The sequence below is a fragment of the Telmatherina bonti genome (assembly GCF_933228915.1).
Source record: "Telmatherina bonti genome assembly, chromosome: 11".
NCBI lineage: Eukaryota > Metazoa > Chordata > Actinopteri > Atheriniformes > Telmatherinidae > Telmatherina > Telmatherina bonti.
The window spans coordinates 27151448-27223536 of NC_136629.1; the positions used below are offsets into that span (position 1 = coordinate 27151448).

General features: G+C 36.8%; 2 protein-coding genes across 2 annotated transcripts; one reads left to right on the top strand and one right to left on the bottom strand.

Annotated features, from left to right (window-relative positions):
* Nucleotides 1–700: 700 nt before the first annotated feature.
* On the bottom strand, nucleotides 701–15945 carry cdhr1a (cadherin-related family member 1a; the record flags this gene model as incomplete). Its single annotated transcript, XM_079248801.1, has 17 exons — nucleotides 701–1246; nucleotides 3577–3834; nucleotides 3926–4154; nucleotides 7250–7317; nucleotides 8199–8363; nucleotides 8497–8649; nucleotides 9374–9577; nucleotides 9804–9904; nucleotides 9986–10064; nucleotides 11612–11755; nucleotides 12271–12387; nucleotides 12932–13018; nucleotides 13127–13216; nucleotides 14462–14512; nucleotides 14607–14752; nucleotides 15113–15208; nucleotides 15885–15945. 17 exons carry the CDS (start codon nucleotides 15943–15945, stop codon nucleotides 701–703), a joined length of 2595 nt encoding a protein of 864 aa, XP_079104927.1.
* Nucleotides 15946–26750: 10805 nt separating this feature from the next.
* chst3a (carbohydrate (chondroitin 6) sulfotransferase 3a) lies at nucleotides 26751–37366 on the top strand. Its single transcript, XM_079248649.1, has 4 exons — nucleotides 26751–27200; nucleotides 29399–29562; nucleotides 31658–32212; nucleotides 33335–37366. Exons 2-4 carry the CDS (start codon nucleotides 29483–29485, stop codon nucleotides 34035–34037), a joined length of 1338 nt encoding a protein of 445 aa, XP_079104775.1. The 5' UTR covers nucleotides 26751–27200; nucleotides 29399–29482; the 3' UTR covers nucleotides 34038–37366.
* Nucleotides 37367–72089: the final 34723 nt, after the last annotated feature.

Below are 72089 nucleotides of genomic sequence, written 5' to 3' on the forward strand. Positions count from 1 at the left end.
AAATAATTAAGTTGTCAAAATGTGCTTTACACATGCATAGTGGGGTGAAAAGACTTCCTTATGCGAATAGTTTGTTTAATTTTTTGTTGTTCATTTTTGTAAAAATGATGAAAGTTAAAAAAGTGACTGGTCCCTTTGAAGGGATAAAGTCACAAATGAATCAAAACAAAATGCAGAAATTGGAATCCAACTGCAGAAAAGTGACACAAAAACTTGTACGGAAGCACAAACAATAAATGTCTGTGAATTTAAAACTTGATTTGATTCACAAACATAATGGGAAACATGTTTGTGAAAATGACATTATTGATTAAAAAAGATTTAAGCTGTTGCTGTGTCAATATTTTGACTTTTCAAACTCACATTCAGATACATGCATATACACAGACACATACACAAACACACATACACTTACACAAAAATATTCATGCACACACACTCACACAACAATACTCATACACACACAATGCACTGTTTATGATTGAGTTCATTTTTGACCTTTTGAAATCAGTTCACACAACAATCCCACCACAAGATGTATTTAGTGTCTGCTCTGCAAATTTTGATTTAAAGATGTCCAATTCATATTTTTTCCCCAGTAGCTGAGATGAAAGAAGATAAACATTCACCTCCCTGACATCTGAGCTGAGCCACTAAAGGATCCCTGCAGCGAGACTGTTTTGTCAACTGTTAAGAAACATCAAGATGTCACATTCTTCCTATGCTCTAGTCTCATCTTGAGCTCTGAAACCAGAGCTTTGTTAATTGCGTCCTGCCTTTCTGTCACTTGCTTCTTTTTAGGTCTTGGTGCCACAGTTGCAGATACTGTTGGTATAGTCCACTGCCTCTCCCCCGGGCCGTAAAGAGGTGGTGGAGGGGGCAGAGAAGGTGGAGGTGGGGGCCAGTGTCTCACTACATTGGTGATATTATTGTTACAGTTGACATTCTCCACCATCACCTCGGGCTCTGGCTCTTCCTCTTCAATTCTGAACTTGTCTCTGGCGGGCTCCGTAGTCTTGAAGGGGTTTTTGAAGTTCCACATGTGCTGTCTCTGGGGCCTCCTCCGTATGCGGCGGTTCGGCAGGATCCGGTTGGACTTTTTGTTGCGCATGAATGTTGCAGTAGAGATGATGACTGTGACTATGACCATGAGGCTAATGATACCAGCAAGCATGCCTATGATTTGCATTGGCTTGTTTCTATTCTGCATTAAAATTGATCCCAAAGGCCCCCCTTTGAGTTGGGTCTGTAAAAGAGCACAAGGAGAATACACATCCATGGGACTGAAGTCACACAAACTTTGAACTAATTATAATTCTGTGTATGTTTAGAAGTGCTGGGAGGTAGGTAAAATGAAGATTACAAAACGTTTGTACTGCCAGCGCACCGTTGTCTGTAAAAAACTAAGTATTTTGTTAGTTCATTGTTTTAGTTTTTTTTGTTTTAGTATTCTGTCAAGACAAGATCAGAGAGGTTTACGGAGAAATCCACAGCTGAGACCATTCAGCATCTGAGAAGAGTGAAAAATAAATTTATGAGTACAAGCCAATTAAATCTACTTTGGTTGTGGCTTGATATTATCAGAAATAAATCTGTCCTCTTGTACTCTTTTACAGACACAGACTTACTCCACTACAAAAATCATCGGAAAATGAATAGATGTAAATTCTTGTAAGCACAGGGTAAAAACGACAATACTGCTTTGCTTATAATCTCAAGGCAAGCTTCCTTTATGGCACAGGCCTCCTTATAATCTTTCTGATCTTGCCCTGAGGTTGGACACGAGTCTTTTTCACAGATTTCCAGTACATGGTAGTTGAAATGAAGATTGTCAGTGAAATGGTGAAGATGACAAGGGTCAAACAAATCCCAAACACTGTCCCTGGACGTTTCCTTAGGCCCAAGAAGTATGAGAAAAATCTGGACTTGATCTGAAAACACGAAAGTGGCATTTATAAGACTAATGCAACACTAGTATTTCATGCAAAGTAAGGAGAAGTGACAATACAGTAATGCTGTACCTTCTCATACAAACAGATCACATAGAAAACGTACAGCTGCACACTGAAGGAGACAAAGTCAGCTTTGGAGTCTGTAAAGCAATTCTGTCTTGCAGATGCATCAGATCTCTGATAGTACCGAGGAAGACTGTAATTCTGCTTTCGGTAGAAGATGCCTTTGATTTTGTCTTGTCAGGGTTGTAAGGATGTTTTTTTTTGTATTCAATTTGTCTCTTAAAACAACCAAAAGACCAAGACCATTTAAAATCAGATTTGAATTTTTGTATTATATTTGGCATAAAAATGTCCAGTAGTTCATGTCAAGCCATTTTTACTAAATGTTAAACACTAACGAGAAGGATGATAGAAAAATGTATGGATTTCCCTACATCCTGAATGTGTGCAGTAACTGTGGAAGAGAAGCTACAACTAGAGTGGGTAACTATACTCGAGTGCAAAGGCACATTTCTCCAGCATTAGCTACACTAGCCCTACTGTACGCATGCACTGCGTGAAAAATAATCCGGCCTTAGAGAAAACTTAGAAGCAGTTTGGATACACAATTTAACATATACAAGTTTGAGCATTTTGTGTTTCATAAACTGTTGTCCTTTCAGTCATTAGACTTTAAAGTCCCTAATATTTAGGTATTAAGCCTAAAATTCCATCACTGAGGCCAGTGCTACATAATCCAACAGATACTGTTGCCAACACTGCTGGCTTTGCACCAGTAACATTGGGAACTATATTTGAACATAGAGCATCAACGCTGAAAAGATAACATAAAAAATGAAGTGGTTTTTGCTGCAGAATAAAGGAACAGCTTTAGGGCATCTCTTCTGCACCTTCACATTTAGGTGAAGACAACTATAATGAGACTGCCAGGGCTGTCAGAAAAGTTGCCAGTGCACTGAACTATGTAACAACTGAGGGGAGATTGTGCACAGACGTGTATGACTTTGGATTATTAAAGCAAATGGCCTGGAAAATGCAATATTAAAGTAGGTTTTACTACTGGTACCCTATGTATACATTGTTACCTGTCAGGTAACATACACAGCACATAAAATGGATAATACATGGAGTTATTCGACTTTCAACTGCAGTATCTGGGTATATTAGCCCACTTTTGAGACCTTTTGAAATATTTTGTGTAGGCAAGCATACATACATTTTAAGTCAGTTTTTACCATATCAAATGTATTTTATTTTCTATTGTCGAATAAACATTTTGATTTTGGAGTTTAGGTTGATATTTGTCTTCCTAGCTGAATGTTTTGTTTGTATAATCAGAGCAGCATGGTTGTTCTTTTTTTGTTAAATGGAAATATAAAAACTTAGTTTGGTATAAATACCCTTCTGTGTGTAGATAACATATGGTGAAGATATTATGCTAAAGTACATATGAAGAAAAAAACAATTTGTGACCACATAGCTACTATAATTGCGCAAGTCTGTAGAGGCTACAGCTACCAAATGTACACAATTCAAGATGAAAGTGGGTTAAGTCGCTTGTGCACATTCTAAAAATATAGAATGAATTAAATATTCATTGAGGCATGTAGATTTCACTTACAGCTTCAGTGATATCAATCTTGACAACTGCAGTGGTGCTGAAGGAAGGCTGGCCTCGGTCCCGGGCCTGGACCACTAGGGACCAGGTACAGTCTCTTTTCTTAGTGATATTCTGAATGATGGCCATTGACTTGATGTAGGACTTGAGCTGGATCTCTCCAGTGTCAGAGTTAATGTCAAAGATGTTATTGTCTGGCTCAGCTTTCATGATAGCATACTCGATGACATTATTGGGTATTTCTGCATCATCATCTACAGCCTGGAAAGAGACATCTTATTAGACATTGAATGGTGAGAATAAAACATTGAACTTTCTCTTTTCTTGTAAAATCACAGAAGAATGTAAAAACCTCTATTTTCACTGGTGCTCCAATAACCATGGTCTTCTCAAGGAAGTTCTCATTGAAAGCAGGTGGATGATCGTTCAAATCCAGCACAGTCACAAAGACTTCAGCCAGACTGTACTTTCCCTCTGCATCTTCTGCCTTCACGTAGAAGTTGTACTTAGACTTTACTTCAGCATCCAGACTTGCCCAAGGCTGGGTGTAGATGATTCCGGTTGTAGGCTGGATCAGGAACCTGCAAATGATGACACATCTTTCTAAAACAAGATTTACTTTATTTGGACAAAGCAGTGAAATGTTTTTAACAATTCATAGCCCCTTTTCAAACATAACTGGGTTGATGTGAATTATTTAATTAATTTCACAGTGGGATGGTAAATATTCTTCCCTATGGAAGCGTAGAGCTGTCACCCTGATAAAATAAAAAAAAAGAAAAGAAATAAAAATGGATCTATAACGTCATAATATTTATTGTAAAAATGTGAAATGTTTCACCTAAAAATTTGATAAGTTTTAGTCTAAGAACATGAAACACAAAGTGCTGCATGCAGATGTTGCAACCTGGAAAAATATTGGCACAAAATACATTTAATGCAAAACTATTCTTATCAAGCAGGAAAATTTCAGTTCAATTGTTAAGGATTCACTGTTCTACTATGATTTATTGTTGTACACACAGGAATGTGGGACAGTCATGAGCAACACACATCACCTGCCTGTGTGCCGGTGAGATGGTACACGTGTGTGTCTGGGTGTGTGTTACTGTTAGTTTTCTTAAAACTAAAATTAAATTTATATGCTACATGCACCACTGGGAGTGTGAGAATTAAGCTGCTGACCCAAAGACGTGGTCCTGTCTAGTTTATTGGTATCTTCCAAACTTAGCCATCACAATCTCTCATATGAAGTACAACTTAATCCCATTTGATAAATTATACGTTTCTCTGATCAACTGTACGCGCAGTTTCCTCATTTAGAGATGAATACAGTTCATATTCCACACCTTCACTGCAATCAGGTTATAAGTCCATACATTTCATATCTTTACAATAAAACCTATCACATTATAATTTGATAATGTCTCAAATTTCGATTTGGATTTGCATACTTCCTCCCACAGTCCAAGAGCAAGCACCTCAGTTGAATTACCTCAATTTACAAACTCTAAATTGACCAATGGTGTAAGAGTTAATATGCATGGTAGTTCTGTATGCTTTCCCTGTGATAGACCGGTTGCCCATCCAGGGATACCTTCTCATCTCTTCCTGAGAAAGCTGACTAATCTACCACTTGCACTCCATACGTCTCATAAACATAGACAATGAATGAATAAATGAATGAGACTATGACTGCAACTTTTTCTGTTCAAAAGGGGAAGGGGAAAACTCAGTTAGTTTCTTGCATATAATTCAAAAGGCAACGACAGTATAGCATGAAGAAGCATTAGTGCACATTACTGAAAAAATATGCACATCCGTAGAGGCACTTGCATCAGTACAACATAGTTTTTCAGGGAGGATCATGCTGACTTAATGAGTATTAAAATATAATTTCAAAACAACAACTGGTTGGTTACAGTAAGTTTCTAAAAAATGATGCAACATATTAATTAACATGACTATGCTAGACACTTTTGTCTGTCTTCCTGACACAAAGTTAATTGTACTTTTACATTGTACATTTATACTACTTTCTCTGAAATATTTCTTTAAATGAGTTACAAATCATGTAACTGTTTATTTTTTAATTTTACAAGTTGAGCTTTACTATTTCTATAAACATGCTATTTTTATCCTTATTAGTGGGTGGAAGTTTTAGCTTAATATAGCCAGATTGCTGATTTCCCTGATTACTTGCTAAGCTATGCTTGGCTGAGGCTTAATACATAAACATAAAACCTCCAACACTCTCAACTATGTAGAGGAAAAGAGTAGAAGTGGGTTTATCTATTTCCTTCAAGTCGTCGCTGTAAAATCAAAGCCTCTCTAAATGAACAGTGAACAATAAAAGTGGAAATGTTTCACTCACTGACATGTTTGGTTACACTACAGTCATTTTATTCCAGTCCAAGGTGCCCAGAAGCAAAGAGCAGTCTATTTTCTCCTCCAATCCCATTAGGGGATTAAAAAGGGTAGAGGCCAAGTTGGCAAAGATCAGAACTGTGGCGTGTGCGTTCACATATTCCACAACCTTCTGGGATCAAGTAATGAAACATAAAAATGCCAAACTGCACCATCTTATTTTATTTCCAAAGCATTTTTTAGGAGAATAATGTGAAAGAGACACAGCTTCAAAATTGTTTTGATTAAACAAGTATGCACTAAGCTTAAGCGTTCCCAATCTCTCTTCACTGCTTATTTTGGAAATCTTTCTAACACATGCCATGTGACATCACATATCTGCTTAAACTCATTACTGCCAAGCTCTAAATCTCTACCAAATATTCCAAAAAATATTTTCTACATTAGACTGAATAAAGACAGTTAGTAAGAACAGCTTTTGCAGATTAAGCAAATGCGTGCTAAAATATACCTTTTTGTTTGCATTGTTACCGAACATGCAGATTTCACATTGTAAGCAGTTCATAAGAACATTTCTGTCAAGTTGTGTCATGCATTTTATCTGTGGAATAATATATCCAATGTATATATTTAGAAATCCAAGCTGTGGGTAAACTATCTGTGCTAGAGAGAATAGAGGCCCTCAGACTTTTCATGGAGGTTTAAATTCTTTTACAAAACTAATAAAAACATACAAAAAAGAGAAAAAGATCCCTGCATATCCTCCTGGACCCAGTGCTTATGAGGCAATGAAGAAAACTAAGTTCCAATATAATAAAGAAAAAAAAATCAGCTGTGGTATTTTTCCTCTCAGCCAGATGTGTTTTTTTCTTTATGTGGCCTCTGCATGCAGTACAGGGGTCCTAGATGTACTTTTAATCTTGCTTCTTTGTTTTATACTCATTTTCATCCATTTGAATGTTACAAACTTCTTCATCCCAGAAACACAAGTTTGTCTTTAATATTCTATACAACAAAAACAATGCTTTGACACACCAGAAGAGTTTATTAAATTTAGATTACTTTAGCAAAAGTACAAATATTTATTTGTTTTAATCTTATCTATGTTTGTTTTTTATATTATAAAATCATTTCAGTCAGAAAGCAGAATAGTGCTGCTTTGGACCTCTCCAGTAACAAAACTAAGTGACTGTTTGGACATGTATTGGGCTTGTGGCTGATTTGTTGAGGATTTTTGCATCCATTGCACCTGAAAAGTGTTTGTTTCTTTGTCTTGTTAAATGAAGCTTAGTTGTACACTCATACTCACAACTCAGCCCCTGATCCATAGATAGAGTACTTCACCTCACCCCAGGGTCCAGAGTCTGGGTCTACTGCCTGCAGACACATTACCAACACATTAATGAAATTAAATGAAAGTAAATAATAAAAAATTAATTTAAAAATACTTTATCCTAGTGGGAAATTTTAATGTAGTAGGTTTTTTTTAGTTTAAAAAAAAATCTATTCAACACATCGTAGTAATTACTTTTATAATTACTCTTATAACAGAATGTTTTTTTTATTTAGAATGAACCAAGCAGGAAAGTGAATGGTCAGGTCTCGTTTAACTGAGTGCATCTGTGCTGCAGTGGAACTTGATGTTACAGGAGTCAGCTCGAGTGTCGATGCAGAAATATTATACCCGGCTAATCTGTCTTTCTGCAACAGCTGGAAGGCCTGTTCACTGTCCGCATGTGTCCAAGGTCACTAGTTGGCTGCTCTTTTATCTGATTGAAATTGCCTGGGATCAAGGCAAAGAGCCTTTGTGCTGTTCACACAAGGGCAGGACTTATTTGGAAGATTCCCTGCCTCTGCCAATCTGATATGAGCTGACAAGGTCAAAAGAAGAAAGACAGAGCATTTGATGAATTCCGTATGTCTTTAAAAGTCTTCATTTTACCCGAGGACATATTTTTGTGCTGTAGCTGCATGTGCTACTAAGCCTGAGGCGGGGGGGGGGGGGGGGGGGGGGGGGGGGTCAGGGTATTTGCTGTTACACAACAAAATGAAAGTGATAGCCATCTGGCAGCTTACCTCGCCTAGCTTTTATCTACATGATTTCTCATATTATCCCAACCCCCACCTTACAAAGAGTCTGCATTTAGGGAATTAATGGGCCTGTTGAGCATTTTGTTAAAATCAGCATTCCTCTTTAGCACAGAGTGACGTATGTAGGCGATGACGTATGTTTTTAGATTCGAAGAAGACTCACTCACTGTGACTGACACAACATTGGAGCCGCCAGGTGAGTTTTCTGGAATTCTGGCAATGTAGTAATCCAAGGAAAATTTAGGGGCGTTGTCATTGGTGTCCAGGAGATGAATAACAATGTCTGCCGTGGCGCTGAATCTCTCCGGAGTATCAATCTCAACTGCAAGCAGCTGAAAAATAGAAACATTGGAAAAGGAGCAATTTAAAAACATGCAGATGACCTATAGTTGGCATTTATGAAGAAATGTATGCATCTGTGATTGTTTGAATCAAATTTGAGTCTACTTTGTATAAAGGGATAACCTTGTATGTTAGAAAATGGTTTTTCTCATAGTCCATGGCAGCAGAGTCCTCCACTAAGATTGTGACTTGGGCCTCATTGAGCACAGTCTGAGGGACGACTCGTAGCATTCTTCCTGGTCCAATCAGTCTCAAATTGAATTTAGCATTTGCACCCTGCAGGAGCACATATGCACATTGTAATGTTATTCAAAAATCCAAGGACTTACATTATGCACAAATCGGTTTATGGTCGTTTCCATTTGTAACAAAGCTATGTCCAAAAAGCAGACATTACTGCAGTATAATCCATGTAGCAGTGAGTTCATTCAGAGAGTATAAAAGCTTTGTGTCATTAATTGCTACAGTGATGTAAGATCAGTCATTTGGGAATTTGTAAAGTAAAATATTCAGAGTGAAACATAATGTTAGAGGACAGAAAGAGTGCTTGATGTTGTGACAGTATTATCAGAGTAAAATCTTTGGAGAGCATCATCCATTTGGATGCAGCTCTCAGACAAAAAGACACTTGCGTAAGCTGACAAATGGCACGCCACACACTCTTTAGTTTGCATTGGCTTGCTTTCAAATTCATGTAATTTTAAAGGGATTGTCTGCAATAATGGCAGGGTTAGGGTCATTCTGCAGTCAGCAAGACAGACACTGACATGAACACAGTTTGGTCCTGAGCACATTTTGGTTTGATGAATGTTGATTCAATTAATTTCTGATTACATAACAATTTTTTATGTGAAGAAAAAATTTTATTATTACATCACAATGCCTCCCAGGCAGATTTCAAAGATAATACATTTGCAGTGCTTGATAATGACACCTGATGGAGTGCATTATCAGCACATGAAAATTTCTTTAAGTTTGACTATAAATAGCAGTTTCCCACCTGATCAGAGTCATTCACTGTGATTTTCAGTCCCCGCAGGATCTCTCCCTCTGGTTGATGCTCATACATGGTCAACTCAAACATGTTTTGGGGGCCGTTTTCTCCATAAAAAGTGGGTGGATTATTATTTAGGTCCACCACACGAATCACCACTGTGGTAACTCCGTAGTCCATGAGTTTGCCTTCAGGGCTTACTTCTGATGCCTTGACAAATGAGAAAAGTTGAGACCCACTTTAAAAATTTCAAGTCACTTCATATTCTGTCCAAAATATTTTTCTGTGGAGATTATTTGATTCACTTTTGCAGTATACAAGAATGCTGTTACTGATTATGAACAGTAACAAAGAAGGAAAATGATAATTAAATAAAACCTTGAATTAAGTCTATCTTTACAGATACATGAATGTTATAAGAATCCTTCTGACTTACCCTGACTTTAATATTGAAGATTTCCCTCTTTAGATAAATGGGAGAGGTGAGCAGAGTAATACAACCGCTTGTTTTGTTGATGCCAAAAACACCATCATCTCCTAGCAAGATCAACAGGGATTGTGTTAGCTTTTTCCTACTGAATCAAAAACATTTTGGTTTCCTTTGGGTAAAACATTTACCTTCATCAAATGAGTAGCGGATTGGATTTGGGTTCCCTATATCACCATCTTCAGCTTTAACAGTGAAAATTTCAGATCCCTGCAGAAAGACAAATAATTGTACTCTTATTGTCTAATAAGGAGTGAAAGCCAGGCTCATGATCGGTTCTAGACAAATAAGTTATCTTTAGATGGATGGTGAATCATTCGTAATTTCAATGTCAAAGGATGCTTAACCATCAAAGTTGTACATATTACTTAAATTCATATTTTTCTTATTTTTTATTTTATTTTTTTTAAAAGGGACAATTGCTACAGAGTTAGCCTAGCAGTTCATTTGCATCAGATTGTTTCTTGGCAGGTCACAGCAATATACAGAACAACATCCATCCGTCCATTTTCTTCACCACCTGGTCCAATTCAAGGTTGCGGGAAGCAGGAGCCTATCACAGCAATCATTGGGTGAGACGCCACAGAACAATAAGGTGCAAACAATGAAATGTAAAGTGAAAACTTGTCACAGTAAATACTGCATAAAGTGCAAGAGCCAAATTACATATTTCAAGTAAAAGAGGTTGGGGTGCCACATGTGACAAACATGATAAAAGACAAACACTAAAATGACTTCTTATTCACTCACATAGAAATAAAGCATACGAACAAAAAAGCATTTTGCATATGTGTATCTATATTTAGGTAAGTGTGACACATGACACGATATATAACAAAAATGTAACTGTGAGAACATATTTAGTAGGTTAAAAGCCAGTGTTTGACATGGAATTTAAAACTGGTATACAGTATGTGGTGCATTCTCCTATTACACGTGGTAGTGTTCCAGTTTACCACCCCTCACCAACAGCACAGATTGTCCAAAAGTGGTGAATCTGTGGGGCATCTCACTATCTTTTCTTGTGAGGCTCTTGTGCTCTTTTCAGTGCACGATTTTAGTTTGACATGTGCCTACCCAAATTTATTTATAAATAGATGATAAATTGACTTGTACTTATGTGGCACTTTTCCAGTCTTGCTGATCACTCAAAGCACTTTACATGCATTCCCCTTGTCAGGCACAACAAGCGGCAATGCAGGGTTCAGTGTCTTGCCAAAGGACACAAAGGAATGCAGTCGACAACTGCCTTTCCTTCTGACCTGCAGCCGTCCCAGTAAATATGACCAAAGTGCTGTACCGTAAGAATAATAAGAATACATAAATGTATGCATTTATTTTTTCACTGTGGGTTTTTAAAGTGGAGGACAAGCCTAGAATCACATCATGGCATTTAATATGTGTGACCAATTCCAGCACTTCATCTTTCATCATGCACCCGGTCTTGAAAGTTACTTTGAAATTTCCTTCATCCATTTGATCACATTTATTTGAAACCCAGATTACGTCATTGCTCTGTGATTTACTAATGCAGTTACATTTTGAGCTAATGATGATGCTATGTATTGAAATACCTGCAGTTAAAGTCATGAGATGTGGGGTAAGGGTGCATTCGGACTTACATGAAAGAAATGAGTTATTAAGTAAGATTTTAATTTTAGAAATCAGAATAAATGTAGCGTGATAATGTGATTTAATGAATGGTTATCACAAAACAAGCATGTATTTAAGCCAATTGGAGGTAAATTGTAGCTCACCGGCACTGAGATTTCATAAACGTAGCCAAAATAGGGCGTCCCAATAAAAGATGGCGGAGTGTCTTGTGAATCAATCACATTGATTGTCAGGGTAGTAGAAGACGAAAGAAACTGTTCCTTGCCATGGAAGTTACCTCCACCATCCTGAAAGACATTCAGCAGAAGTATTAACAGGGATTTTTTTGTTTCAGTCAATTTTTTTTGTTAGATTTTGATTGTGTTTTTACTGCGCTTAATTCAATTATATTCTAATTTATTCAGTGTTTCAATGATTATTAAAATTCAAAACAAATTTTTGAGAATTAGATAATTGTTATACAAAAACTTTTTAGTATTTTTTAAATTTTACATTTATTGATCTTTTCCCTCTTTGTCTTCGTGAGCACATTTCTGTGTGGCCTTACCAACCTGATGATGTCACCTGAAGCTCAAATATTTGTCATTAAATCAGCACCAATAGGATAATTAGTCTCTTACACTCTTATTGATTTTGTGTGTGAAGTGTACTGAGATGATTTTGTTTTAAATCGATGCTATATAAATTGAAGTTAGGTGAATTAATTTCAAAATTAAAACCCCTGTGAAGAATCTTTCTTGACATAAAAAAACCAGACAAATTCAGGCCTGAAACAATGAATGAGTTGGGATACATCTACTACCTTTGCAATGACAGTGACAAAGTGTGTCTTTGTTTTCTCGTAATCCAACGTTTCTCCAGATTTGATCCGAAGGACACCACTATGCCTGTCAATGGCAAACAAAGTGGGCTGAAGCATCTGTAACAGAGGACAGAGCATAAAAATCAAGAATTTAAAAGCACACACAGACACAAATGAGGCCACACAAGCCTGTTCTGAACCGTCTAACCCTTAACACATATTTACATGGCACATGGCAGCTGTTTGAAATTGAGCCAATATTCCTAAATTCTGACCTTTTGCCCATCTAGATATAAAATATCCCATATGGCCAAACATAGTATGCAGGTGAAATCTGCTGTGTCCACATGTGAACTGCCCCACTTATCCCAGTCTATCAAGTAAGGGACAGCTGTTCTATAGTCCAAAGAGCAAATTAACATTATCTACCACCCCCTGCTAAGGCAACTATAAAAGCCTCCAATACCTTACAAAAATGTAATTGCAATTTAATCACTGTCCTCTTAACTAGCACAACATAGGAAATGAGCAACTGCATGTCCATACCACATCCATACCACCACGTCTATGTGATGCTAAATAGTCAGAGCATCTACATGAAAACAGTCCTGGTATTATGTAAAAAAAAAAAAAAAGTTTTAACTTTAAGCGGAAAACGTACCTGCAGATAATAGGTGACTGAGCCTCCTGAGCCTGTGTCTCTGTCTACAGCTTCAACTTTGTAGATGCTACTTCCAGATTCAGTGGTCTAAAAAGTGCAACACAGAAAATAAGGTATGGTTGTAACAAGAAGGTCTTGCTTGTCACATCCATGTGGAAAACTGACATTTATTTTGATTTAAACCACCAGACTTACTTCCACTATGTCAATGATTGCAGGCATGTTTTGGAATTCAGGCTTTTCATCATTTGCATCCATCACAAATATTGTGACTCTTTCTACAACCTAAAAAAGATTGCAATGAAGAAGAAGGCATCACAATATGTTGCAAATATCCATGAGGTTATAACCACATTTCAACCAATTTTCTACAACATCAAAATGATCAACGGTAATAATAAATCAAATGTTCCTATTTCATTGCAATGTAATGCAGGGAAAAATGTGGATCTAGCATTCATATGGATGCTCTTTTAACCAATTCTCACTTAAACATTTTTATAGTCTAAAGACACTCTAACCATGGCAACTTCATATGACAACTTGTTTAAATCCTTTAAAAACCTTATAGTATATCTTAAGGAACAAGGAACCCCCTTACTCCACAGATCCTAAAGCCATTGCAAATGCAATGGATAAAGAAACCCTCTGAATTCAAAAGAGTTGCTGTTCGCAGTCCTGATATAACACAGTAGATACCACAAATCATTCCCCTAACATTATGACTTGGTGTAATGCAGTCCTACATAACATTAGTATCAGACATCCCATGGATGGGACGCGACAACTAAATATGCATTTTATTTTCTCACCATTCCAAGTACCTAAACATGTTACATACCATTGGAAATTACTGTTCTTAAGATTTGAATAGGGTACAATCATAACAGTCTCAGATGCAATTTACAATTATCTTTAAAGCCATACTGAACTCCAGGAGCAGATGATACTGTAATAACAACAGTCCTGTTACATCAGTACATCAAGCGTCTAGTTATAGTCCAGTAAAATAGTTGGTCCACAACAAGTCTTTCACCCATAAAAACTCATTCATTCATTCATTCATTATCCTAACTGTTTAATCCAATCAAGGGTTGCGGGGAAGCTAGAGCCTATCCCAGCAGTCTTTGGGCTAAAGGCAGGGTACACCCTGGACAGCTCGCCAGTCAATTGCAGGGCCACACTGAGACAAACAACCACCCACGCTCACATTCACCCCCAGGGACAATCTAGAGTAACTAGTTAACCTAACATGCATGTCTTTGGATGGTGGGAGGAAGCCGGAGTACCCGGAGAGAACCCACGCATACATGGGGAGAACATGCAAACCCCACACAGAAAGGTCACTGTCCAAACCTTGCATCAGGGATCAAACCAGCAACCTTCTTGTTGTGAGGCCACGGTGCTAACCACCATGCCACCGTGCAGCCCCTATAAAAACTTATTTTAGGTAAAAACTGAAGGATTTTAAGGGAATCAAGTAAGAGGGTTAGTAACAAACTTTTCTTTATTATAATAAAAATATATTACCTTGCTTCTTCCATCTGTAATGCTGATGTTCACATCAATAGAATCTTGTTTCTGTATAAAGATTAAAAAAAAACAAAACATGAATTAAACAGCAGTGTTTTTTTCTAATTGTGTTTTTCAGAATTTATGTCATTATGTTGTTTACCTCTCTGTCTAGCTGTTCCACCAATGTGATATTTCCAGATTTTGGGTCTACCCTGAAGTACTCTTTTGATGCTGGATCAAAGGACAGACCGTACCTCACCTCTTGCCCTTCAGGATCTGTTCCATTAAGGCAATATATCTGTGTACCTAAAGAAATTAATCATAATGTCATCAAAGGACACTCAGCTGTTCACTGGACTTTTTTGTAAGCACAAACCAAGCAGTGAGATACTGAGCAGCAACACTGAGTATCTTTACTGACGTAAGGTACAGATGGACATCAGCACCACATTCAGAGCCAGCAAACAGGTGGCAACAGCAGATGAATGTGGTGGTGTGACTGTGTAAATTCTACTCTGCATCTGCTCATCTATCAAAGACTGTTTAACATTTTGAGCTCTGAGATGCTGGTACAAACAACAAAACACAATAATTTGATCATTGGTTCTTTCCCAGGCCTGTTATCAGTTCACTCTGAATTTCTGATATGACAGATGTCAGTCTCACCAACAGGGGTGTCCTCTGATAGGCTGAACAGGGCCAGGTTTCCATTGTTGCTGTAGGGTCCGTTGTCGTAGAAATAGGGGGCAAAATCTGCTTGTGCTGAGAACAGAAAAAAACATTCACCAGCCACAGAGTGGGGTTGTAAGACAGTTTTATATAAAAAATGAAAGCTGTTATGTATCGTTTACATCACTTTTGCAAGAACAAAACAAATTCTTCTCATTCTGCTTTCTAAAACTCAGAGAAGTTGAATCGTTTAAATAGAAGTCACATCTTTAATCAATGACTGAGCCAATGAATCGAGGTTTTAATGACATTAACTTCAGCTTGACCTTGTCCACTGGTGACATACTGGAATTCTTTACAGAATGTTGTGTTGATGGTGCATGAACCTTTGCTTTCCTTTCCTCTGTCACCAGGATTACAAATAAGTTGCGTCAACCGCCGAAGATAATACCCCAATGCATAGACCTGAATGTCTCCTACTTTTCTCCTCGCTTTTTCTTACTTTTCTACTTAAATCCAAATTTAACTCTACATATGTTTGTTAAAAAACAAACAACTAAATTGTAAACCAAAGAAATTCAATGGTGTGATGCACATAATATGTGCTATGTAAAGCCATCTGAGCAAGTGAGCCACATCGTACATAAACTAAAAACATATTATATCCAACGGTAACTGAGAGAGATTTTAAATAATCCAACCAGAGACTGTTAAATGTGTCTAGTCACAGTGTTAACCAAAATCACAGACTATTAATAAGAGTACTTACCATGGCAGGAGTGTACAAACAGAAAAAGCAGTATCAAATGTAAAATCTTCACATTCTTCATCCTAAAGGAAGAAGCAATAAAACCGCACCATGAAGATGGCTCTGTTGAGAGTCGTGTACATGAGATTTAGCTCTGTAGGTGTCTATCAGAGGGCTAAAAGCAGATGCTCCCGAGCTAATCCAATGACTCTTCTTAAGAGTTGCCCCCAGACCCCCCTCAGTCCAACCGGACTTCATCCACAGAGGATGGCTCTGTCTGCAAAAAGAAGCAGATGTCATGGCTTCTGTTGACAGGTAAACATTTTCAAAGAACATACATTTACAATGCTCACATTAATGTTGTCAGTTAGAAGATTTTTCTCCAGACTGTTAATGATCACCGAATACCTTGCTCTGCTAGGTGCTAACTTGTATGAAGGTTCAAAACTTTGCTTCATTACAGTGTAATCTGAACATTTCTTTTCTCTGCTGTGTAAAAATATTTTGTCCCTATGTTATTAATTTTAATTACTATGTGTTGCTGAGCTGTAATAACCAAAAAGTGTATAATTCCTTCTCCTCTATTAAAAAGAATACTGATGGGAATGTAAAATTGAATTGTTTGTATTGTTTATAATAAATCCTATCATCTGTGTTGCTGACAATGTGAAGAGATGTGATTACATAATTTTAGAAAATACAGTATTATGTTGATCATTGATCACCTGTTTTGTATATACTAACACATGTGAAGCAAACCAGACAGCTGGCCATATTGGTAACAGATCAGATCAGACAAGTTTTGTAGAAGTCATGAAATGAATTTATGAACTGGAAATGTAAAATAATGTCATATATTTGGATTTTCAAATATAGATCTATTGATGTGTAATTAAATTAATGATAGCTACATGAATACATGTTTCATCTGAAGTAAATGATTATATTATGTTGCATCTTTATTGTTGCTTTTATTATTGAGTCTCTGCAATTAAAAAGCAAAGATTATTTTAAGATCTTTTTCGAGATGTAATTTAGGCACTTGAGCTGGATGATCTTATTGTTTGGTAATCTTGTTTACCACTAAGAAGCCCATCCTGGTAAACAAACGGTCGCTCAGTGGTCTTCTACTTGTCAATGATTACATTTATTCATATCAAATGACTACCATGTGGCCACGACTTTGAATTGTTTTCATCTCACAAGACTGATCATTCATTCATTCTCCATACTGTTTAGTCCAGTTCAGGGCTGTGGGGAAGCTAGAGCTGATCCCAGTAACCATCAAGTGAAAGACTGATAAAATTCCTGTTTTTTAGCCATGCTTCTCTGTTGGCATTTAGCTCCATCATTTGCAGAAACATTCAGGTGCTTGCCATGAAATCAATGATAACTTTTTGGCTTACTCTGGCCTCTACTAGTCACCTTCATATACAGAATGTGAAGGTACATCATGCATGTGTTGCCTGCTGGTACAAGAGCTCCATTAGCTAAGATATGCACTCATTACCTCTGTTTATAGACATTGTTACCTAGTCAGGTAAGTATCAGAGAAATAAAGTTGATCTTACCTGGAGAAATTCATTCACTGCTGAATATCAGAGCTACTAATTAACAACCAAATACTGTGCCAAAAATTTGACCCCTTTTTTTTTTGTCTAATTTATCAAATAAATGATAAAGCTTCCAAATACATTCATCAATGTGTTGATTTCATATTTTCATTGTAGATTTTGAGTCATTATATTGAAAATGCATGCGTGTTTTAGTATTGAAAGTCATTTTTAAATGAAAAAGTCTACTTTAATTCTAAAATTAGGATTCAGGGTCTGTACAGCCAAGCCTCACAGGAAATGAAAACACAGTGTGACGTTAAAAAATAAAAAAAATGCATCAAGTATTTTTGCATTCTGTGTTGTGTTGTGTGGACATGTAACTAACTCTAAAATATAGAATACACAAGGCAGCTATAACAATACATACATTTTTCTAATCAAAGGAGGTAAGTTTTCCTTTGTGTGTGTGCCTTGCATGCCAAAATGTGCTCCTGATACATACAGTAACAAGAAACATCCCAGGGATTATTCTTAGTACCTTCTTTTTCATTCTGTTGCAGACAAGATTGTCCATATGTTCAGGGTGATGTCAGAATACGTCATGACGTAACCGGCATCAAAACAAAGCTTATTTGTCACTTAGACTGGAGTTTGAGTTGTAAAAGCTACAGTTAAAGGAATTATAATAATTAAGGTTAATGTTCCTGTGGTCCAAAAGCACTCATTGAACAAATGGTGCTGGTAATAAAGAGACCCTTCCAGCCTTACCACCCACCAGGCACTCCTGGATAGGTAAAATCATGGATAGGTAATAGTTAAGAGCTGACACAAACCAGTGGAACAACTATGCATGCAACCCTAATAATCAATTTACAGTCATCATTTAAACAGCCATGCAGGCTTGTAGACTGTTTGATTAACTCACAGTACCCAGAAAAATATCTCACATATGCATAGATTATAGAAATTATGCAAATACACACAGAACAGCCAAGGCCGAGATGTAAACCATGAACCTTTCTGCTATAAGGTGACTGTACCAATCACTAAACATCCATGTAACAGCAAATATAGAATATTTTATTTGTTTATTTATTGTGTGAATTATGACAGCCAGAGTAAGATAAATTAGTAACCATAAACCATGAAAAGATTCATTTTCACTGGCGCAAAGGTTTAACTCAAGTGACTTTTCTTTCTACTAAAATACTATCAAATCCAACTTTTACCATAAATCTGTGAAAGAATTTATGAAATATGACATTTTGGATTTTGCAATGGGAAATATGAAATAACTATCAAATTTATTGTGAATAAATGCAACACAGAAAACCACATGATGAGTACAAAATGAAAACACCATTATGCACATTATTAAAATGTTTTAAAAGAGGATTTCTGCATATAAATACATCCATTTTCATGCTCATATCACTCTTTAATCTGAGTAGTACCATATGAAGTGTAAAGTATTTGGCATCTGTGTAGTATCTGCACTGTTTATATATATGTTTTACTTTTGTAGACAGCAAAGCAACATGAATACCAAAAATTATAAAAAATCATTTTTAGGAACCGTGATTTAGGATCTTTGACCTTTGACAGCCGTGAAATCCCTTGCAAGTAGAATGAAAGCTCTCATGTTGAAGACCTGAATCTCCCTGTTCAAATGCACATCAATCATTTTTATTAGATGTGAATCAGTACACAAATAATCTTTAGACGACTGTACAACAGTCAGTCGGGGGGGGGGGGGGGGGGGGGGGACGACAACATCACCTGACAGGCTGCTTTTGTACAGTGTGAGTACAGCTCAGCATGTAGCTTCAGGTTTGAATCTCATGATACTGCCAGATGGTGGCAGGCCTAAAGATTAACCCACTGTGCTCTAATCTCTCCTTATGTTGTAATGCTAAGAGCCTTCCTGCAGAAACACGGACGCTGTCTAACATTGATACAAAGCACAGTTAATATCCAAAATATTGTCAGATAGGATGCACATGTTGACATTCAGGATGTTATGTGCAAGTTTGTGGGGTTTTTAAATAATTGTATTTAAACTTTTATTTAAAAAAAAAAAAAAAAAAAAAAAAGAGTGATCTTTGTTCAAGACTTTTAAACCTTCTGATGTGCATCTTGGGTAATTACTCTAAAAAAATGTCACAAAAGCTCATGAACTTGTCAAATAATCAGTGTTGAAACACAAATGGAAATTCACTGCTCATCTAGTCATAGTCTTAGTTTCTAATCCCGTGCCTTAAATCACTGCAGCACATGTTGATCTCTTGTCCTTTGGTGGCAAAGCTATTATCCAGTTCTCTGTAAAACTTTATTGATGTTTGATGTTTATCTTGTCAGCATATGGCTGCACATGCAGCACTTGATTTAGATTAATGCTCTTAATAGACCTGCATCTATAGATGCAGTGTATTGAGAACAGTGCAGATGGAAAAAAACAAACCTTTAGAACTCCACTGAAAACAGAACAGACAGCAACAGGTTTTCCTTTCTTTTGAAAACAACCTAAAAAAAAAAAAGGAGCAGATGGCATCTTTCTGTAGGGCAAAAGCACATCAGTCAGTTCTGAAATAAACCTTGCTGGTCAGCTGCTGTATCTTTGGATCGGATAGTCAAGCCCAAACACAGCCATGTCTGCTTATAGCTTATTCCTCAGCTACACTGTACAAAGAACACATCTGCTGGCAAATACAAAGCTATTGCTTTTAGTCACACACTGCACAGCAATATACATCCTGCCATCTACCAGATTATTTTACAGATCATAATTCTTTCACTGTAGTTTGTTTCTTTTGTCACGTAGATATAATATGAAATGTATTATTGAGATAAAGCTGCCTTTTGCTTACTGTAATATGGAGCAAGTAGAATATTTAATAATCATGGGCGATTTTAAAAAGTTTTCAATGTTTTCCATCTTAAATTTTAAGCTGAAAAACATGAAACAGAAACATAAAAAGAAAAGAAATTGAAACACTGATTTGGTTAAATAAATCTATGAAAGAAAAATGAATTTTTTTCTCAGCGACATTTTGATTTGCTGGGCAAGATTTTACATATTAGAAGCTCTGAGCACTTTTGGCTTCTTATCAACAAGCTATGTCAACAGAGAGAGCTGCAAGACGAATTAGTGGGACTGCAAGATTGGACATGTCTCTGAAAAGTGGGGGTCCATAAAAATGTCAAGTGAACATGTGGACTGACAAGTAGTTTACTGGCAGTTTATCACTAAGCTCTTACCTCTGAAGGACATTTTAGATTACAAGAATCCAGCAAACTACATATTTTACATAACAGCACAAAATAAAAAATAACTTCATCCTTACTAGATCTTAGAATCTGGTAAATTCATCATCAGGTGATCAACAACACATCTTGCCAACAACATCTTGCCATTGCCTGTTTAACCAAGTAGAACTATCTTTAGCAGAAATATTTAAAAAAATAAATAAATCTTTTGCTTTGGTTTTTCTAGGTTTGAAGGTCTTTGGCCATTTGATCTCAACACAAAATTTTAATTAAACTTAGGTTTTCACTACTGTTATATGTGCGTTATTCTTATTTTTTTCCAACCATTCTATTAAAAATGTGCTGCTGTGTTTAGAAATATTTGTTCTGTTGCACGGTTTCAGCCGAGCTTCTGCTGTCAAACAGAAAGCCACATCTGACACATGGATACTTTGGTAAAAAGAGGAGTAAAAACAATTCAAGTTAACTATGTAAAATTTAAGCTACTTTGATTTTTTTACACATTGTTTCAACATGTAGATTTGTTTTTATCAGGGGTTTAGAGTGATATGTAATTGATTATTTATGTGATTTTTGTATTTACCCCATTTGAGGACCAAATGTTTTAATTTTCCTGACTTTGGAATAGAAAATAAGTTTTTTTTTTTTAAATTAGTTTTTTTTATAAGTTACAATAATAAAAAAAAAAAAAAATCAATTAATAAATGAATAAATATCTGAAGCAACTTATAGTGTATATAGGTTGAATATGTGAAACTGGCAAACATAAACAAAAATCATCCTTACAGTAAAAATCCTTCTGACTTATGAGTATAGGTTTATACTAGCATATATGGTAATGAGTAATATGTGTGCGTATGTGTGTGTGTAAGAGAGTGAATGTGTGCATATGTATATATGTATAATGTGTATGTATAAATGTATACAAAACTTTATTAAATATTATAGTAAAAAGGTCCCTTTGGGGAAACTGGATCATCTGAACTGTGCCTGTCTTACCACAGGATCCCATCGTCTGCAAGACCACCTGTTGCCAATATTCCCTAACTCAGCTTTACAATTTTGGATTATTGATAATCTCTTGTGTGGTTTGCCAAGGACAGAGGTTTGCTTTTAGTCCTGGTACACTTTAAAACTAGGTCATGCCTTTAATCTCTCAGTGCAGAGTACACCGTAGGTTTTGCGCCCTTCCATTTTTCTGAATCATGCAAAGAACTAAGTTATATGAACCAGTACTTCTTTATAAGTCATTTTCAACTGAAATGATTATTAGCAGCTGTCTACCAAGAAGCTCAAAACGTGTCATTTCTGTACAGTAAGCCCCATGCAGATACAAGAAAAACTTCAAGCACCTGCAACGCTCTCATAGTGATGTCATTTGCAAGAGAAAAACCAAGTGTGCCTTTAAAGGAAATTTAAAAAACCAACAACAAGAAAAACTTACGTCGTCCTGCCATTGCAAACCAGAACCAGGCCTATGTGTCACAGTATGTGCAGTATGTGAACCCAACTACAGTGCAGGAATTAAAATTCTATTTACAAAAACTGAAGACCTACATGGATCAAACAGGGTAAACAGTTAAATGACAGCATCCTTAAAATGAACTGCAAAGCGAAAATGAAACCATGATGTGTCTATATAAAATATATGCATGCCTGTATGTGTAGGTGGATCAATAAGGAACATTTTAAGAGAATAAGCAAAATCTATCTGGGTGCATTAATGACACGGGAATCAAGAAGCATAACTGAAAACATAAGGCAAAACCTACAATATAAGACAAGGAAAACAAAACTGAACAGAATACGATTAAAACTTAAGCCAAAATTGCAGAGACCATGACACTGTGTTTACAAATCACTAGCAAACACATTCAAGGTTTTCAAAGAACATTAATTAAGAATATTTAAAAAAAAGTTATATGAATAAAATTGTGCTCATTAAAGTTTTCATGAATTGGCTCTAAAATGATTTCAGTTTGCATTTTTACCTTCCTCAAGCCATGAATCCCCCTCATTTTATTGTGTTTTTTAAAAAGTAGTAGAAAAAATTGTAATAATATATTTTGCTGTGAGTGATTATGATTATACAACATGGTGCAAAAGAAGAAGAAAAAAAAAACCTTTCCTGAACTACAGTATTTCCCAATCGCTTTGGTGCATTTCTCATGACAGAATTAACATTTATACAACAGCTAGTGAGTGCTTTTGAATACAAAAAGTCAGATCTTTGAGACACAACCTGAAAATGCTGGATGGACGTGGATGGACGGCTGGCTGTGCAGCCATTTTGAAAATTACAGTAAAGTTACATGTTAATATTATAAGAACAGTAACTGAATACATGACACAGAATCACAACTTTAAACAACATACTGCTGTAACAGTACATACATTTGACTGTAACTGAGCATACTAAATCACTCCTGTATAAAATATCCATCCATCCATCCATCCATCCATCCAGTCATCCATCCATCCATCCATCCACTTAGTCCAATTTGGGGTCATGGGGAAGCTGGAATCCATCCCAACAATCACTGGGCAAAAGACAGGGCACACCTTGGACAGTTCTCCAACTTTTGATAACTAGTTTAACTCTTTTCTATGCAATCTGTGTAATATGTGATATGTAAGTTATATGTAGGTAATAATATGAAGACTATTAGTTTTATGACTTTTTGATCTATCCACTGAGAAATGCTTCTCTAATGTGCTGAAAAGACTCATTCTTGTGAAGTTTGAACTAATAGTGATAAGAATGTTAATTCTGTTGTGAAAAATGCACTAAAGCGTCTGAGAAAAACTGAAAAAGCAACATATACGCTGCAGTTCTCTTCTTTTGCACTGCTGCCCCCAAGTGGTAAAATGTATTTTGTGCACAGTCAGGATAGAAAATAAATGAAAAAACAAATAAATAAATATTTTTTAATATTTATTTATTTGTAAAGCATGAAAAAGGTCACGCTTTATCACAAGTTAATTGTCTTAACATAAAAAGGCTCGCTGTCTGGAGGAAACGGGTCAACACGGTTTGTTAATTAGGTCATAATGCCTGAAGGGCAGCTGCTGTTGAAGCTGCATCTCGTTTAACTCTTATATTTGCCAACAGATGTTGTCTGAGCTCAAAAGCAGACTTTTACTAACATCAGTGTAACAGCAAACAGAACTGCACGAGTGCACTAGTGTAGTAGGAGTTATCAGCTTTATAGCTGTCTAAACATACTGACCATATGGATGTAATTATACCCCTCCATGTATCAAATACAAAAATAGCCATGATTTCAGAGCTTTAATCCCATACTTTCCACTATATTGGTTGCATTTGACAGAATCAGAATGTGTGTGGACAATTAGACAATATGTTTGCTTGATTTAAGTCAGCTAATTGGAATTCAGTCATTATTCACATATCATATCATCTGTACTTATTTATTATTTTTTTAATTGAGTGATGTAACCAAAGTCATATGCCATCTGAATGACTGACATTTTTAAAGCAGTAAGCTAAACATACCAACCTGTGCTTTGAATGGGAGAGACCACACTCATTTTTGACTAGGGGGTCTCACAATTGCATTAATCTTAATGGAAAGAAGAGTAGAAAATGAATGAATGAATGAAACAACTTTTCATTCTAGCTATCTTGGTACTCAATAATTAAATTGCTAGCTCTGAAGATCAGACTAACTATTACATAGAAGGACAAACAACAGACATTGTTTGTTTTATAATAGAACTTTGACAACTTTTTTTTTTTATTTCTAGATATCTTCAATATCAAGATAATAGTCATGCAAAAACAAGTGCTGCAGTTTTGGAATATTTGTTGAAGTAGTTGTTTTTGAGAGTAAACGTGAAGCAGGTCATAACTGTCCTTCAAAATCTCATAAAGACTGATGTAATAATGATGGGCTGACAAAAAAGTATGCCGCTTGTCTGACAGCAGAAGTCATTCCTTTACCTAACAGGAGGAGTCCAGCCACATGCCTGACATTAAAAATCACGTGTACACTGTATGTGACACATAGAAAAGCTGGCTATGGCTATGTTTTATCTAAAGACCCGAGTTAAAGATGAAGAACCACCCACCCTGCCCAGAGGAGAATAGAGGGTGAGTACCTATCTATCTATCTATCTATCTATCTATCTATCTATCTATCTATCTATCTATCTATCTATCTATCTCGCTCTCTCTCTCTCTCTCTCTCTCTCTCTATATATATATATATATATATAGAGAGAGAGAGAGAGAGAGAGAGAGAGATAGATAGATAGATAGATAGATACTCACCCTCTATTCTCCTCTGGGCAGGGTGGGTGGTGCTTCATCTTTAACTCGGGTCTTCTATCAGACTCATCAGACTCCTGAGAGCTTGAGGCCCCTTTGCAGTGTCTTAGCTGTGCTTACACTGCGCTCTTCTGGATGGAGATATCTGATGTTTCTCCAGGCATCTGTTGGAGCCACGTCTGCAGCATGGGGGACATGACCCCCTGTGCGCTGATGACTAAAGGAACTACTGTTGCCTTAACTATCCAGGCTTTCTCAAGTTTTTCCTTAAGTCTGCCCAGATGCTTCAGGCTGATGTATCAGTGTATGATGAAGCTTTGGTGCTTCATCTTGGTTGCCCTGATGCTCACTAGTCCTTGGTCTTCCTCTTTGCACTTACTGACACTTGACTTGGGATGGAATCATCCATGCATGGTGAACAGCTTCTGTGTTTAAACATCTGGGCTCTGAACTTCCTCCTTTGGTCAGTTTATTATCCCAGCAGTGTATCTGAACACTGGTAGGGCATAGCTGTTAACTGCCTGGATCTTGTTCTTGCCATTGAGCTGACTTCTCAGTCTTATCTTTGCTTGGCTGTGGCAGCTTTCCTTGTGGCCCCTTCGTGGCTGCTATTTGCTTGTGGTATGCCAAGGTACTGGTAGCAAGTCCTGATGTCATTCCACTTCTTTGGATTTAGTCAATGAGCAAAATGAAAACATGCCTTTCACATTCTTTAATGATAAAGATGGTGAAGTGATATTTTGTGAAGGACAGTGAAGGTAAATAGTTTTCCAGTGAAAGACTGATGTGTCTTGCAATGGCATTTTGTAAGATTTGTGAGATTTTATTTTCTATGATTTAACACAACCAAAGATCCTTGAAATCAGGCAAAAAACTCTGTTAGGGATAACAACAATGAGCTATTATAGACCCCCAAACAGTTTGATATGAAATTCAGACATTTTGAATTTTGCAATGGGAATCCTTGCATTAGGTCAACAATTCTTACAATTCAACAAAACCATGATCAGTTAACTTTGTTTATATCTTATATCTTGCTTACGAAACAATATATGAGGGAGATTTATTTGGAAACTAGATTTTTTTTTTATTCCAGGTCTAGGAGATGAGACCATGTCCCTTGTTAAAAAAAACACATGGAACTGTAAATACATGATGTAGGCCTGCGTCTGGATTTTGGGATGACATTCAGTAAAACAATGGCAAACCACATTCTGCATTTAAGCTACACCAGTATAACTGCAGTAAAAAAACAACAAGTGACCAGTGATCAGTCAACACATCATTATGACATAAATATGTGAATGGAAGCTAAACGGTGACATCCTGTCCTATTATAAATGTAAAACCATTTGCTCAAAAACAAAACAAAACACGCAAACAAACAAACAAAAAAATAGTAATAAGTTTCTTTTACAGTGTTCTTAAACAAAGAGGTGATGCAACCTGAATATAGCTTTAATTTTAAACAGAAATATTTCTATGAAAAAGGAACCACTCTGGTTTCTGTTGCTTTATTTCGGTTTCAGACAAACACCTCCTAAATTCACAGGTTGACATAAATACATGAATATGAACTGAAATTTTATATCTATTTCAGCTGTAAATAGAACAGAGCAGATGGAGCTGTAAGAGGAGATGGTGATGGAGGTATTTTAAGCACCACAGTCTGCGTACAAAATCTGGGGGTTACTGGGTCACGTGACCTCCCCAGCACAGGATGTCCCAAGAAGAGTGAGCAATGTTTTCACAGTAGTCGTGTCGTCTGCTGTCAAACAGCACGTGCCAAAAGTTGACGCAGAAAGTTCCGAAGCGCCCTCATCTTCAGCTAAATTCATCTTTGGACTTTCTGTTTCTGTCTTTTCACTTCGGTTAAAAAAATTATTCACCAAAGTGACAAACTTTAGTTTGTTGTTGCTCTTTTGTCGTTGGTTTTGGTTTTTTTTTTGTTTTTTTTGGCTTTGTTTCGTAAATAGGTCTAATATTAGAAAAAAAAAAAAAAAACATATATTGTTGATTGGTCTTGCTGTGCTCACGGATGTCTCCTCGGCTCCTCTTCTGTGCCTCCGCGCTGCATCCGGCAGAGGAGAGCAGCCCGCGTCGGAGGATACAATGAGTCAGTGTGTCCGAGTCCGACACAATGCAGCGAGATGCTACGAGGAGGAGATATTTCATCAGGGATCAGGGACGTTTTGTTCGACTGCACCCAGAAAAAAACTAAAGGTGTGTACCATCCTCGACCTGAACATTTTCATTTACTGGTCTTTGTGGCAGGAAACGGCTCGAATCTTAGAAACCACAACATGCAGAGGAACCGGCGCACGTAGAGCTTCTTGAAGCGCCCAGCAGCGTAAAAACCACGTAAATGTCGGATGATTGAAGAGTCTGTCAGAATTCACAATCTGTCAAACCGCTCGTGTGTGATATGTAGCCTATGTGCCTCTTTAGTTTATATGATGGAGGCATGATAAGTGGGAATGTGGGGCTGTATACCGTGTGGCCCATATGCATAATTTTTACAACATATTTGAGTTTAATACAAACAACGTTTTCACATGTAATTTTCACTTTATGTAAACACCAGCTCAAACCTCTACCTATTAGTTATTCTTAGCATACAGAGTTCGATATAAGCCTATTTTTACTCTGGTTAAGATGGTGAAAAGGATACTGAATTGAGTGCCCCCTCCCCCCTAAATGACTGCTTGTAAACCTTTTAAAAAGAAACCACACACACACACACACACACACACACACACACACACACACACACACACACACACACACACACATACACACGCAGAATGAGTCAGTGGCAGTGCTAAATAGTATGACATCAATTAATCAGCAGATATTTGAATTATAATAGTTGTTGATATTTGCCAATAACAGCTAACTGTTTTCAACCCTGGAGGAAGGGCAAGGCTTTCAGAATGAATTTAGATTTCAACAGCCCCATGAGGTGCTGCTTCACTGCTCTGAAGGCAGCCATTAATGTAATTTGTAGTGAGATGATAAACAGAGTGATGTGTGTTTCTGCCTGAGAAGATGGTCCGATTTGCCAAACGCTTCAGTAGCTCTTGAATATGCAAAAGTGCTCAGCTTAAGCACTTCTGCCTGACAGTTTGTCGCCTGTGGCATATTAAACTCAGATAATTAGGTGATATTTACCCAAAGAGCATGCAGTTACTGCACAAATGCTTCAAAATGGTGTCTTCTTCATTAATGATATGCCTGCGTTGTTGCGATTTGTTTTGACACAGTTGAATAACATGTATGTACATTTCTATCTTTTTTTTATTGAATTATTCCACTTTAATATGTAAAAACAACACCTTGGGTTTCTCTAGTTAATGTGACTTATTTCACATTAGATGCATTGTAAAAATGTGTTTAAAAGTTTTTTGTGAGCTGATTTACAATGTGCCTTAATATTCTCATTTCTAAATTCAGATTGTCTAAAGAACTTTCTTAGGCAACGGAGAGATGATTCCTGTAACTTGTGCAAATTGTGCAATGTTAGATGGTGCACTATTTAAATCTTACTTGTCTTGTCATTCTCATCTGTACAAGCTCGAAAATGAGACTCAAAGATCACTGGACTCCTAACGTGTTACTACTTGTTCATTTGTAGTAATAAGAATTGTTTCTCAGATATTATGCACTTATCGAATGACTTCATAACAATGTGTAATATGTTAGAGCTTCCTTGTATCACAGTTATTTAGAAGTGTTAATGCGGACTTCATGTTAAAGTGTTGGGATTGCAGAAATCATAAAACTCTGTGCGCCTGACTTGGGGTGGGAAAATTGAATTAAAAAATCAAAAATAGGGATTTTTTTTTGCTTCACAATTTTAAAATAGATTAATTTGTTCAAAAATTGATTTTTTTTCAAATAAATAAAAAATAATCCATTATGAAACTTTTCTAATTTTTTCTTTTGTTTTTTTTATTAATCTTATCACTTGTCTTCTTTGGCATTATATCAGCAGAATGATGGTCTGGCTACTGTGTTGTTGTTTTTTTTCCCTAATTGAAATCAAGAAAAATGACGAGCAAAAAAAAGGTTTTGTACTTTTTTTTTTTTTTTTTTTTTTTTTAATCAGCAAAAATCAACAACAACGAAGAATTGTGATAGTTGCAATTTAAATCAAAAGGGCACCCAAAAAAATCGAAATAGAATTGAATTGGAACAAAAAGTATATTGTTACAGCCATATTAGTTTGGCAATGCTCAAAGCTTATCCTGAAAAAGAGCCTCTTTCATTCTCTTCCTTATATGAGCCCTTAATATATTTTTTTAAAACTAATGTACAATTTTAGCCCATACAGAAAAGCAATGATGTATTTTTTCTTGCCTCTCTAAGCTGCTAGGCCTGTGTTTAACTGTATATAAAAGAAAGCATTTTTCTTTTTGCAGAATGAAGCCTTAGCCTCTGCATGACAAGCTATGACAAACACAGACTAGACTGTAGACCTCCAGTTACAAAGCCAGCACTCAAGAATGAAGGCCAAATATGCAGTCGTCTTCATCTGTATTGTGGCCTTGGTCATCATTGAAAAAGAAAGCAACATCCTCTCAAGGTAAGGGAACTGTCTGACTTCACTCAAAAAAGTATAACTTCTTTCAATTAAGTTCTGCTTTCTTATTTAAAAATAGCCACATGGGTTGCCGACATGTTTTCATTTCCAAGGCATTAAGTAATGTTCTTTATCCAAACCCCCTGCCATCCCTAAGGAATAAGAGAGGTTTGCTGCTGGTCTGACACACCGGGTATGGCAATATTGTTGGCTGAGAGTAAATCCATCACAAGTTGTTCTAAAGTATTCAGCTTTTGAAAATATATCAAGTCTTTTGTAAAAAAAAAAAAATGGACATGACCTGATAGTAAGACTCAATCCCAAATCCTCCCATCATTCCTAAAACTTGACCCTACTGCTGCCATGGGCATTCTGGGAGGTTGAGTAAGCTATGTCTTTATCGCATTGTAGTGTCCTCCACGCATCCATCATGGCCTCCAGTATACATATTTTCTATCAGCTGACAAGAGTTTACATAATGTTTAATATCAGAATTTAAAGGAGTTGGTGCCTGAGTTCTAATCTTTAGGGAAAAAAAACAGTATTCTCCGTTTTTGGAAGTTATCAAGAAACTACCTGCTTTAATGACTCCATTGCTCTGCTGTGCTGGGGGGCATAGAAAGTCTGCATACCAGCATACCAAGATTTAGAGACTGCTGAATATTATTTAACTGTTCCAAATCTGTAGTGACTCCTGAACGTGGGCATTCATATATTGTATCAGGCTGTTTGTAAAGTTAAGCAACATAGAAGCTACAAAAATACTCCACAGAATTTTATTAATAAATAAAATTGACATTTATAGGGATAAAGAATGTTTCAAACTATTTACTGGACTTAAAGTAACTACCATATACTGTATCACTGTCTGAAAAGACTGGCAATGTTTTTTTACCTTGGTAGTGAATGTTCAGTCAGAGAACTACTTCCAGTGTCTTATTGGGACACAAATTACAGCCCAGTCAACAAACACAAGCACTGCCATTTTTGTAGCCACAAATATGTAAAATCTCAGCATCTCCTTGCCTCTGCAGTTTTGTGACTCTCCCAACTATTTAGTGAAATTTTGTGAGGAATGTCCAAGACTTTGAATGTCATAACATAACATAATCTGGACCTCAACTATATACAGTATTGTTGGGCCAATTTAAGCAAGAGGTTCTGTGGTCTGAACTCAACTTATAATCAGTGAATAAATCAATTAAAAAAAAAGACAAGAAGTGAGAGTTTCACTGGAGACTTTCAAAAGACCAACAGACCAAATCAAAATAAAATTGTAGTTAAACTCACCAACACTCAAAGACCAATTGAGTTATACAGCCAGTATCTCACAAACTGCCATATTTCTGTTTGTGTGCCGGTACATAAGGCTTCTGCTTGTCCTCATTGCCAGAACAGTTTCAAGTGGAAAAATCTGGCACAACGTTGAGGTTATGCCTAATTATGCTTCCCAGAGAAAAAAAAAGGTTTACTGGGTTGCACAATAAATAACCTGTGTCACAGACTCTTAATTTTACCCAAAACCTACAGATTGTAAGAACGTATCTTTAAATTTTCAGTAAAATAAAAAAATTAAAAAGGCACAAAAGGATGTTAGAGACAAGATTAGTTTGTAGAGAGAAAACCAAGTACTTTCTCAAAACCTCATATTAAAAAGGAATTACTGAAGATGTCAATATGTCATCATTTTTGTAGTTTTTTAAGCAATTGTTTGTGAAAGTTTTGTAGTATTTACATTCTATATAGTGTTTATGTTTAAGGTATAAGTACTGTATGTGTTATATTGCTAGTATTTCTGTCATGGTATTTTGTCAGTATTACTTTTTACATGTTTTCATTATGTTCTTTGATTTTAAACTTCTAAGTTGAAACTGTAGAGATCTTTGGAAGTCATCATAGACGGTATTGTCACACTCTCAGTATGAACACATAAACGACAAAGGTCTTGTTGTGTTGCTGCATTTTTTGCAATAATTGTAACCTTGCTATATACTGTGTAGAAATGTTTACAAGATGCAAAACAGAGCGTATAAGCCCTGTTTTCTTCTTCATCTGTTATTTGTGGATATTTCTTAATCAAGTCTATGTGTCTCCCCAGGGTCTCTGATAAACTGATCCAGAGACAGACTCCACAGCAGACCCCACAGACCCCTCAAGGTTATAGCAACACAACGGAAAGTGGCTCTCTAATGGTGCTGAAAGTGCTGCTCTCCAAAATGTCTGTTTCTGAAGGGAATTACTCGAATTTCTCAGAGGAGCAAGGAGGAGAAGAAGAACTGGATGATTTTGGCACGTACAGCTACAGTGGTGACCATAAGCACGTGTTACTCATGGCAACCACACGAACTGGATCTTCATTTGTGGGGGAATTTTTCAACCAACATGGACAGAGCATGTTTTACTTGTTTGAGCCTTTGTGGCACGTCGAGCGCATGCTAGCCACAGCCGCGGAGGCAAATAATGGGACAGTGTTGGCGGGGATCTACCGAGATGTACTTAAGTCACTCTTCCTGTGTGATTTTTCTCCTCTTGAGAAGTTCATCTCCCCCCCACCTCAGGATCATGTCACCCCTGATCTTTTCCGCAGAGAGTCTAGCTTATCACTCTGTGAAGAACCTGTCTGTACTCCTGTAATCAAAGACGTTTTTGAGAGGTACTCCTTATCTTCTTGCTGCTTCATAAAGCTTTCAGTGTTTCTTGAATCTGAAAAAGGAAGCTAAAATCTGCAATTATCCTACTGCTGGAAAGTAGAGTTGGTTAGTTCTGACAGTGTTTTGCACAACTAATGTCTCTTCACTTTCATACTGTAGTCAGATTTTTATCATGGGATTTTTAATCCATAAATACAGCAGTTACTTGGTTTAACCCTTAAAACTGTGCTAGCTTGCTGGTGTACCCAAGCTTGTTTATATCCTCCACAACCTTTTAGGAATGATTGTGTGTGGGGCAAACTGTGATGGATAGCTTACCCTTTAGATGATCTCTGAACATTTTCTAGGTATTTATATCAAGAAAGTTTACAGCCCAGTTGCAAGAAGGTTGCAAGAAGGCTGAAGGTTTGACACTTCCTGTCAAACCTTCAGCCTACTAGATAGCTTAAATTGACCTTAATGTTCATTCAGGAGTAGCTGGAAAAATGGCAAGAAGACAGTTTTGACAGTGGCAACAAAAAATAAGTTTATTTAGTAAAGATTGTAGGTAAATCGTAGCCTAAATAATTGTAAATAGCATAAACTGGCCAGAGGTCCTAGTGTCAGCATGTAGATAGTTTCTTCTTGTTTCAGTGCCAATATTTTGTCTTCTAACAGCCAAGCTTTAAGCGACTGAAATGCAGATGAGAAAAGGCTTGGTGATTGTTGATCTGTGTGTTTTTTTCTTCAAAACACTGTTAATAAGGGATTTTGTATTGTTAACCTTTCATTTTGATTAGCCTTTTTAGATCTGTATCTCTTCATAGTCATTTAACTTAATTTAGCCCCATAATCTGACATTTGAGGCTACACTGAAAAAAATATACCTTAACGTTGACTCTGATTAAAATGTGGACCAAAAATACCAAATAGTCATTTGAAATTTTAAGGGTTATGATTCGTTTGTGAAGAAATTTCAAGGTTATATTGCTGGATGTTTGGCTGAACGTATCTCTATATAAAGTATCTCTATCTATATTTTTATCAGCTATCCACATATAAAAGGAATTAGCAGTTTATTTTATACTGTAGATGCCTGAAATATACCATTCTGGGTTTTATAACTTTATTTAATCTTGCCTTAGGTACCATTGCAAGACTCGTCGCTGTGGGCCACTGAACTTGACCCTTGCATCTGAATCGTGCCTTTCCAAACGACACCACGCCATAAAAACTGTCCGTGTACGACAGCTGGACACACTAGAGCCTTTGGTAAAGGATCCCCGACTAGATATCAAAATTATCCAGCTGGTTCGAGATCCACGAGCCATCCTAGCATCACGCATGGTGGCTTTCTCCTCAAAATATCAGACATGGAAGGCCTGGGCGCAGGATGGCCAGGTGCCTGAAGATGATGAAGAGGTGAAGAGGCTGAAAGGAAACTGTGATAACATTAGGATGTCTGCAGAAGTGGGACTGAGTCAGCCCCGCTGGCTGAGGAGTCGCTACATGTTGGTGCGTTATGAGGATATTGCTCAATACCCTATGCAGAAGGCAGAGGAGATGTACAAGTTCACAGGAATACCATTTAGCTCCCAAGCTAGGGATTGGATCTTGAAGAACACACAGACCACGCAGGAAGCAAGTGGGATTTACTCCACCCAGAAGAATTCATCCGAACAGGCAGAGAAATGGAGATTGAGCATTCCTTTTACCCTTGCTCGAGTAGTGCAGAAAGTGTGTGGGCCCACCATGAAGCTGTTTGGGTACAAATTTGTGAATGATGAAAAGACATTGATCAATAAGTCTATCAGTTTGCTTGAGCATAGACATTTTCAATTTCATTAGTCAAAAGATAAATATACAACACACCGTATGCATCAGATCACAACAAGAAGAAGCCATTACTGAACAAACCAAAACTAAGAAGCAAGTATGCCATAGATGACACAAAGTGTTCTACTGGAAACAGTAACATTTAGGTCATACAGTAATATTCACACTGTGCCTCATTTCAACAACAAACATCCTCTTTATAAAGATTAGGCTTTTCATACTTTATTCACTCAGAAACCTTTCAAGTTTTATGTTGAAAACTGGATTTAATTTAAGATGAAATAAGAAGCCTGACTGTAAGAGATTATGATGTAAGATTTTGATACTAGTTGGTCACGTTGGGATTTTCAGGGATAAACTGCAGTATGATATTTATGTATGTATACTGTTTGGTATGTGTATGTTTATAAAGAAAAGGGCATTTCTGCCAATAGTTTATAAGACAGACTAGACAGCTACTAGACTAGACCTGATGTGCTTTCATATATAATTCTGTCTCAGGTACTACGAATGTGGAATAGCATTGTTTGTGTGCGTTTTTGATATGTTTTTCAACCAAATGCAATGTTTTGGCTTGTGAAGCAATCCGTGCGCTATTTGAGTTATAAGACTGAGAAATACTTGTAAAGATGAGTATTTAATTATCCTGATATTAAGAAATGGGGAAAGACCATAGTGAAATATGCCTTATCTCAGATGTGTCTTCAGCATTCCAGTATTGTTTTACCTTGCAGCTTAATAGTAACCATATTAGGAGTAATGTACTGTGCAATGATTTCCTACCTCTAAGTACGTTTGTAGTGTTGGTGTTCTTGAAAAATGGACCAAAAAAGATGAAAAATGCCGTTTTTTTCTTAAATAATTTGCTGCTGTTGCTCCTAGATTGCTTAATTCAGAGCATATAGTTCCATGTCAGGATCACCAGAAATTTTAAGATTTGCAAGAAATTCACATTTGCAAGACTTTAAGTTGTGTGCTTTGGTGTTATCCTCTCTATGCTTTTTTTTTGTTCGGATACATATGGCCTAGTAAGTGAAACCCAGGTGGTGTTGCATTGATGGTATATAAAGGTAACCACTGTGATACTGATTCAATGGCAGCATTGTGTTCAGCTTGGCTGAGACCTCAGTGAAACTGCTATGCTGCTTATGGAAAGGAATTTGCATTTGAGATTCATATGGGAGTGGACTTCCTACGCTTTGGAAAGTTATATGTTAATACTTAAATAAGGTACACATTTCCCAAAACATCTAATCCTCCAAAGAAAGGGGGAAAGTCAGATATTTTGATTGTTATTGTAACTAATTTATTTAAGTTCAACATTTCATGCTGTAAGAATAATAATGATCAGCAAAAGTGCATCCATATATTAATCTCATGTTTTTAAACAACAGTTCTCAGTTTACATTTTTATTCTTAAAAGCCAAAGACAATATTGAATTTGTTTTCTTTTTCAGCTAGGTTCTTCTAAAATGCCACAATACTGGAATTATTTATTTCTCCAAATATTTGTCAGCTTTGTTTTTTTTTCTTGATTTTTCCAGATGTTCAAATTTGGCTTTCTAGTCAACGCTTGCCATCAGAAAATTTCTGCTCATTTCATCTTTAGCATGTTCATATGATAGATGCAGCTCTGCAACAAGCTATAACCCCTTTATCTACTTTCCGCCTTGTTTATGGCTTTATATCAGTTAATGCACACTACTAACTCCAAAAAGGTTGGTGAAATGTCTACAAAAGGTTTGTTTCAAGACTAAGAAAATACAACTCCTATCCTGAAAACATATCTGATGTTGAGAGTAAGATGCTTTACTATTTCATGAAAAATATTAACTTATCTTGAGTTTGACAGCAGCAAATGTCTCAGCGTTTCCGTCTGTATTGCATCCTTCATTATTTTAAAAACAGTCTGTAAATATCTGGGGACAAGACCAGTTTCTTTGCCTTTGGGAGAGGTACATTGTCCTTTTCTTGTCTGAGACAGGATTTAAACTGCTCAGCTATCATACGTCACTTTTATTGTATTTTGTGTTTCATGATGCGTCCAATGTTTTCAGTTTTACACAGGTCTACGCAGCACACAGGCCACTCCTGCACCCAGACTCCTCCACGATGAAGACATGCTACTGGAATAGAATAATAATTATCTTGATGAAACACCCAGGAATATGCAACCATGATTTTCAAAGAGAATTTGAAGTTTTAATGCATCAGACCACAGAACAGTTTTCCACTTTGCCTCATTTGTCCCAGAGAACATAATTTTGTTCATAAATCATGTTCACATGAATGGCACAACTTTAACCTGCATTTGCGGATTCCACGGTGAATTGCAAATTGCGAAGCTGTTGCCAATACATTGATCTCATTGCCAGAGTTGTGCCTGCTTTTAATGTCTGAAAGCCCAGAGATCCAGAACATCCAATACTGATTTTCAGCCATGTCCTTTGTGCACAGAGATGTCTTCAGGTACTTATAATCTATTGATATCATCTACTGCTGATTATGAAATAGTCAGTCCTTGCTGTTTTAGATGGATTATTATTATTGAGTATTATTGTGAAATATGTCTTTAATTTAAAGACTCAGTTTATTGTGAATTGCTGAACATCGTTCAGTATAATTTCTGAGAGGCTCTGTCTCTTTAAGGTGCTCTTTTTATAATCAGTCAAGTTACTGGCCTGTTCCCAGTTAAACTAATGACATGCAACATATTTCTCCAGCTGTTTTCATTCAGTACCACTTTTCTCTCCATTCTTTTTTTTTTTTTTAGATGTGCTACTGCCATCACTTAAAGATGAGCTAATATTCTACATGAAAAGTAAAGATTAATTTTAAGTTTTACTATGAATAGAACATTGGTTCATCAGATTTACAAATCATTGCATTCTGGATTACATTTTACACTGTTCTAATTGGTTTGCTATTGTATTTAAGTCATTTGTTAAACTTTTGGAAAGTTTGAAGTGAAACTCACCACTCGTACCTTGTGCAGCGTATGTGGAGTGTAACTTCAAAGGACTGACTTTCATTGAAGCTTTGGTTATAAATAACATAATGTAGACTTTTAGGTCCCTTCAATTACTTACCGCTTGTGTATTCTTCTCTATTTCCTTGTGTTTATTGCCATTATATCTTTGTTCTTGCAGAAAAAAGTGCTTATTCACAGATTATTCAGGAACAACAAAAAACATATCACAGATTTAAATGTTACTCTGTTTAAATGTTAATTAAATTGATTCTTTTGGTGTAAAATGATTTGAAGCTCATTACTTATTTTAGTGTCGGACCTAAAATGATTCTGCGGTTCAAGGATCCATAATGGTACCAGCTGCAGAACTCTGCTAAAACGTCTACTTTGAGGCTTTCCATCTATCCTCTCACAAAACCTGAAACAATCAGGACATTCTTGATGTCTGTAGGTGTAATTCAGCGACATACGCTGTAAGGAATCCTGTTTGATTTCCATATAATTTGAATTTATAAGCTTTTATAAGTTTCAAGTCCTGACAGAATGTTACAAACATAACCTCCTCTATGAGCACATTTACAGACAGCATTCATTTTTAAAAAATACTTCACCCACTGTCACTGCTTTCTTATTAATGTATTCCACAAGCCTATGAATGCACAGAGGCTGACATGGATGAGATCGGGATTAATGTGCAACTGTTTACTTAGTTGCATTCACTCAGTTTAACTTCTAATTTAAATGCATGCTGTTGCCAGGATCCCTAAAAAGGATGACTGTGAATGAGACAGAAACAGGGAGCCCATTCAGGGCTGCATTCTTTCTATCTGTTTCACATCACAACCAGATGAGTGTGTGAGAGAAAGCACTTTAGAATTAACAGCTGCTAGTCAGGCAGATTACCGGTACTTCACCATGTTATTTCTACAAAAGCACAGAGAATGTTTTTATACCACAGAAAGAGAAAAGCTATTGCTGACAAGCCAGCAAAGAGCAGGATCTTAAATTCTTTTCTGAATTCCTGTATTGTTTAAAGCAACTAGTGTTGCTGTGGAGTTTTACAGTGTGATGATGAGTGGGTCCAACACAACAGTAGCTTAGTGCTGAATATAGAGATTGCATGATGAGACCAAAAATTAGGTGGAGGTGGGAAATGTAATAAAGCTGGAATTGTAAAAAAAAAAAAATACTGTGCTGCCCCTTTTATTAACATAATATGGATTGTTTACATTGTATAATTTTGACAACATACACAATCAATCCATATTATGTGAATAAGAGGCAAATTTGATTATAAAAAGGGAAGAAAAAACTAAGTTGAAAATTGCGATAAAGAAAAGAGTGTGGAAGAACTATTATAAGAATAGACAAAGAAAATAGTATAACCGGAATAAATAATTTTCTTTACATCTGAACAAAAAGGTTTTAAAATAAAGTTTTTTGGTTTTTTTTTTATTTTGCAAAATTTGCTTTCATCTCCACATTTATTCATTATTTTATTTGTCTTTGATTCTCATTTTGCTTGTCTTCCTTACTCATTTGTATGGTTAGATTTTTACATTTATCTTCTTATATCTGTGAATGCCTCTTGATTTCTTAGAATTATTATTTCCAAAGCATTCCAAAGAAACTACAGGCAGAGAATAGACATGCTTTAGGGTCTTGGGTCACCATCTGATTAAAATACTGAACATGGTTTCTTACCTGTTTTCCACTATTGCAAGAATAACTATTGTGTTTGTTGGCTAACTTTGATTTTTTCTTGAGAAAACTACTTTATCCTTCATCACTAGTTTCAGTAAGAAGTTGATGAAAGAACAGTGAGTATTTTCTAAATCTCATGAACCTTTCTTTAGTTAGTTTAGACTAATAAAGCATATAGCTGATACCACCTTGAACCCTTTACTCCAGGTTTTATCTTGTTTGCCATCTGTTCTTTTCACCACTTGTTAGCCTGTCCCTTCAGCTTTTGACCTGCAATTCACTGATAATCTCGCAAGGTTCCTAAATTTCATTTTTGGTTGAAAACACCCCAGATATTTTGCAGAATATAGCAGCTTTCTGCTTGAGATCTTAAGATTCACATACAGTGTTCAAGTTTTAGAGCTTTGTAACCTCAATGTTTACTTGCAAGTCTTTTTTTATTTAAGCATCCCATTTTACTATTAATTTTTGGTGTTCCTTGCTTGAACAATACACACAGACTTTGACTGTACTGGCATTAAATAAGAGTACAAATGTACAAAGTGAACTTTTATGCACACACACATTCAATGACACCACTTGTGCTGTGTAAGTGAGGGAAAGGGAGAGCTAAGAAAACAGGAAACCCTCTCTCCCTGGTTGACCGTTTTTGGCTTCCATCCATGTTCCTTCTATTTTAAACAGCTCCTTAAGCACCTCTGTTGTAGATAACTGGGATAGTTAATCTAAAATTATCTTTAAGATAGAAAAAAAAAAGCTGTTTTTTGTTTGTTTGATATATTGTGGATACAACTTTTTAACCACTGATAGTACATTTTAGTTTCCATGACATCCACTTTCTGATTAAAGTTCAATTTTAGAGAGTACTACTTCTAACTTTCCACCTCACATGCAAACACACACTCTATGCACTGCTAACTTTTTCAGTGCACACTAAATGTCCTCTTACTAGTTGCCTGTCGTTGGCAGGTAAATAAATCCTGTGGAAAGAGTTGAACACTGAGTACTTTCATGTGGCTCTGGTGTTGCTGAAAGAAGCTTTGTGTGCGTTTCTGTAAGGTAGTGTAAGTCAGAATACATGCGCAGATAGACTGCATGAAGTTAAATAAATATAGTTTAAAGCTAAAAAGAGAGTTTTATGATCTAAAACAAGCATCACTGTTGCTGTTTTCACTAATTCATTTAGGATATGTATTGAAGATCAATTATAAAACCAATACTTTACTACTGTCACAGGAAAATAAAGTCTGTTTCCGTAAAAAGAGAAAACGATCTGATATTTCTAATTGGCAGTAAGAGCTATTGAAAACTGTTGTGGCAGTGGGCGGGAATGATCTAACCATGCTTCACTGGAGAGGAATCAAAGACTCTCGTTTAACAGCAGCCTAGGCATCGCCCAAGTCCTACAGAGGGCAGCAGACTCCAAGATATCTTTAGAGACAGCAGCATTAGTTTCTTGTCTGTTTGTAGGTTTAAATTTAGCAAAAAGCCTTGACAAATAGCCTTTTTTGTATGTTCAATATCAGTGTGATATTATGCTGTGATTGCACATATATGCAGCCATATCATCTTTATTACAGAAGTTCTCCTGCTGCTCAAAACAAAGCAGATGATTCTGTTTCCTGCTTCCTTTCAATTGTTTGCTGTGCTGCCTGTTACATCCACAGTGTCCCTGGAGCTCAAAGGGACTGAGTGTAACATATGTCCACCTTGAAAATCATACAAGTCGGTACTAATTTGCAGCATGCTATGCTAATCTAGATTGGTGTTGAACAATCACTCATGAGAATCATCCCCACAATCACAGCAGTCAGCAGACTCAGTTGAATGAAATGAACTGATGTAGACGTTTTAAAATGTGCCTCAAGTTTTATTATGAGCAGGGGTGTAAGGCACACACACAAACACACTTACACAGCTTTTTATCTGTCAGCTGGGATGGCCTTCGGGGGAAATTCTCCCAGACTCACCTGTACCATTGTTTCCGTTGCTCTTCCTGTGTGAGGAGGCTGTGTTGTTTGAATACAATGGGGTCAGGAAAATCACAGTACCTGTCAGACAAACACTCCATCATTGTGACAGAAAGGACCAGCAACAAACAGCACAAATTCTCACTGCCAAACAGCCTCGTTTTTTGGTCTTGCCATTACTGAGCAAAATGATGAAAAAAGATCCCACCAGACTGGAAATCATGAATAAATTCAATCAAATTAAATGTCCTTGTATAGCACATTTACCAAACAACCGAAGTTGATAAAAATGCTAAACAATTATCACAAGCAAATTAAATTTTACATTCTACAGTCATGTAGCAAACACAGAGCGACTTATCAGAGTAAGAACAACACAAGCAAGAAATCAGACAAGAGGGGGCATCATAGTTAAGAAACAACAAAAAATCATTTATAAAATCAGACACAGTAATGGTCTGTAAAAAAAAATACAATGGATCCATGCATTATAACTGTACATTTTTGTTGAGCCTGTTAATGTAAAAATTTTTTTAAACATTGCATGCACTCAAAATGGTTCTAAAACTGCCCAAGGAGTCGGATAATGTGTGACATTGAAACTGTCCACCCAGTACAATGATGAAATCAACAATATCATTTAGAATAAAAAGAAATGATCTTAGACAGAATAAAAAAAAATAAAGGAGGACACAAAACACTTAAGATTGTTGTGGGGCATTCTGTTTTCCATTGTTTTCTCCAGTTTTGTGTTTCAACTAAAAGGCAGTAACTGATATATGAAGATATTAACTTTTTCCATAATGGCGTGGGGTGTTGAGTTTATTTGTAAAGACAAATATAGAGAATCACTGCATTTAAGGGGCAATACTGGGGCTTACAATAGATGTACCGGCGAACTTGTTAGCAAACAAATTAACACATCGAACAGTAACTGGGCGACACTGGCATACTGGCATTCTTCTGGACCCCCCATCATTTAAATGTAAATGTATTAAGTCCTCTGTTAGCTCTGCTATTTGTCTTCCTCTTGACCGTCGTGGGGAATCTGGCTTTTTCAGCTGCCAAAAGTGGATCTATATGTTCTCTAGCTTCTTGCTGAGGGCGTCCTGCTGATACATGCATAGCAGCATAGTGTTCAGTAACATAATGCTCTCTCTAAATATAGTTACCAGCTGCAGCCCAATAAAAAATAACAGTGAATCATAAACAGACAACCAGGAAAGAAGATTCAGGCTCATGCAGCTTTTAAAATGATATATGTTCCGTATGTAAGTATCACCTCAAAACAAATGTTAATTGGGCTTATAAAAAAAAACAAAAAACAACAAAAAAAAACAACTGTTAAATGATTGGTTATGATCAAAGCAAGGAAAGCAAAAGAAAAAATGTCCAAATGACAACAGCAGTGATTTTAGGTACATTTTAGGAGACAATATAAAACTTATGAAACTCATGGTGGCATAAATGCATGCTAATTGCAAAACAAACCTTGCCCTAACTACAATGGTCTGACAAAGTGTTTAATTTTAGTTGTTTGTCCCTTTGTGTTGGCCCTGTGATGGACTGGTGACCTGTCCGGGGTGTTCCCCATCGCTCATCTGATCACTGCTGGGATGGGCTTCAGCTTCCCTGCGACCTTTAATTTGACTAAGCAGCACAGAAAATGAATGAATGAATGATTTTAATTTCACATTATAACATGGCATGTCTCAGACGTGCCGTGTTATATTGTGTCCTCAACAAAGTTATACTCAATCTTACAGTACTCCCCTAAATCTCTTGGTGAAGCATACAGCTACAGTTATATTATGTTTGTCTGACATGAAATAAAAGGTACAGCTGAATGTTTGCAAGATGTAAACCCCATAGGAGCGCACTATCTGAAGTACCAGTTGGGGATTAAAACTCACTCTGGGAATGTCAGCTTTGTCAGATAACACAGTTCCACTGCTGCTGCTACAAACTTCATTAAAATTTTATTCCGCTACCTTTTAAAACAATGGCTTTCATCTAACTACTGTGACCATTTTATTCTTATACTTTGCAGGAAAAAAAAGGCTCCTCTATCTGCTCATAACCTCAGTGTTTAAGTCATATGGAAGAAAAGCCAGTGTTAGTCAGTGCACCTCAGACCTGAAGGACACTTGGACTCCAGGTCAACCCACACTGTGTCATTTAATCCTCAGTTGTTTCCTCTGCACCTCTCTTTCAGTCAGTCTGCTTGTGCAGCCATCTCAAGTTGCAAAAGCTATGATTAGTAATTTCTACCATTATGTATCCTCCGTGCATAATTCATGCTCTTTGTTCCTTTTGACTGTCTGCTGGGGAGAATTCGAGAGGGGAATCCCACTTTGCTATAGAAAGCACAGGGGTCTTGTATTTTAGAAGGGAGTGAAAAATGTGTTCCATTTTTAATTATCCTAACATTGGATGATTTATAATTGATGAAGGTATGATTATCGGTGCATGTTTGTCCCTCGACCATAGTAGAAAAGAAGGGATGTGGAAAGTGCTGGTGATTAGGCTGTTAGGGTTCGGACCTTCTCTTGAGCCAGAGATTAAAAATGACAAAGCAGTGAAGACTTGATCCTGAACGCTCACTGAAAAGGAGCTCCAGCTTTAGATTAGTTCATTTTTATTATTGTGTATCACTATAATAAAATGAAAATATAAATAAAAAACATATTTACCAAATGTCAACTCCGCTTGGCTGCATATTCACCAGAATTTAAACTATATATATATATATATATATATATATATATATATATATATATATATATATATATATATATATATATATATATATATATATATATATATATATATATATATATATATATATATATATGTGTATATATATATATATATATATATATATATATATATATATATATATATATATATATATATATATATATATATATATATATATATATATATATATATATATATATATATGTATTCTTTTACCAACAAACTGCTCCTAAAAGCAAAGAAGGAAACTGCTACTTTGTTTGATCACAGCCTGTAAAAATGTTCATGTTTTCCCCGAAGAAATTCTTTAATCACTGTGTTTTCATCACAGACAGTAATAACCAATTCTGAGTGACTGGCCATGGGAATGGGCAAGGCGTAAATCCCCTCCATCCCTGTCCCTGTGTGGGCAAATGTCTGATTTCCAAACTTGGGGAGCACATGAACACACACACACACACACAAACACACTCAGGGTTACAGAGTTGAGTCTGCTTTATGGTGTAGCCACCCTTTGATTCGCCGCTCAATGAAACTTGTGACTGTTTTAATTAAGGGGAAAGTACACTGACAGTGTCGCACGCGGAAATCCACCGCCGTGCACATAAAGGCTGCTAATGCTCCTCTTCCTGTCAATGCAAGGCTGGCCTCCTTTTGTCACGCTGACCATTCACTTCTCATTCGTTTTCTTTGTCTCTTTCTTCTGTTCTTAAGTATGGCATTGCATGAGGTGTGCTAATGACAGGAAAAACATATTCAGGAGCCAGCCAGGTGAGTTGTCTTCCAGTGTCTGGTAGTGACGGATATCTCATCCTTTGTTTTGTAACCACAGGGGAAAATAAAGGGTAAGCAAAATGAACAACTCTCATCTGTTGTTTGCTTTGCCTCACAGGGTGAAATATGTCCATCCTTACCTCTCCGCAGTGTAGAGATTAAAAATATTCTAAAGATTTCTCTACCTTCACACCCTTCCATCAGGATGCATATTACAGGCCTGCTTGGTAATAAAACAGCATTGTACTGTTTGGTCATCAGGCTGCGTCCAAAGCAGCTGACAGCTGTCTGTGGGCTCCTATGTTCGTCACACAGGTACAGTTGTCTGTTGTTGCAGTATTTTGACAGATGCTTCACATAGGTTTGTGTATGCTGGTGTGTGACAAGTCCTCGCTTCCTCTGGGGATCAATGTCTGTCCTGTTCTCTCGCCAATCTGATGTTTATCTGCTGGTGATCAATCACTCTGCTGACAGCATGAGGGTTAGTGTTACCATCCCCACCGTCGACGAGTGGGCGTCTTCAGTTGGAACACAGTGGAAGGTTGAAGCTAATAAAAGTTTGAGTGTTGATAAAGTATGCGTACCTTTTTTAATGTATCATGTAAGACTGGAAAACTTTTCATCTGCGAACAAAAATCTGCATTACCAAATTAAAGCAATTATCCTTGTAAATGATTAAGTTTAGTCTAAGGATAGTTTAAGATTAATAGGTTTTAAATGAACTAATATTGATTTTGATCTATTCGAATTCAAATATACACAATTAAATACTCAAAAATAAACACAAAGAGGGTTTCTATGTTTAGATAAGTGACAGGGGTCCACATTAATTGCTCACTTAAATAAAAGAAGAGCCATTTTGAACTGTACAAACAGAGTTTCTAGTGTCCCAGCCCAAAATAAATCCCTCGCATGGCCTCTCTTCACTTAAAATAAAATGATTGATGAGAAGTCTCTGTTGCCAGCAAATGGGCTGAAGTTGGAATTTTTGTTCTTAATGCAGGTGTCAGTAATCCCCCCCTCATCCTCTTCAAATGATGTTTGTAGCCTGAGGAAATTCTTGACCAGATTCTTCCCTCACTGCATAGAAACGGTGTAATCTCTCAATTCTTGACACAGCAAATAAACACTGCACAGAAGGAGAGCCTCGCAACTTTATCTCTTCCTTCCTTCTACATTGTCTTGGTGACAAGTTCCAGGGGAACCTCAGCGGGGAGAGAAAAGAGGAGACATATTTCTTACAAAAAAAGCCCAAAGGGGCTGTAGCAAGGGACTGAAGGTTAAGTGCATGAACAAATTCTCACAAAAAGGAACTTAACACCATATATATATGACACTGAATACACTTCCTCTTGACCTTCCATTTGGTCACCATCTTTGTCTTTAAAAGAGTAAAATTGTCACCTTGTTCTACTTCACACAATGGGAAGACATGTTGTGTCTATCATGTGACTCACATTACTGTAGCCACAGTGTCTAAAATGAGGTCGTTGAAACTCATCATTTATTCTTTGAGATAACCGAACCCACTAACTTGTCTTTTTAACAGGGCAGATAAGCTTTTTCTCAGGAGATAATCTTTGGAAACGTCTTATTGGCTTTCACGCTGGACATCAATGCACATATGAGATAAAACAAATATAAAACCCGCGTTACACCTTCTACAGCTATTAGATGAAAGGACAAGAATCGCTGCATGCAGTGCTGACAGTCCTACAGTATGCCATCCTTCTGACAATACTGTGCCTTAAGTGACATCGATGCAAACCTTTTCCAAATCCACAAAACACAAGATGCAAAATATTTAAGTGTGATAATCAGAAATTATAGGATGATCAAAGGAGAATCAGCATTTTTCACATATAACATAACAATTTCTGTGTTGATGTGTACCCAGCCCTCCCAGCCCAGACTTTCAGCAGTAGGTAAACAATCCTGTATAGCTTGATATTAATATTTTGCTTGAAGTGAATAATTACAGAATCAAAAACATTTAAAAAATCATATTTATGTATTACCAAACTGAAAGTGAGCAATAGTCTGTTTTCTTATGCAGTGACAGTGTGGTCTAGATTTATAAAGGCAATAACAAAGCTTACAGTTATGTCCAAATTTAACATAAAAAGGCCATTTCAGAGTCATTTTTATTTATTTGTTCTGTTTCCTATTTATGTCAAATTGTAAGCTTTAGACTGGTATACATCCTTCATATATTTGCTAATGAATACTACTACTACAGACATTCAGAAATTCCAGTAAAACTATTAAATGGGTAAAAAAAACTGTAGCAATTTGTTTAATTAATTTATTCTGTTTTTAATAAAGGTTACACAAGGTGAAATATAAAACCTCTGTTTGATGTCCAGAGGGTGGCATTGGTGTCACATAATCCCACTAAAACAGCCATAATGGCTACTCACGTTTTGTCGCTGAGTGCTTCACTGGTGTTCTGCTCCCAGATCTTTTGGATCGTCTGTCTGGATCGCTTGATCTCATTGCTGAGTTTTTGCAGAGTTTTTGCAGCTTCTACTCCATAATCATCTTCTGTCTAACAGTTGCTGTTAGACAGAAGATGTCCTCCTTCTGTGTCTCTCTTTAAAGTCTTGGGGGAAAAACACATAGTGGCTTTTTAGACGCTGTAACCGTTCAATCTGTTCTTACATCTGGTTCTGCTGTTCTGGTTCTGTCACTTGTATTTCCTTGTTAACAAAAATATCTTGCATATGTATATTTGTGTTATTTAACTTCCTACGTGAAATCATTCTGCCAATTTGATCATTATGTTTGTCTTAAACTTTGCTTAAATGTGCCCTGGAAAAAGTTGGTTACCATCTGATTAAAAAAACTGATGGATGTTCAACTTTTGGTTTACTTGGATAAAAATTAAGCAGATTTGATTGAGAGATTTTTCTTAATGGGGGATTATTTTATCACAGGGACAAAACAAGAACTTATGAGTACTTGAGGTCGAGTCTTTCTTGTTGCTTTTAGATTCCTCCTCTTTTCTATCTCGCCTCTAAGGGGCAGCAGAGACCTGCATTAACATCAGGCAGCTCATTTCTAAGCATTGACTGTCAAGTAAGGGACCTGCTCATTTCCTTGACTAAGAATACAACAGAAAAGAACAAAGAACCAAAGTTCAGCGGATCCACTTGTTAAAACTCTGAGTGCTTATTACTTGCATTTACATTTTTATTTATTTATTTATTTTTTTGCCCTTAGCTGTTCATTTTTTCTGCACTATACTGAGGTGATACTAAAGGGACGAGGTACATTTTAAGGAAAAACAAATGCTCCTGCTCTGTCATACTACTGTACACAGGGTTCATTTTAAAAGCTTGCTTTCCCTCTATTAGAAAACAAGTTAGGTTGGTGAGACAGAACTTCTGGGTGGGCTTCTCCACAAGACTGGCAACGAGTCCAGAGCTATTACGTTAAATGTCTGTATCATACAACAGGCGTTGTATAATGCAGAAAAAAAAAGGAAAGGAAAGAAAATGAAAGAAGCAAAAACTTTGGTGATAAGTGAAAAACGTGGCTGGGGCAGCAGTTCTCTGGGTCAGGCTGTGGGATGCGACAAAAGTTAATAAAGAGAGCAGGTCTGTGAAGGGAGAGGGTGATGGTGAAGTTCGCTGGAGGGCCAGACAGAGCTAGATGAAAGTGGGAACTCTCTCCCGCAGCTGTCAGCAGTTTTTAATGTGAACTTTGCAATTGATTGGCAGAGCTGGTCAGATTCTTCCACCAAACTCCTTCAGTTTGGTTTCTTTCAGTTTCTCAATTATTGGATGGATTGAGTGGCATGAAGAATCCGGTATCAGGTTTGTTATCTCGAGAATCTCAAAGTTTAAATCTATTTTGTAATTATACTTTAAATTTGTTGACTGAACCATGGATTTGATTTAATTATGGAAACTGTTCTTTTTCATTAGCATAACTGTGAAATTGGAGGCTCCAAATTGGCTCCAAAGAGCAGGCCTTACATTGTTCACTTGACCTGTTTTTACTCCACTGAAAGTGTGTGAAATCAGTATCTGTGTTTATCTCAAATACAAGTGAGGTTCCATGTAGTATACAGTAATCTTTAGCCTTTTACACAGCGCTGTAATTGAATCAAGCCATGATCTTTCATCCCCGTAGTTATTTTAAGACATGAATGACACAACAAAAATTGAAATGCACCCCCTCCTCCCCTTTTTCCATTTCAACAAAAGGTCAGAAATTCAATCACCACCAGTGCTATTGCTATAATAATGTATGTATGGGAAACAGCCACAGTTACTGACCGCCAAATTCTTTGGCTGCCTGTGGTCATTTTGTCTTGCCTAAGAACAGAGGCGTTTCTTACTGGAGTTATTCATTAATCCCAGCAGGCTGAGTACGAGCATACAGCACCAACAGATTCTTTCATTCCTCGATCTATCTGTTATGGTGTTTTGTCCATTTAAATAAGCTTGTTAGCAGTGGTACTGTGGATTCTGACATTACTCAGTACTGTAGAGACTTGTATTTAATTTCCTTTTCTTTCATTCCCTTCATTCATTTTATGATAATAATGAAACATTTGAAAAATTAACGGTTCAAATCACAGGGTTTTATTGAATGACGGTGGAAAAGATTCACAAAATAACAGGTGTACTTTTCAATCATTTCTTAACATTACCAGATTCAAGATTTATTTAAAAAAAAAAAAAAAAAATCATGCAATGGCTTTTTTCCCCTTCTTTTAAATTGTGCAAATGTCCTGAGAAGGAGGCCATCAGCTCTGAAACGGATTCACCTTTATTACCTGTTTTGATGTTTAACTATAAAAGCTTTTGCTTAAATTTAACATATGTCACTAAAGTACAAGCTTATACATAAAAAGATAATTTAAGGAAGTTTGGGATTGTATGAAAGAGTGGCAATATGTTGGAAACATGGCCTATATTATAAGAGGAGAACTTAAGAGAAAATGTAGACTGGGTGAATGAGGTGATGGAGACAAATGGAGGAAGTAGATTTCAGCTGAAACAAGTCGCCTCATTAATGCACCGTCACAACTTTCATTAGCTCCCACGAACAAAGCAAACCGAAATAAACCAGAGAAAAAGAGTTGTAAAAAAAAAAAAAAGTTGGAACAAACCAACCAAAATAAAATCAGCCGCTTAGACAAAATAAGAGATTAAGTACTTATGTTTTTCAGTCTGCATGTAGTGTCTTAGCTATAATCTTACAGTTTTAAATTTACCTGCAAATATTTTGAGGCAGCTTGTTACAAAACCAGACAAACTCCCAACATACAGTACTTTTCATTTATACAAATTTTATTATATATATATATATATATATATATATATATATATATATATATATATATATATATATTGTATAGTAATTTTCCCCTGTACAGCTCCATTAACAATATTTGTAAAGTTTGAAAGTATTGATTTAAAAAAAACTAAAATGCCTGTGTATTTCATAAAATTCCTGTCTTTAGTTATTTTTTTTAAAGTACCTGCATTTTACAGAAAGCTGCTTTCTAAGACTCTTTCTCTGTTGCAAGGAGGAGACCAATGTTAGCTATTGTCATACTTTTTGCCAATGTGCTTGCTGTGTCTTGCATCAGGCATTTTTAAACCCTTGCATCTATTACCTTTCACCGGGTAAATACCTAATGCTGGAAACATTTGTCAATGTATGCAGCTGGCTGAACAGAATAGATTATTAGGAAGTGAGGGGAGAAACACTCTGCTTCTCCAAACAGTGCACAGCTTGCCATACAAAATATGTTTCTTCACTTCAGACGTAAAGAACATGCAGGGATAGCAGCACTGTGCATTTGCAAATATATCCACAGATATGATGCAACCAAACTTGGATCTGCAGTGTGTTGGTCAAAACAAAGTAGGTATTTACAGGTTCTAAAAAACAAATGGAAAAACAAGCAGTAAATTACACAACATGGAAAACATGTATAAGTAAACACATCTTGACGTATTGAAACAGAGGTTATTATATGCATGCATGTAAGACGTGCAGATGATGATTTGTTGCATAAGGAATTTATGTGCTTTGTATTGTGGTGTTTACATCAAGCCTCATTAGAGATTTATAGCTGATGCAGTGCAGCTCATTCACTCATAATACTGGGGTCAACACAGTGGAAAGGCAATATGAAGTATGGAGATACTTGCTGTAAATTGATCAAAATTACAATTTAATGATTAGAAAGCAGGCTGAAGGAAAAATGTATATTAAAAAAACAAGTCTGGTTTTGTCTTTTTCCTTTTTTTTCTTAAAAAATTGCAAAAAGAAAAGTCTTAATTTTAACAAAACTTGTTTATAAACATCTCAGAGAATATGTAACTAAAAGAGAAATATTATTTATATTGAGTACAATACTATAAATGTTAAAGTAAGCTGCATATAAGTTTTGGATTGATGTAAAGCAATCAAAGCTGTGGAGTAGCACATGAAACGGTGATATTTATTTGTTTGTTGAAACATTTGAAATCCTCTGAAATATACACTAAGTCCCAGCCTCTGGTATTATTCCGCTGTAGTATAGCTAAAATGAGCTTGGCTGTAGTAAAGAAAAACTAAAAACATCAATAGTGTTCTGGCCTCCTGTTGGGTCCTGTGACCAGCGTTGTGCAAACAGCAGAAAGTTGCGGCGTGTGAAGGGTAATGGGACATCCAACGCCAGGGGACAGTAGGCGGTAGAGTCACACACCGCTGCCGAAAGAAAGATGAAGTAATCTCAGGAAACAAGTAGACACACTCCACTTCGGATTTCGCCCCAAACAAGATTAAAGTGACATTATTCTATGAGAGTGTGGCAAGAGTATTAATCTTACACATAGAGGCAGAGGCTAGACAAACACAGGCTGGCTGCAACAGTATAGGAGCACATTCTTTATTTTGTCAGTATATTGTGAGGTTCAGAGGTAGCCGTAAGAACACCATTATCTCATTTCATAATACACTGAAAGGGCTATTATCCCATTTTGTGCTTTCTGACAAGACAGCTTATGAGTAAATGTATCCTGTAATATGTTGATTTTATCGGTGTTACATATTAAATATAGAATTTTACAAATGACAATTTGACATCTTCAAGCAATATTAATACTACTAATAATATTTCTCTTATTGAACTCTGGGTTGTTTAAAGCCCCAGTGTGTGAGAATGACTCCTATATAGCGGTGTGCTAATTGAAGGCAGTGCTCTCTGGCACCTTGGCATTTCAGCACGTTGTTACCACTACCGAAGCCGCGTAGAGTCACAAATGTGAAAATGTTAAATGTTGCACAAGTTGGAGTGTCCCGTCAGATGATGAGGCACCGAACGATTCATAATTCTGTTTCGTTACTGATGCCGATAAGTTACAAGCCTGCCCTCCATGTATTTGGTACCAAGCCACTGCTAATAACTAATAACATCGTGTGAAATCGTGTGACATCAGCCGTCACCCCGTTCAACAAATCAGCTAAAATAAATGATGAAACACAATGAAAAACTCTTGGGAAATACAGCTGAAAGAACACTCGGGGATTCCCAGCTAAAACGTGCAAGGCTAACAAGTTTGTCAGCTTTTGGCTACCCTATTCAGAGGTGGCAACATGGCAGCCTTCTGTTTGGTGCAACGTCACCTATGTATTTATAAATACCTCATTCTAAGCTATGAGAACGCTTTCATTTGGATGCAATTGTAATTAGACTTCAGTAAAATACATATTTATGAAGCAATACTGGAGTTTTGCTAATAAAAAGCCACAAGAGTTACACACAGTACCTTTAAATATTTTCCATGCTCAATTGGGACAGATACTATTTTGCTGACAAGACTCAGGAAAGTGTTTGCTTAGTCCAACCCATGTCATTTAAGAATTCATCTGTTTCAAATGCACTAAATGAGCGTAACATTGAGGTTTTGTTTAGAACCTGTTGCATAAATAAGTCAGTGCCTAAAACCCCACTGAGAAAGACAGAGCTTTAATGAGTGGGGTTTAAGCCCCTCCACCCCTCTACTCTTCCACTCTCAGCTTGGTCTCCTAATGAGCCATCATCATGCAAAACTGCCAGCTTGATACACATTAATTGGATTTTCACTTTTTCACCAATTAATTGACCAGCATTGTCATGTTGGCCAGCCTCTAAGGGTTTCTAAGAAAATGGGGAAGCTTCCCCCCCTTTTTTCTTTTTTTTTTAAACTTTCACTGACTCTAATAGCCAGTGACTGGCGAGAGGAAACATTTTTCTCTTTGCTTTGCTGCTTTACTACTGAGATCAGCTATCTCATTATAGGCTTATGACATTTGTTGGAGCCAATCCCTTTGTGGAGAGAAAACAGTTTGTGTGCTGCTCACTTGAAGCCTTTTACAGTTTGTTAACCTGCCTCTGCCAGTGCCAGGGCGCCTGGGGGAAAAGCCTGATGTGCAGTGAGTGACTTAGATTCCTTGCACCCTAGAGGACAGACTACAGGGTTAGGGAGAGCAATCCCACGCCACCTTGTTCAACAAGCAACAAAACAAGGAATGAATGCAGCCATAGCATTTCACAATGGTTATTTGATATGTTGACACATCAGCGGTGTTTTGAATTCTGCCGGGGGGATTTTTGTTCTCTTGAATCCTCACAGTTCAAATCCACTTGAGAGAGGTGCTGAAGAACTATTATTTTAGTCACCCCTGCTGGGTTTAATCTTAAAAAGAGGACGAAAACACAGCACATGTGACCTTTAGTCAATCATCAAGCCAAAACCGATACTTGAAGGGCTTATTCTAGTTACATTTTTTTTAACCTGTGTATGGAGTTTGGTTGTTTAAATATTAACATCTTAATACTGTTTATCGTTGGGTCCCATGGTGATGACACTGCCAGATTACCTTTTGCTATTTATGTCAATAATAAGTAATATTTCAAAAGAACAATATGGCTGCGCAGAACATGAATAACTCTTAGCTTTTTAATTAGATGAATTTAATTTTGTTTTTCTGTATTACATTTTGATTCATTTCCTCTGAACTGAACCAACAAATGGTAATGAAACCCAGCCTTCTTACTGATGAAATTATCCTGAGGATACTTTATACCTGTATTGCTTTGCTCCACCAAACGGTGCGTACTACAGGTTAGAATGATGTGAACCGTTGTTGATGCATCTATTATATATATACACCACTCAAAATTACACCTACAAAAAATCCTCCCAAAAGGAGAGAAAATAAGTTAAACTGGCTTTTTAAAGAGTTTGTCTGTGTGTGTTTCGTATAGTAAAGCATTGAAATAATTTATTTGTTTCATTAAAATGATAATGAACAGTGTTTTACACCGTCTGAAACACAGTGGCAAATTTTTGCATCAGTAGCTTTTAGAAAACAGTCCGTTTTATTGATCCATTATGTCATTTTGACAATTATTTAATGTAATAGTTGTCTACAGGGGTGAAATTTGATGTTAAAGCCATTTTTCCAGCTGTCACAAATATGACAACTACAACAGGTTTAGAGGTCAATGAAAAGAAACTCGGTCAGCTACTTCTTTTTTCCCAGTGAATGTTGTTCGTGTTATTAAAAATAGACCTTTCCATTTCAATCAATAACCTTTCAATCACAGAAAGTTGAAGGTTAAAGGTCAAACCTTTATAAAACCTGTGATTGGATAATCAAAGTCAAGAGCCTTAATCAATCGATTGAGCAGGAGGGGGTCATTATATCACATAATGTGTTGGTTTCCACAACCATGTAGGATTCCATTATTTAGGTAAGCATGTCCATTATATCACATCAGAGAGTGAAAAAAAAAAAAAATAGGCGTTCTTTTCAATGCCATCAACGTTTAATCAAGCAGAACTTCATTAATCCCCATAATTAATTGAGCAGGCTATGATATGTTCCTTTTGCTACCTTTACTTTCTGGTCGGACGGACATGTTTCACCATTATTGTTGTCCCATCCCTCCAAGGGTTGTGAGTTAATCTGCATGACCCAGCACCTGTCACATACTAATAAACACAGAACTAATTGACTTTGTTGCCCCACTTATCAGCTACCTCACCAGTCACAGCAACCTTGGAGATTTTTGTTTGTTTACAGCGTGACTACTGGGTGTATTTTATTAACCAAGAATGATTTAGTTTATTATTTTAGTGTTATGGGGTCATTGTGGTTGTGGAAAATGTAGCAAGGATATAAAATGATGCTGACCTTTTTATAAGGGCAAATTAAAAACAAATCTATTCTCACATTGCAGGTCTTAATGATCAAATCAGATTATTATTATTTTTTTTTTAAGAAATCAGATTTTTTTGCGTGGTTGTTCACATTATCATTTAAATGCTACCTTTATCACACTGAAGTGTGAACAGAACAAGGCCCTGAAGTGACACACATGCGTAGAGGATAACACAACGTCATGCCCTACGTAATATTTACGGATGCTTCATATGTGTTTATTTATTTGGAAATACTTGCACACTTAGAACTGAAAAAATTATGCCCAACTGATGAATAAATTAAAGAGACTGAGAAAAAGGAGAGGGCCTTTTGTGCAGATGCGGCTGCTGCAGAGGCATGTGCAGACACTGCAGTCTGCAGCAGCCGCAGAAGAGTTCTACATGGGTCCAATTTTACCAACTTGCACCTGACGACTACAAACCTGACTGGTTACGCATGGACATCTCCCAGTGAAATCTGGACCTGATGTATAACTCGCAACCTGACCCACATGATAACACATTTAGTTATTGTAAAAACACTCCTGTCTCTCCTGTCATTGCATTACTTTTCTTCATTCATTCATTTATTTAATGTGATGATGTCATCGCTTTCATTTACAATTTAATTTAAAAAGAGAAGACCGCACAGTAAATAAAAGGTTTATTTTAATACCTCCATTACTAATTATATCCAAAACTTCACTTTCTTCCTGTTAACTAGCTGCATCAATGTTATCTGCATTGATTATATTCCACCTCCAGAATTGTGTTTTTTGTCTCATTTCTATGACGTCAAAGTCAGATAAAATGCATTATGACCGTTCAGAATGAGTATGTATAAAGACTGAGTCGGAATTTAAAAAGTCAAATTTATGGTGTTGAGACTTAAAAAATCTGATATGAGTTGCATATGGGCAAAAAATTGGAATTGAGTTGTGATGTGTGAGCCAAATACACTGAAGATGGCAAGAAGCCAATAAAGTTGGTTTTATGATACAAATTCAAAAGTGGATTGATGGAGCCTTATCTTAAGTTTAGCATTTTACGTTGTTAATTGTGTCATGTCCATTCAACTGTTTCGCCAACAGGATTTCACAGGACAGGAAGTATAGATTTACGGTGCTCAAATATTTGTGAGGCATACACAGAATGTGGAAAATATTACAAAGTAAAAAACAACACAAAACAACAACAACAACAAAAAAACAACAACAAAAAAAAACATGGCACATGTTCTTTCTAACCAGGGAACTTAAAAGACATCCATATTCTTAACTTTGTCTGCTCTTTGGCTTTGTCATTCGTGCCATTTGGTATTCTCAACATCTGTCTGTGGTTAAATATTTGTGAGGTCAGAAGTGGGTTTGGTATCAAACCCAAACTAATCATGTCACATCAGTGTTGGTTTACAGGTTGATCAGATTATCACTGCCAGGTGATAACAGAGAGCAAGTTGAAAAGAGTTGGAGACTGGCTTATTCTCTAAAAACCTTTGCAAAGCACAAAGAGTCAAACTGCGTCCGTCTCGCTTCTTTACATGTTTGGGGTTTGAACCCAACAGCAGCACATTGCATGTGCAAACAGGGGAATGTGTTAAAAAATAGCAGTACTGAGTCCAACTCTGAGACATTTCTAAGATACATATATACAGAAGTACTAACAAGCTTTTGAAAAAATTGTGAAACTTTCGCAATTTTTCTGCACAGGGAAATTATGTTGGAATTTATGGTTGGACCTGAACAAATTTCTCTGACTTTCAGATTCAGAAATTTAATAAAAGCTGGTAGTTGTGAGAGGCTGATAATCTCTGCTCCAAATTCCCCTTGTTTTGTTAAACTATTTATTATATCTGAAATGACTCAAGCAATAATAATGAGAACTAAAAATTCAAAAGAATATACTTAAGGAGATCTTCAGCTCTTGATTTTCCTTTTTGTTTCTGTGCAACATGTCAGATTTATCAGCTGATCCCTTAGTGGTTCAGAAAGACAAGTTGGGTAAATCATGCTATATATTCTGTGTGTACTTTTAAAATAATGTTGCCTGGTTTGCTACAAAATATGATAATAATTATTAAAAATATTAGAATTTTTTTTTTTACTTATGCTGCAAAGTTATTGTGTTGTACTGCTGTCTGATTTTCCTAGCCAAAACTCAAAACTTAGCCCACCGAGCAAAGTCGATAAGAAATGAATAAGTCTCCATGCCTTTGTGTTAGACTTTTTGTGCAATTTTTGTCAACAGATCCTTGGAATTAATTTTACTTATAATTATATTTGACTAAAACCTTATGTTTGTACTCATGTTTCCTTGATACCTGCTTCAGATAAATAGATCAGTGGCAGAGCTTGTAAGAGATCTATTTAATTTGAATCAGATGTGTTGTAGCAGGGAAACATCTAATACCCACAGAATAGTGGACTGGAAGACCAGCGTAGGGGAAAATTGTTTTAGAAGACATAGTGGCTTTCTATTTTGTTTATTGTTATTTCTAAGAGTGGCATTAAATGGTGAAAAAAATTGAAAATGATGGTGCTTATTACAGTTAATTCTGAAACAATCTATTAAAATAAACTGTGTGACAGGCCTAGATGTCCTCCCATTGCAAATATGGTACCCACTCTGAGGATACACTGGTGAAAATAAACAAACCATTGCTGAAGTGTCCTACTTATCCAACAACGATGAACTGAGAAAATGTGCTAACAACATGCCACATTCTACTTCTGCTATATGCTGATCACTCTCTCCCTCTGTTGTCTCTTCCTTTTATATACATGTGCACACACACACACACACACACACACACACACACACACACACACACACACACTCACACACAATGGCTGTTCAAAGTTTTTCCAGGGTATTTCTCGGTTAATTAACAGATTAGTGGTGTGGGGCAGCTCTGAAGTTCAGGGGTCAAGACTAAACCCTCTAACTCAGAGGATAATCAGTGGCAGGTGGGTCCACACTTCTCCTATTGCCCCTCACAAACCCCACTCCCGTGTTGACTTGACTTGTGGCAAAATAAGCCTTCCTGCTGCACATACTTCCAGCACTCTTGACTCTAACCACTGTTAATGCAACTGAAAGAAAGAAAGAAAGAAAGAAAGAAAGAAAGAAAGAAAGAAATGATGCGAGGGGGAGAATGAGGGTTGTAAAGAGGGGATGGAGCAGGAGAAGAGGCCTGCGTTGGATAAGCTCTGGAAATGTGCCACCCTTTCATACACACTGCCAGGACCCATATTTACAAAACTGACCGGGGGGAATCTATGAACACTGTTTGATTGAATGGGACGAGAACTATAGGGCCATAGGCCTCGTTTTAACACTAAAAAATAGTTATACAATAAGAGAGACGAGTGCAAAGAGAATGAAGGTTTGAGTCTTTCTCTTTTTTTTCCTTTCCTTTTTTTTTTTTTTTTTTTTTTTTTTAACCCTGTCTCCATTCACTCCTCCCATATTCCATTCTAGGTTCTGCTTGGTAGAGAACTCCATTGTGAGGCATTGAATGGGAGACTTTGGGAGTGTCTCTCCTTCTGTTAATTAGGACTGGCCAGCATTTCCGCTCCCCCCTGAGCCCCTCCATTATTATATGCTCACATTCTTTTGTAAAAGTTAACCCCATTCCTTCATTCTAACTTCAAAGACCTTTGACAAAAATAGTTTAAAAAATCTGAAATATAAACGTTAAATCCAAAACATTTTAAGGTAAATCATCAATTGCATGCACCTCCAGTGTTAGTAATAATTATATTTAGCTGCAAAACCCAGATATTAAACCTGTACTCAAACTTGGTGCAAAACACTTAAAAAATCAGAGTTACCATTACAATTCTTTGAAATGTACAACACTGACCACAGAGTTCATGGACCTTTAAAAATATATATTATTAAAGGACATTGGTGCACACACACACAAACACATAGTGAAATGCCAACCTAAAATATACCACCCCAAAGTCTGTGGCAAACATCAGCCAGTAAAGAAGTCCTGGGGTGTATTCTACTGGTGCCCAGCAGGCATCTATTTGCTGCAAAAAAATCACTTTGCCTCATTAGCTACACACACTCTTAGTTTGTCACAATGCCTTTGCTTGAGTCCTGCTAACAGAGCCCTCCCTCCCCTCTTTTTCTAGGTGGAGACTTCAGGAGCCAGAGGCACAGTTTTGGTGAGTGAGGCCTTTTCTTCTACCCCTCTCCTAGCTGGTTTAAGGGTTGTAATTATCTTTTGCTGGGGGAGGCTGTAAATTGGATTAAAGTGGAGGGTCTCGGCTGAGCGGATCACCCCCCTCCCGACACACACCCCACTCAGCCCTCCACCTCTCCCGCCATCTCACCACTTGGTGGGCCACACGCTGATAAAGTGCGGAAAACCGGATTTGGATTCAGCTTCTGCATTCATGGGTTCCTGCCGGAAAAAATGAAATTTTCTAACAGAAGGGGCCAGTTTGCCTGTGGTATCTGTCTGTGTGGTGTGTTTCATCTGGCCTCACTCTTCCAGAAACACCATTACCTACGTTATCTGTGAGAGCCGACTCAGCCTGACTGGACTGGGAGGCCTGGCCAGCCACTATCCCAACAGTCCCTGACCATCTCTGTATTGTTGCTCCCCTCAGTGCTGTTAAACTCTTGAATTATAGTTTATTCAATTTAACTGGTAGGTATTTGTGCTCCAATGAGATAGGTGATGTGTACCTTAAGACACTGAAAAAGAGTAAGATTCAAGATTCAAACTCATCTTGAAATTTTGAGGAGTCTCTCACTTCGGCATGAATAAGATATAGAAATAACAGGCACACATAAATAAATCCGAAAGTGAAAAAATAAGATATAAATTGTAAAATATATAAGAACAACTACATTCACAGAAAACGAGAGAATTCACAACAGACAGTGATACTTACAGGGTGGATTAAGCATTCCTCTTCTGTACTTCTGGATAAAATAGTATATATGAAAAGGAACATGTAGGATGTTAAAATCAAAATTTAAAAAGCAAAGTATGAAAAGCAGATATGGAAAGGAAGACTTTTTGGCTCAGAAGCCGTTTTTCTAGTGATCGTAAAGTTAATCCTGTCGAGGAATGTTTCCAGGTCTTTACGGATTGCTGGGATACTGGTGCGTGAAATGACAAATCTACCTTTCCAAATGACATGAACCCTGTTTTCACGGAAATCGCAAAAGCTCTAACAACCCATGGCAGGTTCAGCATTTGCATTGAATGGACTTGTCTTGTCAGATTCTTGCCCACAACTATATTTGAAACATGTTTGATGAGAGAAACTTTATCTGTATTGTTAGAATTTGTTTCTTTATTCCTTTATTCTTTAACCTAAGATAAATCCATATGTTCTGAAGAAAACCCTTCCTAAATCTTCTTTAACACAAGACACAACAACAACAACAACAACAACAACAAAACAACAACAACAAAAAAAACATCAACAAAAACTTTGTGGAGGTTTCGTAATAAGTCCAAAAAAGGGGTTGTAGGGAAGCTGGAGCTGATCCCAGCAATCATTGGCGAGAGGCGGGGTACACACTGGACAGGTCACCAGTCCATCACAGGTAGTTTAAACATTGTTCTCATAAATAAAATTAAACACTGTAAAATATAGCTTTCTCTTACGACTCAGTATATTTATAAAGTTAATGTATTTTCACTCTTGTTACCTTTTAAATTTGTTTATTTTAAATCATACCACACTACATTTGTGCATATATGTTTTAAGCATCACTGTTTGATTTGGTTAATCGCCTAACATTGCTATATTCATTAACCCTTTATCAGCAAGCTGAATTTCAATGAATAAGCAATTATGATGCAGTAACATAATTCAGTAGTATAAAAACTAAAACAGGCCATTCTTCATAATATGAAAAGTACATTTTGTGCTTTTTATCATTCATTTTTGCCTCTTTCACATTCTCTATGTGTTTGGGAAATTGTTCAATATATTCTTCTCTGTACATTTCTATTTAGGCCTTAAACTGTTCTTAAATGGTAGGATTTTACGGAACAAATAGAAAGTTGTTTTTGTTTTTTTTTTTGTTTTTTTACTGAATTTTATTGTTTGTAAACCATGGATAAATCTGTCAGTTTAAATTTTAGTTTGTGGCTAATTAAATGGAAGCCATGATAAGCAAAACATTGTTGTTTTTAGGCTACATTTGGGGGTGAATTTGCTTTTATTGTATTTCCTTATTAAGCTTTGTGTGAAGAGATTCTAAAATATACTGTAGATATGTTGAAAATACCATATAAGCTTGTTCATTTAGCTTACTCTTGATTGGCCGGCTGAGCTATACCATGAACTGCTCCCTGCATTTGTCAAACACAAAGTGATCCAAGGAGATCCTGGAGAAAATGGTTCAAGTAAGCTACATTATGGGAATATACAACTCAAAAGTCCAAACCCCTTTCTTCAGACTTCCCCCCAGAAGTCTTTCATCCATAACACTGGTGCACATTTTGCCCTTGCTCTGTTGTCCATCAGTTTGTTTCTTAGAAGTAACATTCTCCAAAGGTTTTTCTTTTCCGACTCGATAAAGGCACCTTTTCTGCCACAATGTCCCTTATGCTTAAGTGTGTATCGTACCTTGATGTAGTGTGTTAGGCAATGTATCTAGCTGAGCTCTGCCTCTAACTTCGTAGCCTGTACAAGTGCTCCAAGTTTCTGAGAGTGCACGATTTGTGCACAGGGAGGGGCACAAGCAAAGGGGAGGAAGGACAAATGCCAGTTAAGTTTGATCGACATATCACCATTTATTCTTTTAGAAAGGCTCAATTAAAATGATTGAATGTTGTTTTTTCAGTCCTGCCCATTCCACGAGTGGCTTAAATTTTAATTTTTGTGTTGGCACATTTAAATAATTGGCTGCAATTTGGTGTGAAGGGAATTTTAAACACTATGGTGAAAAAAATGCTTCTGTAAAAAATAATGTCTTCAATATCTACATTGTATTATATCCGAGTAAAGCTAAACCTTAGGTTAGCATGGAAACTACTGGTATCAGAACGGTGGTGTGCCAGATGGTGACAGAACAGGAAACTTTCTTCAGCAAAACAAGTTACTGGAGTAGCAATAATTATCATCAACAGACTGACTTTTCTTCCTTTGCTAATAATTTGTAATTGTGCAGAGACTACGACTGTGTTATAGACAAAACTAGCTTGCCATGTGACTGTGAGTTGCCCACTTTGGTAAGTATTCTTTATCCAAATTCTACGTAAGGCATTTATGCTGTACATTAACTATGCATACAGAGCTCTTTTTCCATCTGCTACAGTTTTTATGGGCCTTGTGGATGTGTACTGTTGACGACACAAACAGAGTACTACGACTGGAAACTGTAGGGGTAGTGTTCAGCAGTACAGCTGCACACTTCGCTGTTTTCTGAAAGAGATGTCAAAACTCGAAAGTGATTTTTGCACTGACCTCTGGTGGATGTACTGGGTACCAACCATAAGGGAGGCATGGATGTACAAGGACAGTGATGTTTGAAATGACCTGCCTAATTACGCATTAACTGGGGTTTAAATCTACTCCACCACTTTCAATTATTCAACACCTCTCATTTAAGTAGAGAATATTGAACATTTTCTATTAACTTTAGCAACTTGGTATTTAGTATAGTTTTAGTTATTTCTGCTTTACAGATTAGTTTTTTTTTGTCATATAATCACATACATGTAATTGACCAAAAACAAACAAAAACAAATCATCATGTTTGTTATTATCCTATAAGTTTACTGTTGATGCCTTAACATTTTTATCATGCTGCCAAAGTGTGTACCTTTTTATTTAATATATAGATATGCACGTTTATCTTTTATAAACTCAGTGTCAAGAAATATGCAGTGATGCATTGACCACAGAGGCATATTTATATGTTTGATATCTGTTTACATTTTTAAAAATGTATAAACGGTCTCTCATTTTCTTACTAAATTTGCAAAAACACAGAATGAAGTAGCATAAGGGTTTTCTCTGCGGTAATACCAAACTAGGTTGAGTGGTTCCCTATTGCAGGTAGAATGACTTGAAACCTGAAGAGCAATGAAAGAGAGTCTATTGAGGAGGGTTTTCCCATTCATGTAAAATGTCAATGTATTTTCCTAGAGACACTTACAAGGGATCAGTGGACCCTCAAGTGTTCATAAAGAAAATAACCTTTGAGTACTTTGTAGGGATGCTACTCATTGAGCCATTGTACGGCCATAACATCTCTAATGATTTAACCAAATAGCTTTGGCATTTTAGAAAGGGAGAAAAAAAAAAATAGCGACAGTGATACAGAAAAAAACACACACACAAAAACATCAGCAGTCTTTCAGGGTTTACTTATGCCTTCAAGCAAACTGCATGAAATCATTTAGCAAAAGGCCACACAGAGTGGAACAGAGTAAGCTATGTCGCTTCTTGGGTGTTAGTTAACACTGTGGAAGTGTTTTTCATTAGGTGCTAGAAAAACAGAGCTTAAATTATCTTGCAATGCTCTTCTTTTGATGTTTCCTCAGTCTCCCAGCCTGTGCTCTTTTTTCCCTGCTCTCAGCCTCTGAGATGAATGAGAGGGAGTGCTGTTAGTAGGAGATTCCTCAACACTGTGGGAGCTCAGAGCCGTCACTACAAGTGTTTGCCTAAGATATGGATTGTTTGTAGAACTCCCCAAAACTAATTCGTTTATTATTGCACACAAGAAATATGGGCGGGAAAAAGAAATGTGTGGTTTTCGCTTTTGAAATACATCAACCACCTCCTTCCTTTTGTCTGCAGGATTGGGATCAGTTAAATAACTCAGAATGTTATTTATTTTTAAGCAGATAATTCTATCGCCTAAACGTGCTCATAAAACACACCCAGTGATGAATTAAGCACAACCACTGTATCTAATGAGTACGACGAAGACCATTTATTGTGTGTTTTTATGAAAAGATGTTGACAATCAGTTTAAAAAGCAATAAATGGCTAATTTGTACCTTCTGATTGAATTTAGCAGCAAATAGAGTTGTATTTATGAGGTTTTTAAGGTGGTCCTATGAAATAATTCTGCTTTGTTGGAACCACTGTGCACATACGAGTTTGTTTGGCACAGTCTTTGTATGAATGACCAACAGATCTTATACTGGTTGGATATTTGGCTGAAAATGAGGCCATCCTGTTGGTGTGTTTATTAGACAGTAGTCTGAACCTCCTTTCATCTTTAATTTCCTGCCATGTCATCTGAAGACAAAGATCAAACAGGGGACAAAGATACCCTCCACGCTTCAGACTCCTCCAAGGAGAGTGAAGAACCCCCCACTGCTCACTCAGCCTGACCCTATCTCTCTCTTCTTCCTCTTCTCACAGCCCTTCTCCACAGGCTGGCCCTTAAAAGGTAAAACTTATCAAGGCTATTTGTCTGCAATGAGCCTGTTCATCCTGCGTTACTGATTAGTGATTGACTTGGGAACCATTAGTATGTATTTGATTTTTGTCATTGACGAATATCATGTCACTCTGTGAGATTTAATGTTTCGTACAAGCAACTGTGAATTTGTCACGCTGTCTTACTCCGCGTCTAATTTATATTTTGACTTCTTCTGTATCTCCTTGATGAAATGGCCATTCTGTGAGCCTCTCCTTTCTCATCAGAAAACTTTGATTGCCAATCTGTGTGATCCTTGTCAATCAAACATCTGTTCAGTGTTTTGTCCACTTCTGCACCTGCTGACCTCCAAGTGACCTGCAAAGTAAGCAGTGAGGCGGGAAACTACAGGAAGCAATTTACTCTCCCAAAGCTACCTAGGAAAGAGGGATCCAATCAGGGCTCGGCCCGAATGTCCATTTTTGATTAAATGTACTCTCAAGCAGGCTTCTTATGTTTGATTTTCTTTCTTTTAACTGCACCCACAGTGTTACATAGGCAACGGGGAGGTGAAATTTCTCCCTTCCAAATGGATTGCAATTTCCCCCCATTTAGCACCTGAAGGTAATTAGCTTGAAGAGATTGCGGAGTGAGAAACACGTTCATGGAACATTAACTCTCGCACATTCTCCAGTTGCAGGGAATTAATAGGAAAGATTAAAGTTTAAAGAGAGCAAATGCCATTAGCTCACAAACCCTTTCTCAGGGGCTGCAACCAAACCACAGCAAACCAGTTTTAAAATTAGATAAAACAACAAGCAAAAGAAAAGAAAAATCATGTTGCATGCAGCATTTTTTTTAACCCTCTTTATTGTGTACACTTGAAAGCATATGTGCTGCATGTTGCAGATGCATTGTCTTTTGCAGCTTTATGCCGTCCTCTTAATGAGTATTTGGCTGCCCTCTCAACTTCTTGTGCATCATTCTAACGGCAAAAATTGGCACGTACGCTAAATGTACAGGCAAGCTACAAAAAAAAGTAAATGCTAAAAATTAGCATCAATGATATTTTGACACCATTTTAGGGCATATTTTAAACATCTGTCTCTTTGCTGTGCTTTCCTGGATTTTTTAAGGTATCGATGTGTGTATCTAATCATTTATTTTACCATACACTGAGTTTTCATTCGGTTATACTTTTCTCCACTTATTTGCCCATTTAGCCATTCATCCATCAATCTATCTACCTTAAGGGGGATAGAGGAGGAGACGGCGATTGGCAATGAATTTTTAGAGACCATCCCACTCACAGATTCCATCATAGCTGGAAAAATTCTGTGAGGTTAAAAAAAAAAAAGAAATTGAGACATGGTAGAATTTATTGCCCAGAAAATTCCATTCTACTATCTGATTTGAAAAGTCCAGTCCTCCTAGCTTCAGAAAATCTATTTCCCCACATTTTAATACCCCCGTGTAGCAGTCCTCATAATTCATTCGAGTGTGTTAAGCTCAGTTTTATTAGATCTGAAACAAATTTTGGTGAGGATCCTATAGGTCATTAACCATGGAGTAATTTTATCCTTGTTTCCCTAATGATGCCATAATGGTGAGTGAATTTCTTAACTAAAGACCAAAGAACATTGTGAAGGTCAGTTTCATCTCCAGGCTCCTTCAAGCGCTTCTCAGAGAGATTGGAAAAGTCGCACATTTTTGAGGAGTCATTAATAACCTTAAAGCTGAGAGCCTATTTGCGATCTCGCTTTCTACCTTTTAATTTCCCTGGTTTTTCTTTTTTTTTGCACTGTCTCTCTCTCTAGCTCTCTCACTCTCGCTCTCTTTCTGGGTTCCTGCCTTTTTTTCTGTACTTTCATCGCCCTTACGCAGAAAGTATGGAATGCTTTCTGTGTGTACGTGTGTGTGAATGGGTTGGAAAGAGTGAAAGAGAAAGCGGGAGAGCAGAAATGGTAGTGCAGTGACATACAGATCCCAGATGTGATGCTACTATAATTTGAATTTTATGCCTTTGTTATCGCTTTAATCATTTTCTTTATTCGTTTTGTTTCAGCGGTCTGGGAGAGACACCTGATTGGGTAAACCACCCAGAGACCCATTTTTATTTGGAATGTGGTGCAAGGTCTAATTAGAATTTGAATTTTGCTGAGCCTTGAAATGGCTGGTACTTTATCCTGATCGCCTTAGATATTGTTCCAAGTCAATCATTTGTCATCGCAAAGCATGCCGGGAAGGTTTTGTTAATGAAGCCCTGCGTTCGTTCACTGTTTTTTGCTGTCCTGGCATTTTTGTCCATTTTGCTGGCCTGATGTAAAGACGACAGCGATTATATATCCATGTTACGACACCAGCAGGAGTACGCTGTGGCTGGACTGTTAGTGTCACATCCATCTGAGCTCTGTCTCCATCCAGCATCTAGAGAGTTTAGAGGATCTGAGACCAAGATTTTATGCAGTTTCATTTATGGAAGAGAGGAAACAGAGTTTTGGCTCTATACCTGAGTTCAGAGCTGGAAGGTGATGAAGTACCATAATGAGGAACTAAATAGGTTTCTCTGTCATCTGCTTCACACACATTTTCCTGTGCTCCTTAGAATTACTGCATTAGAAATATCATAATGTTTACTTTATGGTATTTAGTATATCACCATATAGCCATGGGGAATTTTAATTGAAATCATTTAACTTTTTTACCGCTATAGATTGGTAGAAAATGAAACAAGTACTGGACTCAATACAAATCAAACTACTTTTTTTTTTTTCTTAAGTGTTGACATTGTATATTTATTTAAGTTTGATATCCAGAACATACACATTGAAATATTGTAGCTTGAATTTAAATATATTTGTTTGACAGCTATATTATGGACATATAATCTTCTATTTTAAAATGATTAACTGAGTACCATTTACAGCAGCAGCAACGGTTTTATCTCAAGTAGTTACATCATTGACGTTCTTGAACACTGGTGATTTAAAAAGACTAATTTTCTTCTTATCACACTAAGCCACTCTCTGTGATGATTTATTGTTGCAACTGTCTAACCTTATGCTCCTAGAATATCTGTTCTTAAATGTAAGCAGTTTAACATGCAGTGGATTTATGTCATAGTAAAGTATTACTATTTTATATTATCTAAATTATTATTTGCATACAGAACTTCCTAAATGAAAATATAAATACATTAATAAACAGTCTGAACATTTCAATAGCAACGTGACCTAGAACTGTTGAGATCACCCTCCTCTGGTTTTGGAAAATACAAATGAGAAAATTTCAAATATAAAGAACTGAAAATATCAGGTTTATGATAATATGCTTTGATTTGATTTAGAGCAATTTTTTGGGTAAAATGTATGTATTAAACTTGCATAAGTGTTTTTCAGTGAAAGAATGTTTTTTTTCAGTGTGAGAACACTTCCACATCCACATTTATGTGTACGTATTTGTCTCTCATTTAGATGGATCCCTCCAAGAAACAGGAGACTACTAGCTGTCCTGTATGTCGCAGTGTGAACAGGAGAAGGTAATGGTGTTTTGTCACAGCTTATCTGGGTTAACGTGTGTCCTACTCTCCGGTCCCCTCTGATGCATTTTATTTCCAGAGGACCTCTTTTGGAGAGATTGGAGTTGACAGGCGTTAACATTTAGAAATGTACCAATAAATGGCGTTCATGGGTGCTGATATGCAGTTTCTTGGTGGTACATAGGAAGAAATACGGCAGCCATGTGTCCAACGATGAAACATTTCACTTGAAGATGGTAATAAACAATTTAGTTTATTTAGATTTCATTTTATTGTACTCTGGGAAAACGTATAGAAGTTTTTTTTTTTTCATTTACATTTATACTGAGTATTCAGTTCTGTTATAAAATTGTTTTCCCTTGGATCTGCTTGAATAAACGGGTATCTCTCGGCTGCACACGTGGGATTGCACTTTTCTGTTAATTGCCTTTAAATCTAATTGAAACTGAAGTAAAAAGTCTGGAAAGCCTGCTTTCAAGTTCTTTGAAATAAAATAAAATTCTTCTGACAAGATGATGGATCACCTGTAAGTCTACCTGACACTGAAATTAGGGTTTTTAATGACTTGCTGCCTCCTCCTAGATGTGAAATTCAAATTCCCTCCCTGGTCTCCCTCCCTGTCGTCACCTGTCCCTTTGACTCGCGTATACGCCAAACACAGGCACTTTGTCTCTGTCACTGGGAGCAGGACAATGTTTTTCACCACCAAGCTTTTGTATTAACCAATCTCATATGGAACTGAGGACATAGCTCATTGAGCACTGTGTTGTTGTTACGTGAGCGTATTTTTCCTTTCAAAGGGACCCGCCAGAGTTTTTCTACCACTCATTTCATGCCAGTTGTAGCCTTATTGTTTTGTACATTATTAGACTTAAAGTATCTGCCAGTTTAAAGATGAGAAAAATAAAACAGTATTTAGGGTATTATTTAAAAAAAGAATTCTTGAAATGCTTTTAAATCATACTATTTATTAGGATGTTTTTTGTTTTTTTTTAAACTAATATCAATATTTAACCTTTCCTGGCACATGTAATCAGGTGTAGCACCTATTACCAAACACCCACACTGACTCCCTTGTCATTCCACAGTGCTCCATTTCAATGGGAGGCCCCCAGTAATCCATCCTGAAGCTTGGAGGAAAGGCCCGGGCTGGCTGTAAGACTGGAGGCAGCGAGAAGTAAATGAAAAATCAATGATATTGTGACACATTAACTTATCCCCTGATTTCATAACTGGCATTAGATGTCAGGGCAAATCAGTGGTGTAGTGGTAGCTGGTTGAGCCTTATTGGCTTACATGGCCAGTGTGTGTTGTCAGCTGTTGTAGGAAGTGGGTGAAAGTGGAGAGCTAGAGAAAATAATAAAAAACAGTGAAATCTGAAGGACTTCCTCGTGTTACTATTGTTAGGTTTATAGACAGCAAAATGCAATGCAGGCAGTCCACTTGGTTCAGCTCAAAAAATGAAGCTGAACAATTTTCATTGGGTGTGACATACTGTACATCAGGTAATGTTGCAGTACTGTAAATAATTCTGTACAAAGTTGTGAATAGAGATATATGTAAAATTCTATTTTTTAATCACCTTAATAAAATTAAATACTAATAAATGATCAATAGCAATTGCCCCTAACCCCCCCCCCCCCCCCCCCCCCAAAAAAAAGAAAAAAGATTTTTGCCATCATATAAATTTTCTTTCTTTCTTTCTGTTTCATGTACACATTAATAACACTCATTTGTATGGAGGCCACAGAAGAGAGAAATTTTGCATTTTTTAAAAGTTAAAATTTCACTCTATATAGTCTATATACTATAAAATTTTAATTTAAGGATAATGAAAGTGAAATAAAGAAAAAAAATTTAAGAAACTGACAGATTTAATTGCCTCTGGGGTTCTTTATAGCTCAAAATAAGTTCTGCATACATATGTCACATCATAACAATAACAATCTAGAGAGAAAAATAGCCCTCACCTCGGAGAGCTGGCCTAATCAGTACCCTCTCTCAACTGTTAAATGTATTTAAACACTAAATTAACAGCCCATAAAGGACCTCTGCTACACTACATTTAAATTAGAGTCAGTTCTTATTTACTGCCACAGAACTGCAAAAGTGACACTTTCCTTGATCACATTAAGAAATGCAATGGAGTGACCTTGGCATAATGGAGGTGGATGAGATACGACTGTCACTGCCCTTGTCTTCAAAAACACACAGATTCAATGCATCTTCAGCCAGCAGGCGGGGATGGGGAAAAAAAGAGTGATAGAAAGAGGATGACTGTCCTCATCTACAGTGTCATTAAATTATCAGCTAATGGAGTTAGCATCAGTTCAGCTACTAATGCTTAGGCGAGCCAATGAGATTTATGAGAATGACATCTGAAAGTGGGAAAACAGAAGAAACTCTCTCGTAGCTTGGGTCTTCATTTCTGAAAAAGCCCAGCCAGCTTATAGTTCACCTCTAAGTTCTGTGTCGGGGGTGTCATCTTGTTTAGTGGGAGTTGATCGTTCACATATTTAATGCTTTAATTACACCTCAGCAGCTGTGCACAGTGATTTAAGTTTATGGATGTGAAAGCTCTTAATTATGAAGCAAAATGCATAAAGTCATTTCTGATGGTGGATGCAGACAATTAAATTTATTTAAGATTTTCTGCAGAGGCAAAGTAAACGACTCTCTGAAAATGACCCTTGCTGAAATGCACAATATGTTGTGATGTGCTCCGTAATGTGTAATCAGTGTGAACAGAAGGAATCAATCAGTAGACCATCGTTGGCAAATGAGAGAATATTTTTGCTTTTCACATTGTGCTGAAAAAGGAACCCTGTGTTTTAAATAAATTTCACTGTAAGGATGAATGTATGATTATTGTATTTCATACTGCACATATCCACATCGTCAATATTTACATCTACTTGCATGTTCTAAAGTAATAACATCCACTCACTATGTCTACTCAGTGTCCAGCTGGACATAAACATTAAGAAGGAAGAAAATTATAGTGAATGAAGCCAATCCAATGATTTTCATGCAGTAGTTGAAGATCCATGTTGTTCAACATTATGCAAAGCATAAGCACTCTCTCCCTCCTACCCACTGGCAAGTGGTTCTAATTGATACGGATAAATTTTACAATCAAATGGTTGAAATTAGCAGTTACAGGTATGTTAGGCATGGTCATATTACGTGCTGCCATGTGGAAAGCAAATGTTAAGTTAATGTCCACAATTTAACAGCACAGATTGTGACCCGAGTCCGGGCCCATGGTAAAACTTGATATAGTCACAAAACTTTATACTTGGGCAGTTGTGCATCTAAATTGTGAGATTTATGAGGTCACTGAGCATGATTTTTGAAACAGTACATTTCAATAGTACAATGTTTCCTATGTCCAGCATGTTATGTGTGTTAAAGTGAGGGGGCAGGTTTCAGCAGGAAAATTAGATTTAGTATGATGCATTTTTAAACAGTCAGGTTTATCGTTAACTAGATTATTTATCTAGCTTTAAAATCACACTATGAGCTTAAGCAGATTTTTATGCTTTGGTGCTCCAACAAAAGGAGTTTGTCATCCATGTTGCATCCTGTCTCTCTGATGAGTTCTCCTTTGCGAGCAAAAGTCAGTGTGTTGATAACTCTTCTCTTATCTCTTGCTCTGTCACTTTCTCTCTTTCTTTTCACCACTTCTGTCAATAATGTCTTCTTGTATTTCTTTGCAGATTTAATATGCATTTTCAGTCCCATGTCGCAAACAATTGTCACATGGTTCCATGGAGCTGGAAAAAGAGGGGTGAAGTTCAGTTTCTCAACCTGAGAAATGCTGCAGCATGTTGCAGGACAATGACTGCTCCACGAATGTGTGTATTGAATGTTAGTTTATCATCAAAATGGATCAGAAGTACAGAATTTAATGTCAGAATGTTGTGTAGCGTTGTTTTAATCAATTAGGTTTGATGAATAAAATGGCACCAAAGCCAATGAATGCAAAGACTGAATTGTTTTTGTTTGTCAGAGCTGCACAATTTGTAGTGATGCCATTTCACAGCGTGAGGGTTCCTAGTTTGAACCTTGGTTGTGACCACTGTCTGTAGAGTTTGTATATTCTCCAGTTTCCTCCCATAGTCAAAAAACATGTCTTGGGTTTATTAGTAATTCTAAAATCATAGGAGTGAGTGTATGACTAGTTTGTCCTGCTGTCTCTGTGTTGACCTTGTGAGTGTATCCCAGATCTTATCGGATGAAAGTTGTAAAATACAAAAAAAACAAAACAGTTTTGTGGGCAAGAATAATTACATTAAGTCTTTTTTTTTTTTTTTTGATTGTTTTGCTCTGAGACACTCTTATGAACAATGCATAATTGTTACATGTTTTCCAGTGAGACATGCAGGCTATGTAAACATTTTAGGCATCATTAGGCAGGTATTTTGCATATTTTTAATAATACAGAACCATCAAGAAGGTTACTTATTTAGACCAAAATTCACTCTGCAGCAGGAGAACAAACATAAATGTACAGTCAGCCTAAGGATACACACATAAGATTTTCAAGCAGTATGACTCCTTCTCAAAGCCCGGGCAAATATGAAAGACCACCATCCTCCTGAAACCTTTCAGGATAATTCCATTATTTGTCAAATGAAATATAGTTGCTTTTTGCCCGTTGCTGACAACCTAACCCGTTAACAGCTCTGAAATGCCTCTTCAGTCAAGTTCTACCAGCATTATGTGGTGAATTGACTCATGACTGCCTTTTGGTAACAGAAACTTAATGTGGCACATTTTTCTTTCTCTCCT

Bases quoted from the DNA above. Each gene is read 5' to 3' on its own strand.
- chst3a (XM_079248649.1), top strand. From the start codon at position 29,483: ATGAAGGCCAAATATGCAGTCGTCTTCATCTGTATTGTGGCCTTGGTC. The intron at 29,563-31,657 runs GTAAGGGAACTG...GTGTCTCCCCAG, and splicing joins GAAAGCAACATCCTCTCAAG to GGTCTCTGATAAACTGATCC. The intron at 32,213-33,334 runs GTACTCCTTATC...ATCTTGCCTTAG, and splicing joins ATCAAAGACGTTTTTGAGAG to GTACCATTGCAAGACTCGTC.